The sequence below is a fragment of the Ostrinia furnacalis genome, unplaced genomic scaffold (genome assembly GCF_004193835.3).
Source record: "Ostrinia furnacalis isolate ACB-3 unplaced genomic scaffold, ASM419383v2 OfSCF3050, whole genome shotgun sequence".
In the NCBI taxonomy this organism is placed as follows: Eukaryota; Metazoa; Arthropoda; class Insecta; order Lepidoptera; family Crambidae; genus Ostrinia; species Ostrinia furnacalis.
Genome location: NW_021133289.1, coordinates 152,045 through 224,133, shown reverse-complemented (window position 1 = coordinate 224,133; position 72,089 = coordinate 152,045). Strand labels below are relative to the sequence as shown.

Below are 72,089 nucleotides of genomic sequence, written 5' to 3'. Positions count from 1 at the left end.
CGGCGGGCGGCGCGTGCGAGGGCGGCTGCTTAGACATTAATGGCCGCCGCCGCGACTCTTTCAGGACTGCGGAAATAGCTCGGCCTGCTCTAGGCACCGTTTGCATGGCCGTGTTGACGTCAGCACATCAAGATAAACACTAGCATCATAATAATATAAAAAAAAAAGTGAAAAGTCAAAGCTATTATTCAGTACTTGGGCCCTTTCTAAGGCGCTTATACACGTCCCAAATATAGCTTGCCCTACCACCACTTCGGGACCGGGCTGGTGCTGAAAAGAAGTGGTGGAAGAAACTCGGTAGCCTTTGTCAGCCTCTTTTGTAGGTACAACACAACCAATCAAAAATACATAATCCCAACAGAGACTTTTCTGTATATAATGCATCTAATACAATTTAGGTACTTAAGGAAACGCACAGAAATCTAAAGTTTGATAAACAAAAGATCACAGTAGGCTAGTTTCCTAAAAAAATTTTTTTAGTCCGTTAGTTTTAATATCGAGCAATATTGGACACGTATATTTTTAATTGTCAACCAAACAAATAATTACAAAGTTATGGTGCGATGAAGTTCCGCGCGACGTCACAAAGTGCTGCATTTTTAAGCACTCATTGACGTCACGGCCCTTTTCTTTAGAACTTTGGCACGCTTTACCTCTTTACATTTTCATTATTTTCAAAAATTGAAAAATAAGTGTCGAGTATTTTTTGATAAGCTAAACTGACGGACTAATTAAACTCTTGCTTTTTTACCCAGGAAACATCCCTGTTCTCACAGTGTCTCACAAACTCAAGATTTCCCGTGTATCCACGAGAAAGTTAAAAGTTCTTGGCACATAATCGTAAACATCTCAGTCCCGCGGCGCCGGCGCACGCTCCGTGATTACCATTCATCGCCACGACCGCCGAGGGATAAGATAAAACTCAATTTGGACGCACACTTTATACTTTTACTGTCGCGCTCAATTTCATAGGATCATACTTATTTGTCCCGCTTCAGTTTGTAAGGATGAATGGATGGATATCTGTTACTCTTTCACGCTACCAATAAAATGGACGAGCTTTAAAAATAGTATTTGACTCACGGAAAAACATACTTTAACATAGTTTTTATCCTGGTTTTTGGTTTGCCCTCGATAAAGATTTTTCGTGAATGACCTAAATTCACGCAAGCGAAGCCGCGGGCAATTGCTAGTCTCTTATTAATTGATTGCAACGTATAAATCCGAATAGTATACCTACAGGGTGGAATTTTGTAATGCCACCTGGAGGGAAAGTACTGTTAATATTGTAGATAGACATTTTTTCTCAAAGAAAACATTCCTTTATTTTTGAAAAGAAACAGAACTGCATTCAAAGATTTCCAAAAATTTGCATGCCACACCCGGAATTCGAACCAACTAAAATCTGGTAAAAGATACATCCTGTATTTTTATTGCATCGATCGTTAGGGTTAAGTATAAGGATGAAATCTCTCTAACAAACTTGATAAATTAAATGAAAGGAAAACCATGAAATCTTAAATTATTTTAATTATGTACAGGAAATTGTATGGTAGGGACAGATAATTTTCGAAAAATTTTCGAAAATCTTTGAATGCAGTTCTCTTTCTTTTCAAAAATAAAGGAATGTTTTCTTTCAGTAAAATTTTCTATTTCCCTCCAGGTGGCATTACAAAATTCCACCCTGTATAGCGGACCTTGAACTCAGCCGATTTAGTGGATAAAGGATAAATCATCAATTTCTGATTAGGGTTCCGACTTAAACTAGGGGTTTGATTGTAATAGGAAGATATTTATTGGACCGATCTTCCAACTAATATTCTGCTTGTGACTTAAACCAATTCTAGTGTCTAAGGCTGGGTTGCACCATTTTTCTTACTTTATCTTTAAAAAACGTCAAAAATCCGTCTAACTCCATACAAAAGGCAGCGGTTATCGTTACAGCTACGGTTAAAGTTAGGTGGTACAACTCAGACTAACAGTCTGAAGTGTGCGAAGTAATTTTAAAATCTACACCTCACGCGGGGCTGGGACGGGGCAGAAAATTTGCATGAAGTTAGCGCGCCGATGTTTTAACCAAACATTTTTCCAGGCACTTTTCAGCACACCTATCACAGTCCAAATTGAACCTTAAGATGTTCAACCACAGTTGGAAATACAGATCCTGAACAATTTGTCTAAAACGCTTGACAGATTTTTCGGCTTCCAATTGGTCGGTATTGTACTCGAAGGAAATTTGCCTAATGTCGCTTCTCTTTACATTTCCGTGTCGGATGATCGATGCAAATTACACGTTTTATGTTTTGTATCGGGAAATTGGATTTGTCAGAACCATTGTGAGTATGATTGACGTTAAGGGGTAAAAGAAGTCTTCAACTGTACATCCTTCCTACCTTTTAGGCATTTATTGTGAAAGTGACGTGAAAATAAACTTACCTACTATTAATTTCAAAGTTGCAAGGCTTCACTATGCTATGTTAATTCAAGTTGGGAATTGCGTTTTTTTAAACGTGTGTACCAAAAACCCTTGTAGAACAAGGACGCGTTGGTTCATATGGGTCATTTTGAATTTGAATTTGATGTACCGCGCTGCGAATATCTTACCAATACCCATTGAAGTAATATTACTACACAATAACTCAATGCCAATACCCATTATAAGGAGAAGGTAGCTTGGAGGCGCTTCACTGCATCGCCAGTTTCCACAGTGTAGGTATGGTCAGTCACAAGTATTTACTCCAATATTCCCTTTTCCCTATTATGGAGGCAGGCAAGTGCGTAGGCTGGGTACGCCTGTTTTACGGCCGGTACACTCTGCCTGTGAAGCACTCACTAGGAAATGAAAAAACTGGATGCCTTTCAGCGAAAGTGATTGGCCTGAATTATTCGGCTACCTACTTCAGTTTTCTTGTGTCGGACGTGGAAAGTGGAGACTGAAAGAAAATTAGGTGTGTGTGCATAAAAATATCTGGTATTTAGCTAAACATCAAGGGCTTTCAAACAGCTCTGTTAGTGATAAAACACCTAACCAGCACGGAATATTAACTCGTAATAATTATGATAAACAGAATAATAAATTATGGCTCCTGCAATCAGAGCACGTATTTGTTAAAGTAATTAACAAATTGTATTTTATTGTACCTATTATTTACATTTTTGGCAACTTCAGTCAGGCTGCGTTTAGATTTTTTTGTATTACTTTTTATTATCATTCAAAAAACCTTAAGTTCAGTATTTGTAGACATGACACTCATGCCCGATTTCACCCTCAATCCCCTATTTTAAGACTCCTATGAAACAAAATTCCTGATAATATGAGTCACCATAGGGGTTATGTGTACCTACCACTTAAAAAATTAGGGATTGATGGTGTATTAAACCCCTTTGCAACAGAAAATCGTGATTCTAATCGAGCCTTTCGCGGCTTCCCTACACTAGTTCCCTGTTTGTTCGCGGCGTGAATTATGCATTCCAGTCACCGCGTCGGGTTCCAGGATCGCGGCCTTTGAACAACTAATTCGGGGTCACACGGCGACCGCACAACCGCTCGCCGCCACACGACACAAGTCGGGTATTATCGTCAGCCACAATTTGGCGTGTGATCTTGAGATGGCATTTATAGTGGCATGTTTGAGGGTCCTTTGCAGACCTGTTTCGAGGACTCTATTCATGTTCAATCTGAGTCTCTGTTATATCAAATAACTGTGCAGAAAAATCGCTGTCTGAATGAGTACGTAGTTTCACGTGTCTTTAAAATTGCAATGTGTATTTTGTGTAGGTACAGCGCCTGAGATTAAAAACCATTTCGAAAGGTCGTATAGCCTGCCTTTAAACCTGTAAATCCACGGCGTTACTTTGACGGATTCGTTATTTCGATTTTAGTCCGTATCACCCGGTTTATACTTCCGTGGTGAACAGTCAATATAAAACAAAGCTTGTTTTTTTTGGAACGGTACACCTCTCTTGAAATTCCACAATAACAGACAATCCAGCTTTGTTTATCCGGCAGATAGTACCCCGGATAATTGAGCGGCGCCTGTTGTGATAACTCCTTTGTTTAGCATGGCTCTGACATAGCAAACGAGAACAGCAAGTAATATTTTCATATTATCCCAGTTTGGATATTAGACTGCATCAATTCGTCGGTTCGATTGCGCCAAATTTTTTACAGCAACACAAAAAAGGGTACAATTTTACGTGACTAAACAATTTTCTATTAGGGTAAACCGGTCTGGCAGAAAGAAAAATTGCTAAAGCAATTCGCTAGAAGTTGCTTTTAATGTACAAAGTTTTACTATTCTGGTTGTACTGCGAATCTATCCCTAGTGAAAAATATACAAAGTGCGTGCGCTCGCATAATGGCCGATCGGTTTTCATGACCTGGGTGGCAATTGTACTGTTACTGAGGGCGTTGATTCGTTCCAAACTAAAATGAAGCTGGTTTCAAGTAAGTCGGGATTGATTTATGAAAATTGCGTGAGCAAATTCTATCAAGGATGACTGTTAGTTAGATGAGAATACATATATTCAATGATTATAAATCATAGCATAAAAATGAAAATGTATGTAACTATGTACTGTCGTGACGTATGCCACTGTCTTCAATGAATAATGAATACGTTCATATGTTCCTTGTATGTGACAGCTAATCAACAGGAGATTAACGTACATACATTAGCAAAGCAATAACGTTATGTAGCTTGGGAGCAACATCAATGTTTGATAAAGTAGTAGTTTTACAAGGAATTCTCAAATTCTCACAATTCAGCAATTTAATCAAAAATGTCCACAGTACTGCGAGAAGCTGGCTGCTCAATATAAAATATTCAGAACTCTCTTCTGTAAAACTTAGCATGTTAATTTATAGTTCTGAATTTACTTTGGAATTCACAGTTACAGTGAATTGCAAACTTAGCCAATTCGGAGCTCGCAAGACTCCATTGTGGATGTAGAGCACAGTTAATTGGAAACGTGTGTAGATTCTACGCGAGATTCGGGTAGAGGGACTCGTAGAAGTTCAGATAATGAATTGTACATTCTAGAATGCAAATTAACGCAGACGAATCACTTCAAATGTCTAGATGTACAAAGACAGAAATAATGAAAACGTCTATTCGACAACTCGGTCTTATTTCACACTCTAATGAGACAAAAAGATTAGTAAGTAAATAAGTAAAAAAAAAACCAGTTGCATCTAAACTTTATAAAATTAAGCTTTACCTTCGTAAACCTATAATTAAGGCAGCACTTAGATTAAGTTAAATACGTTGTAAATATTGATTGTCTTCCAGTGTATGTCTTGTTGGTTGTCCTATTAAATAAATAAAATAAAATATTGCCGATTAATTTCTTCTATGTATTGTTATAATTGGGAAAATAATGATAATGGGAATAAGTAGTAGGTACCCACCTAGTTATTTTTGTGCTCTGTATTGTTTCTGAATATGAAGGAAGGTAATAATTATTTTAGCTTCTCAATATTTACAGCTCCGTCACGGGCCTGTTCATTTGTCAGTAAAATTTTAGGGACATCAGCTTGTAATTAGCAAAGTAATTATTAAATTAATTGGCCTGTGGCCCGTAATAAGCGTAATTCGACACGCGAGTATAACGCCATAGCCGCCGGCTTCTTCGTTCAGGTAGGTTAGTAACAGAATACCTCAAATTATTGTTATTGTTTTGTACGTTATTTTATGAGGAAATGAGGAGATCCGTAAACGAACCAAAGTCGCTGACATAGCCCGACGGATTAGCAAGCTGAGCTGACGGCCGATGGGGCAGAAAGGTTCTGGAATGGAGACCGCGTACCGGAAAACGCAGCGTGGGACGTCCACCTGCGTGGACGTGGCCAGACAACATCGTAAAAGTAGCAGGGAAGCGCTGGACGCAGGCCGCTACCAATCGATAGGCATGGAAAGCATTGGGGGAGGCCTATGTTCAGCAGTGGACGTCCTATGGTATGGCTGAAATGATGATGATGACGTTATTTTATACTAAATCTTAATACCTACTTTCTTGTTGCCATGTCCTTGCTGGATGTCACATTTTCACCTTATATCAATGTAGTAAAATTAATGTTTGAATTTTGAATTTAATTTATACGAGTAAACTCTCGTTTCGAATCGTATAACAAAACTCGTGATCTCATTTCCATTTTCAATAATAATTACAAAACATTAATAAATTGAGAATTTGGGTTTAATAACGGAACGAGTATTGCATTACGAAATTAAATGGACATGCATTACGAGTAATTGCATACATATACACATTTATGAAGCTTTGTATTGTGTAAATTGTATTTCACATTGATAAATTAATGCGTATTGATAGTGGAATCCCAAATAATGTACAACGTATGTGTAACAATTCAAAAATCTGACATAAAAAGCTCAGTTATTATTTTAATTTTGAGCTTGTTAGTTTATAATTTGTACTATTTAACGTTTTACCTCCCTAACCTAGATATAAATACAGTTGGTACATAATACTTCTTTTGTTTCGTATATTTTCGATTTTTATTTTTATTTATTTATGGGTTGTTAGTTGAGATTGAATTCAAGTTGAGATTAATGCCCTGAATGTGCATATACATACAACATGATCAAGCTTGGCCATCAATTTGAGCTGTCTTTTGTATTATTGTGTACAAGTCTCATTGAGCCCGAAGCGGCTGCAGCGCTTTGAAGCGCAGCGGACCAGCGTCAATCAGTCCGTCCATTCAACCCGGTGGATTTAGTCGCCGCTGCAAAGGGATGCAGTACAGTGTACAGACACGCATAGCGCAAATTGATGAATTCGTTTGTGTTGTTACAAAAGAATAATGCAAACAGTGTTAGCAAACCTATTTTAAAGGTTCTCAAGTAACATTTTAATTTACTCGGCTAATTTATTTCTAATTGAATTTAGCAGTGTTTTATATGAATGACCCAAATCTAATCAATTTTCCAATTGAACGCTCTTGACAAAGACCAATTTCTGTAAGATAGAGCGCGAAATCATAAATATTATAAGGCTGGGTTGCAGCATCTTACTTTTACTTTGACAAACGTCAAAAATCTGTCAAACTCCATACAAAAACACCGGTTACCGTCATAGGTACGGTCAAACGTGCAACTCAGCCTAAGACTACTTTTTACTGCCCTGACGGACAAGGATTAAACGTGATAGAGTGCCGACTGATCTGTAGGCCTAAGATGCGCGCCGTGATAACTTTTATCGACGTCAAAATGTATGCGCAAAATCGATAAAAAGGCGTGATAACTGCTTATCGCGGCGCGCATCTTAGACCTACTGGAATCGTAAAAGTCGTACATCATGTGGTTTGTCTCCAAGATTATACAGTAAATCTGTGGCAAATTGAAATACGTCACTATTACTGTATACAAACTCTAGTGTAGTACCAACCAATTATTTTAATTTGGCAAACTGTCGCCCGCCTGTAATCCTCTGCAGACGGCTTTTTACAGAGCGTGCCAATCGGCTCACATCGGCCCTGCCATTTTCGTTTTCCCAATTAGTTTCACAGCTTTGTAAATGGAATTATAGAAAAAATTACACGGTTATCAAAATGTAAGGTTATTTCAAAGAGACATTCACTGTATTATGTTACCACCATCGTAATGATAGTGCTCAATTGGATGTAAGGGTACGAATGTCCAACCTAGGTACTTTCTTGTTTCTCTGTATTAAAGCGTACTACACAATCTAAAAGTACCAAAAATCATAGAATAGGTCATTTATAAATGCTTTGTGACTCGTGGATTATGTGATAAAATCTATCAATACTATAAAGCCATTAAGTACAAATAAAATACAATCCTGATGCACCTATGGGCTAGCCGTAAAACTTCAGGGGATTTTCATAGCGCCCAATAGCGGCTTCGACGGCCATTAAAAACGGCATTAAAAACATTAAAAGCTGTTAATGCGGAATTCATTGACTCACATTTGCATTTAATTTTATACATTGGAGATAACGAACCGTTTTGGAAAAAAAAACCGTCCAATAAGATTAGGTACCTATTCCAAATCATTTATTATTCATACTACCTGTTCGAAGTGGGAAAACCTACCGCGATACCATTCTCGTGGCATTAAAATTTTCCATATTAATAAGTACCTATTAACATTTTACATTTTGAAAAAGTTCTAATCATTCTTCCTCACCAAACTTGCGACGTACGAACTTGCGACTCACGATAATAACGTAGATAGTATGATTTTATATTTCATTTGTAACAAACAGAGTTATCAACTAGATTTCCAAACCACTGAAAACATCTAAGTTCAAGCAAACAAATTGAATTAATCAGCCATCACCTCCCGCGTCCCAGTTTAAACTCCGCTTACAAAGGAGTGCTCCTCATTATTTGGAATCGTGACTCCCTGCGTTCCTCCTGTCACTCCAAAATGGTTCTCATCTCCAGCGAGTAAGGCTCAAGGGCTCGATGCGTTTATTTGTGGTCCCTCGACGCAATCCGCTAAGAGGGTTTGCCGCTAGTTCCATTTTTCCTCTGATTAAGTTCGGCTCCCCGAGGTCTGGCCGCGGAGGCGGGTCGTATTTGCATCTATAGCGCTTTTGTTTTAATAAATGGCCAGTCTGAGTTGCTGTACGAAATCCTAAAAGCATTGGCTTTACCTCACTGCCATGAGATGCGTTACATAACAGTGCATAGAAGGTCACAAAAAAAGTGTAGGTACCTACTGCGCTTCGCAAATAAAGAAACAATAGTCAGTATTTAACTGTCACCACATCTGATTCCTTATAGAAGCAGGTTGGCAAGTGACTAAATAGTACTCAAGTGCCTGCTGACCGAGTTCAAGTTACAGTACAAATATAATAATATCCACGTGAGTTACGGGAGTACGGGACTATTCCCACCTCTCGTTTCCACCATTGCAACCAGGATCTACAGCTTGACCGCCATTAAAAACCCAAACAAAGAAGGCCATGGAAGGCCATGGAAGTTTAATATTTGAACCTTCTAGTACCAGCTCGTGTCCGTTGTTTTATCACTTTCACATACACTTATCTCAGCAGCTACTCAAGCAACCATCCCTGTAGTAAGTAACTACTGCCTCCGAGCATTGTGAGGCGTGCTGCTCTCAAGTGGCCCGCATTCACCGCGCGCACACGTCCGTATCTTTTTGCATCTCCATGCAATTTAGCGTGCTAATACGGGCCGCGGCCTCTATCCGCTGCGGCAATAGTGGAAATGCGTTCAGTAAATCTATTTAAACTTTATTATAAGTAATATTATCATTCTAGTGCCGTATGTGAGTAACCTTCAGGTTTCAGGTCTGTGGGGTCTCTGGGCCTTATTATTTAAATGCCTACAATAATCTCATGAGTGATAACCACAAAATTATCAACTTTTACTTGCAATCTAAGTTGTAGAGCATGGCAAGAATTTTTGTATTATTATCTATGTTTCAGGTAAGTGATTTTTTCTGGATCATCATCATCAACAGCCCTTTACAGTCCACTTCTGGACTATGAGCCTCCTCTACTTCACTGAAATTTGTATGCTAGAAATGTACGAGTATTTATCTCGTAAATGACCCAGCCTACGTTACATAATTCTTCACCTAATTTTGAGGTCTGTCCTTATTCTGTGGCGCTGCTGCACCTTTTACTTTGCACTATGGCTGAAATGTGCGCTGCATTGAAATCGGGATGTGTACACAGACCGCTTACATTCGCTTCTTTCGGCCATCCAACTACATCTTCTATCCCAAGGCCATAAGACACATTATTCAAAAAGTCACGAGGCTCTACACAGACATTCCTTTTCAGCATTGGCCATGCTAAAATAACCACTAGTGCCGGGGAATAAGATAGGGGTGAAATGAGAAGGAAGGATGAATGGGGTTCAACAGGTTGTCGCCGGTTTATTCCGCTCGAGTGTCTCAGGGCTGCCGACCAGTCATTTGACATTTCCTGAAATGCCACTAGGACAGGCGGCAGTCAAATAACGTACTTCGGATATAAAAATCTCTCTATTATGTAGACTTTATACAATAGGTCAATTAGGAGTTCGTTCGTTCGTTTCAGCCGAAAGACGTCCACTGCTGGACAATTAAGAGTAAAAGGCTTAATTATTTTCAGTTATTACTTTGAATAATTGAAAAGAAAAGAGTTGTAGCAATGTAGGCGAAAAGGATTTTCTCGTCTTGTAAAGCCTGGTCCGTGAGTTCGTAGAATCCCGTCCAATGACCCCAAGCTACCCATCCTTATCGCTCGCGCGTAATGGACAACACGCATAAGTTGTAATATTAAGTTAAATTATGACTTAATTTAAAGTTTAGATCACACACATTACACTAGTTTTTGTTTCACCTCAATCCATCCAGTATTACCGAAGATAGAGCCTCGAGAAGTTTACGGACTTTTTAAAATTTTCAAAAATTTCCAATATTCGCGCGTGACGTCACAACATGATTTTGCAGCCCCCGCACGTTAACCCATTTACCACTTCTTGTCTTTTTCCAACTAAAATAAAATTTTACCTAACTGACAACTGTTGTTAGTTGTCATCGTTCAATCACATTTCAAACTAGGCGCTAAAAAAGTAACCATTATTATGCCACCTATTGCCAAATTTTGTGCACTATGAAGCCATTTTTGCATTTATGCACTTAAATATAAATTTTCTGGAAAAATACCAAGTTTGTGTCTCTGTGCTCAATAACGAGTAAATAGTCCAGTTATTTGTTAATTTTACTTGGAAAGTTTTCCGGATTTTTTTAAAATTGGTGAATAAATAGATTTAGCTATGTTCTTTCCGAATTTTGTGACCTCGTTTATAGCCGCGCGCGCGCCCGCCTTATTGAAAAAAATCCGCCTTAAAAAGGTTTTTGACAACTACTTTTTTCATTTTATAATTTTTGGGACATAGACAAGCTAAGAAGCTTTGATTAATGTGATAAATTTCATGTAATGTAAGTTAAATAGGTTTAGAGTTGTGAAACAGTCAAATTAATGTACCTGCTAAATTGCGAGTTCTTTTTTCTTTGATCATGGCAGGACACGCTGCCGGGTGTCCTAAATATGCTGAAGTATAAAAAAATTCGCGTTGATGAAGTATACATTTTTTTTGTCTTGTTTGTTTTTACATTACATAATTGTATCCTACTAATATTATAAATGCGAAAGTTTGGATGTCTGGAAGTTTTAAATAAAGTAAAGTAATGTTTATTTCTCACCAACCTAACAGATAATATTATGATAACAAACAATCAGGAAAAACAAAAAGTAAGAATGTTGGTGGGTTGATACCTGAACTAGGAAGAGTCCTGTGTCTCAGGTTTGTTACTCTTTCACGCAAAAAGTACTCAACGGATTTTGTTGAAACTGTACAATATTATTGTTTTGTTTGTAACCCAGATTAACATTAATATAGGCTATAATTTATGCCGATCTGTGACACTAAATTTCACGCGGGTGAAGCCGCAGGCAAAAGCTAGTCGTGAAATAAATAGGAAAGTTTAAGGTTCTGAAACGTGATCGCTTACTATGGGCCTCATAAGAAGGCTCAAGGTCACCCAAAGGGTGATGGAGCGGGCTATGCTCGGGGTTTCCCTGCGCGATCGAATCAGAAATAAGGAGATCCGCAGGAGAACCAAAGTGACCGACATAGCACGCAGAATTGCTAAAATCAAGTGGCAGTGGGCGGGACACATAGCTCGTAGAGACGATGGCCATTGGGGCAGAAAATTTCTTGAGTGGCGACCACGGACTGGAAGACGTAGCGTGGGCAGGCCTCCTACTAGGTGGACCGACGATCTGGTAAAGGTCGCGGGAAGAACCTGAATGCGGGAAGCGCAGGACTGTTCATTATGAAAAACCTATGGAAAACCCAAAGGCCTCTCGCCTTTGTCCAGCAGTGAACGTCATTTGGCTGTAACGACAAAATAGGAAAGAATGTAACTATCAAAAATCTTCTCTAAGGCAGCATTTTTCCAATTTCGCAACGACCGCGGCAATCACACTTAACTAACAGACTAACAGAGAGCATAGCGAAATCTATTTTAATCACCAATTTTCAAAACTCCCGGAACACTTTCCAGGTAACCACGTTACTTTGTACCAAACGACTGGTCTATAATTAAATTGATATAAAAATTTGGGTACATCTTCTCAAAAACAAAAGAACTGGTGCTAAAAGGGTTAAGTGACGTTTTGACATTTGTAGAGGGCCTTGTAGAAGGGGAGGCTATGGTGCTGAATGTAGATTAACTCAAGTGTCATAGTAACTTATTAGACTGCTAAGCTTGATGATAAAAAGAAAAATATTGTATTCAACGTACATAGTCTGGTCATAAGTTCTGTCATATGATAATAACTTTTGGATTTTGAATGAAGGTTTCAAAAACATTTCGAATTTTATTGTATGTGTAGTGGACGCATAAAGAAGTCCGAACTGCAGTTGTCACGTTGCATTGCTACGCGCCAAAGCAGATTTTCGTTGTGCTAAAAAAGTTTAGTTTATCTTTTCATTAAATGATAGGTATAGGTGTACCAGAATCTCATGGCAAACAAAAATATTGGAAAAGTATGTCTTTCATATGGTAAATGTCTATGGCNACCTCGCTACTAGAGTACCCGGTACTTAAATTACTATACGAGGACAGTGAAATGCAGTTCAGTGTGTGATGTGGCGGCGTTAACGCCGGGTAGTTTATGAGGCCGCTGTCAGGCGCTTGTGAGTTATGGGGACTCATTGCTGGCATTCATTGTTTCAGTTAGTCTCTCGTAGCTATGGTGACGGCATCTGGGCATGCTGTCCGCTTAAATTACTTGTGTAATGTTTTTACCAAAGATTCTTTGCGAGATTGAATCGGAATTGAAATGAGGAGACCCATGAACTAACTACACGGGCTCCCAAAGAAGCTCTAAGTCGCACAGAGTGCTATAGCAATGGTTAGGCCTCAGCCTCGAACTTAGCGGGCAGCGGGGCAGGAGCGGCGGCGGCGCTGGAGCGGGGCGGGNAATATTTTAATTGATTTACCTACTTAATAAAAGGGGTAAAACCAGCATTTTTCAAAATCTTCAGAGCTCGGTCGGCACGGGTTAATGTTGACGTAGGAAGATGAAATTTTGTATTTAAGTATGTCTGAGTAGTACGAAAAGAAATAGGGGGTATGCATTTCAATATCTAAAAAAAAATTTTTTGCGGCCATATAAGGGACACCCTAATGAGCCTCCTCTACTTCACTGAAATTTGTATGCTAGAAATGTACGAGTATTTATCTCGTAAATGACCCAACCTACGTTACATAATTCTTCACCTAATTTTGAGGTCTGTCTTTATTCTGTGGCGCTGCTGCACCTTTTACTTTGCACTATGGCTGAAATGCGCGCTGCATTGAAATCGGGATGTGTACACAAACAGCTTATATTCGCTTCTTTCGGCCATCCAACTACATCTTCTATCCCAAGGCCATAAGACACATTATTCAAATGTTAGGAGGCTCTACACAGACATTCCTTTTCAGCATTGGCCATGCTAAAATAACCACTAGGGCCAGGGAATAAGATAGGAGTGAAATGAGAAGGAAGGATGAATGGGGTTCAACAGGTTGTCGCCGGTTTATTCCGCTCGAGTGCCTCAGGGCTGCCAGTCATTTGACATTACCTGAAATGCCACTAGAACAGTCGGCAGTCAAATAACGTACTTTTTATTTCGGATATAAAAGTCTCTCTATTATGTAGACTTTATTACAATAGGTCAATTAGGAGTTCGTTCGTTCGTTTCAGCCGAAAGACGTCCACTGCTGGACAATTAAGAGTAAAAGGCTTAATTATTTTCAGTTATTACTTTGAATAATTGAAAAGAAAAGAGTTGTAGTAATGTTGGCATTGTATTAATATATTTTTAGTTTCCCCGATTATTCCATCCATGCTACATAAGTGATTTAGCGTTATCTAGCAGCAAATAACAAAGCTTTGCTTTGTTTAGCACTGAATTTTTGCGTGATATGAGGAAAAATGACTCTATTTTCCTCTCTTTCTCTTGGTTAATTCAAACTAAAGCAGATCTGTAGCGTCGTTTTAACTAAAATATTTTTGTAGCTTTTCTAGACAATAGGCCTCCCCTATTAACGATATTAAACCCAGACTTGTTCCNTTGTAGTTTTTTTTGGCATCTTCAACAAAAATTGTGCGCCATGTCCATTATGTTGCTGTCGCGCCCGCAGTGAGTGTGCGAGCGCGACAGCAACATAATTACGCGCGAGCGAGCGAGCGAGCTTGGGGTCATTGGACGGGATTCTACGTGCTCACGGACCAGGCTTTAGTACATATTACTTTTCTCATTAATAGATTTTTAGTTTCACCGCTTATTCTATCCATGCTAAATTAGTGATTTAGCGTTATCTAGCAGCATGGAACAAGCTTTGCTTTGTTTGTCACTAACCCCCTTACTAATAAAAAGTTACACAGTTGTTGATCACTGTTTTAAAATGACATTTCCATACTAAACGTCACTTTAAAACACTGATCACCGAGCGTTTAAGTTTTATTAGTAAGGGGGTTATTGTTTTGCGTAATATTAGAAAAAATGTCTCTATTTTCCTTTTTTTCTCTTGGTTAATTAAAACTTTAAGCAGATCTGTAGCGTCGTTTTAACTAAAATATTTCCTTATAGCTTTTCCAGATATAGGCCTCCCTTAACAACATTAAACCCAGACTTGTTCCAATATTGACTGACAAGTCTGATACGAAGCTGAAAGACGACAATGCAAACGGTGGAACTCGTAAAAGTTTGTTAATATCATGTTATTAGTATTTGCCGAGCCCTACTGACGCTGAGCACACAGCCAGGTCATATCCCGACCTTCGTTGTTCGTGTGTGAGTGCACAGTGAGTGTGTGTGTAATGGTACTTTAGTGCTTCAGGTGCAGGTTGCATGATGTGGCGTGAGAGATCACAGCTCATCTCTGTAATGAAAACTTGAAAGCAAGCACGAGTGAACTTTGGTCTTGAATTCTTGATTCTTATCATTTAAGCATAGGGATAACCTCAGAAAGTAAAACGTTATATGAATTTTAATAGTCTATGTTTGTTTTTAGTACGACCATGCAATGACTGACTGCGATAAACAAATATGAAAAATGAAAAAATGTTTATTCAGTGGGCATCTTTAAAGATTACGTGTTGTTTCAAGTGGCTGGGGTCTCCTTTTAAGTATGATAGCTGAGTTAGGAGGCCTCTCTCTTTCTTAGTTACAAAGATGTACAATAATGTGTTAAACAAACCACTAAAACTCACAAGTACGTATTACTAGTGCGAGAACAATAGTAATTAAACCGTTAAATACGCCATTCACTTGTTGACTAAATATACTAATTTTAACTCTCTACAAGCCTACAAAAAATTCAAGCTTCAAGTCGAATCTTATGTACAAACCGAAAAAAAAGGCTGTTAATTTTTCTTTTGTCTGTTCCTTCCTTTTCAGACAAGCAGTAACGTAATGAGAATAGTAACTTTCGGCCGTTGATTAGTGTTCGGCGAGCGCCGGACAATAGCGCGATTGCTGATCTAATCAGAAGTTGCGCAGCCGCCCGTGACGCGTGATCAGCCGGCGAAAATATTCCCGTCTTTAGTACAGACTAAGGGCCCTTTCCCACGGCAATCCAGTTTTTCAGAATCCTGCATTAAGTAATTGAATCCCGGAAAACTGGACTTGTGTTCGTTCACACGGCAGGATCCCGTTTTTTGCTGGTACGGTTTTTGTGGTGCGAGTATTTGCAAAAGAGATCAGGGAGCACGTAGTGATCAGGATTTCGCGGGACACTGCAAATGGGATGTTCGTGTAAATGGATCCTGCAAAATACAGTAACCTGCAAAATATAGTAAAGTGCAAAAAATGATTTCGCCCGTGGAAAGAGCCTTTAGACCCGCCTCTCCCGCTCACTGTGATAATAAGTACTGTCATACAGTGAGGTAGTGCTGAAAGTACGGATATCATAGTTCGGGGTGGAGAAGATTTCAATCTTGTAATATTCATAGTACCCTCTAACCATCTCAGCTGACACGAATCAGGATAAAAGTTTCAAAATCAGATATTTGTATTCCAGATTATTTTAATTTATTCAACTAGAAATTATATGTGTTTTCCGTAATAGAGGATTCTCTGTTTATTTAAAAAAAATCATTTGTCAACTGTCATCTGTTGTTGGTGTCATTAAAAAGTCAAGGCACTAGGCAGGCGTCATTTATCAAAAGCTTTGTTTGCTTTATTTATTACATGTTTCTAAAATAAAACGAAACAAGTTGTACTGCTTTCAACACCCCATTCATCTCGTTTGGGAAACAACTTGTAATTTGGTTGTTTGTTTCGTCGCCCAGTCGAGACTTCGCCAACAACTGTTGCCGACCTCGAGGTGAGTATACACTAGAGCATTTCTATGTAACGTTCTTAGGAATGGTACAATACAAGTTAAAATTCAGTTTCTATTATCATTTTCGGTTTATCATTAGGAGTCAGGAGGATTTGATGAGTGCTACTGACAACGCCACCCTTGTGGCGGAGTTTTGGGCTGACACTGTGTAGGTTTGTTGTCGACATGAAAAAAAGAAGATTAACATTTTCATGTAAGGTAACATTCTGGCGAATGCTCGTCGCTCTGATCGCCATAATACTCACAGCGAGTGTAAATTTATCCGTAACACTTCGTTGTACTTTTCTTTCACTCTTTACAGAAATGTGCATCGCCCGTGCTCGTCCAAAGACTCGACGAAATGTTACACCAATACTCTCGTTGGTTTGTACAATTAGGTTGTTACAAAACATTGTACGTTTGGTTCGTGAAATGGTGAGGGATGATGACTGGGTAATGAAATCGAAATTATATTTAGTCCGTCAGACAGATAATTACAAAATATTGGACTCATATTTTTTTCATAATCGAATAATTACAGTGTTATATTGAGTTGATATGTCGCGTGACGTCACTTTTGAGTAAAAATTCTACTCAAGCGTGACATATCGCACCATTTCAACTCGATGTAGCACTGTTATTATTTAATTATGAAAGAAAATAAAAAATATGAGTCTAATATTTTCTAATTATCTGTCTGACGGACAAATAATTGAAATTTTGTCATCTAGCCTATTGCTCTAGTCTATACTCACCGTCGGAATTAACTCCTTGAAAAATGTGCATATTTACTTATTCTACTTGTTTATTTAATCTACTTTTATTTTACGCTGCGAATTTGTTTCAGATTCTCTCAGATCCTGAAGTAAAATGAAGAAGAATAAAGGGTAAGTGTACTTGCTATATTACTTTGAGGAAATGTGCCTGCTCGTCTAAGGGTGGATTCGACCAAATAAGAGTAAATATTAATCTCAGAATAATTACTGTATTAATGTGTTTTTAGCAAATAAACGTTTTGAATTTGAAAACTTGTCAATTTGACATATTTCCCATACTGAAACTGTCAATGTGCTAGTTATACCAGGAGTTATTCTCGCATAAAAGTTTGGTCAAATCGGGCCTAAAGGGAGGGAGCTAGAGCATTTACTTGTACCAGAACATCTATGAAAGGTTCTAGTGGTTACCCTTTCAAGAAACAGACGTCGTACCTACATTTTACCTGTATTTTACCATTCATAAAATCGTTACATTACATAGAAATGGTCTAGTCTATACTCATCTTAGTCATTGAATGTTACCAGGCATTGGATTTAATTTAAGGTGTGTATTCCTGTAAAAATGAGACCGTGAACTAAATTAAACATCTATCAAAATCAAATCAAAAATATTTATTCAGTATAGACCACAAGTGGCACTTATGAACGTCAAAATGTAAATAATAAATAAAGAAAAGGTAGCCCTTATGGGGCACTTTACATGTCTCCTTATCTTTCTTCTCTTGAAATCAACAACAAATAGTGTAGTTATTTCTACGCAAATGGAATTTACTTATTTAAACTTTAATGCCAAATCAATTTGAACATAAGGCGAACTTAATGGACTAAAGCATTCTCGAATAAGAAGCTTCAGCAATTTCGTAGCAAGCTCGTAGTCGTACCGTAGCAATCGTAGCGGTACTGTAGCAAGTGTAGTATTGTAGCAAATGGTAGCGCGCCTCTTGGCGGAGCTAATAAATTAATGTTAACCGCATGCAGCACGGCTTGTATTTACAAGTCTATGCGACTCGCTTGCATATCCTTTTATAGAAATAAATTAAAAACTTTCTATAGCAAAACATGTAGAGTGCCTTTTGTAAATGTAGATTTTTAAGTAATTTGAAAGTAATGTTCACGCTGATGAATGCAATGCATGTTCATGCAAGTTCATAAGAATTCTAGTAAAATTATAAACATTAAATCACTTAGTAAAATGCAAGCCCCAAATTAAACACAGCTTCTTCTATTACATAACAAATAAACACAGCAAATATAGTATTGTAAAGGCACTCTCTCTCTACATTATAGTGTTCAACTCATTGCACAAACTTTTTCACCACTCGTGAGATAGGAACGGCTAATAGCATTCTATTTAAAAAAAATGCACTACATTTTCTTCTTCTTTTTCTTGTCGTGTCGACAACAAACCTACACAGCGTCAGCCCAAAACTCCGCCACAAGAGTGGCGTTGTCAGTTAAGCCTTCATTAAATCTTCCTGCGTGCAGTTACTACATCTTTTTATCAATACTGATACTCAAATAGTTTGGCGTAGAGAGTATTTTAGGCTTTTGTTACACATTTATAGCCACGATAGCCGAACGGTGAAGGGGTCGGAGTGGCCGACTCGAGATACGAGGAACGCGGGTTCGAATCCCACCGCCGCTCGACTATTGTGGTGAGCCCACTCGTAACACAAGCTCATTTAGCTTAACACGAGGGGCTAATGGGACTGTTAGTAATTTGGGCAATAGAAATTGGTAATAATCTTTAAAAAAAAAATTCCAAACGCGCCACGTTGGAGGTGAACTGGCGCCGCTCGTACATACTTCGTCGTAATTCGCTCTCTGGCGAGTTACGACACTGGACGCCGCTCTTGAATCTCAAGTAGCCCGATAGTGACACTCTGGAACAAACAGATTACATTATTTACGCACAGGGTACAAAGAAAGATAAGATATCAGGATCTATTTTCCTTGTACGCCACGTAATATTGTCATGTATCTACTTTCTTAAAAATTGGCCAAGTGCGTGTCGTGTCACGCGCAGTGTAGGGTTCTAGCTACACTAAAAAGAATTTTTTTTTCAAAATTTATTTTACCGTTTTGTCGGCGTAATTAATATACATACCTCTACAAAATTACAGCTTCCTAGTGCCAATAGCTTCCAAGTAAAACCTCGGACAGACAGACAGACACATAGTTTTTTGTCAGGACTACGGAACCCTAAAAATGAATGAATAAAATAAGAACAAGTTAAAAACATCTAGGGTCCAATTACAAAAAAATTAAACTTGGGATGAACACTGGTTTAAAATCACATTTCCAACTAAAACCTCCTTACTAATAAAAAAACTCTATTCAATTGATTTTTGTTTTTACTAGTGTATAATTACCCTAACATTGTAAAAAGAAATGCTGTGTATACCTGTAATTGAGGTCATATACGTATCATGTGTTAAACCATGTTAAAATGTATGAACTGTATTATGTATGTGACTTTGTTGGTGTACCTAATAAATAAATAAATAAAAAGTTACACAGTTGTTGAACACTGTTTTAAAATGACATTTCCATACTAAACGTCACTTTAAAACACTGTTCAACGAGAGTGTAAGTTTTATTAGTAAGGGATTTAAAGTAGAGTTCAACTAGAGTTTAACTTTTTGTAACAGTGGGCTAGTGTATAAATAGTGTATACATTGTGTGAATTCTTAGGCTGCTCGCACGTTATACACGATTAACCTAGATTTGTGTTCTCAAAATAAACTAAATAATTATTTTACCTAAGCTAAGCGTCTGTTAGTCTTGGTTTGTATGTAACCTGATTACATATAATCTTATTGTGTAATTAAATTCCTACGCAAAGTAATTATTCTAGGGACATTAAAATGTTAAAATCAAGATCATGCGTCACTCGTGCGTGTTGGATGTCTAATTGGTCCTTTAAAGGTTAAGGTCCTATTAACTCAAGCTAGCTGCTCATTTCACACGCCACGTTCCCGTGTCAATGAATAAAGTTGAGATCACGGATACTATTCTAAACTTTCATTTTTTATGCATAATAAGGCAGGTGTTTGACCGCAATCGCACCTGGTGTTAAGTGAAATGCAGGCTAGGATGGTACATACCTGCCCTGTAAGTGCCTATTCACTCTCGCCTTGAAAAGTCACGGATTATAGTGTTCGGGAAAGAGAGCAGTAGGCAGCGAATTCCAGTCCCTATCTCTGTGTCATTAAATTCTTATCAATGCCAGTATACGAGATCAGCAAATTTATTTGCGCAATGTATTCGCTAAATCCTGGAAATAAGATTTCACAACCTGTGCCTCTGCCGCTTCCATACATAATTCCTCGTAAAGGAGGGCCCACGAATTGATGGTTTCAATTAAGAAGGCCGTGTCCCACACAATCGTCGCACTGTTTGCTTCGCTTTTCATTGGGGTACGTTTGTTTATTCATCGGGGCGTGGAGTAGTTCTGTAGTGCTAGCAGACCGCACTTTGAGGATCCTTGTAAACAAACGCAGAATTCGGAATAGATTTTGGGATTTCGTGTTGGATATAAAAATGCACAACTTAACATGTTGAACTAGGAATTAGGAAGGTAGGTGGATAGGAAAGCTCGCTTTATGTACGTACGGATGGCGGATTTTCGTTTTGTTTCAGCGAAATGACGTCCATTTGCGGGACAAAGGCCTCCCTCATAGATTTCCATGACGACTGATGCTGCGCTGACCGTATCCATGGCGGTGTTTCCGGACGGATACGACCTGCAAGCTTTCAAGAAGAGAGCGTATCTTCACCTTAAAGGCCGGCAACGCACCTGTAATGCCCCTGGGTCTGTGGGTGTCTATGGTCGACGGTAATCACTTACCATCAGGTGATCCGTCTGCTCGTTTGCCTCATGCCACATAAAAAAAAATCCAAGACTTCCTGCAACCTTCAGCGATCGTCGGTCAACCTAAAAACTGACAGTTTCTAATAGCGGTATTGCAATAAAATATCATAGTCTGATGTGCTGAAGACTATAAAGAAGTTTTCCTTATTTTCTAAATATGTCACGTCTAGATAGTTTCCTAGAAACATCTTTATGTTATGTTCTCTATCTATTTTTGTCTCCCAGGAGGCTTCTTTGTTCGTGTGAACTTATTTTGTTCATCCTTTTCATGGAAAGGGCTAGTGCTATGCGATTTCCGAATCTATTGCCACCTACACAAGGAATACACATTACTTTTAGTGCAAAACAAAACAGTCGGGTAATTTATGGAAACGGACAAGTTATTAAGAGTTTAAACTTTAAAAAAATTGGAATGTATCTATGGAAAATGCATGAAGATATTATAAACGTAACTTTTTGAAGAAATAAAATAAACACTGTAACATTTAGGAATTTCATTTACGTTTTAAAGTTAGTTGCGTTTTTTTTTTTATTTCTAAAAAGTGATCAACATTTCTGAACCTGGAAAATTCTTTTTAATTTTGTTTTTCGTATGACGTCACGTCTGTCGTTAGTTGTTGATGTGTACATTTTTAAACATTGACTTTCGGCTACGTCATTATTCAAAGCTGGCTGTCCATCGCGGGCTGCGGTGTTGTATATTTGCGTCACGTGCGGCGAATATCGTCCGTTCGCCGAGTCCGCCGGCGCGACGTGCTTGTCGAGCGAAGCGACTGAGTCGGCGGAGTGATAACCCTCTTAGATTCGCGTGGGATCGATCAACGCTCTTTATAACGATAGTTGATAAGGGCTCTTTTAGACAGCTTGAACAGGTCAATCGTGTGCTTGTAAGACCGCAAACTTACCGTGAGCGGTCTTGCAAACAGACGACTAATGTGCAGTAATTAGTACTGCACATTAGACGTCGTTATTGTGAAAGAGCCCTTATAATTAAAAAAAAAACTTACTTAAGAGCCAAAACACACCTAAAGTACCATTTTTCTCCGGATTTTTTAAAATAGATTACGCTCAATAAAAAACAAACTTAGATGATTATACTCGTACATGCATGCAATATTCACCACCGTACGTGGATATAAAGTTATGTGTAGGCAAAACCTAATTTTGTGGACCGGAATACCCTGTCAGTTGCACCCCAAGGATACCGGCTCTCGGCAGAGCGGGCAGTGGTTCAGCTGCAGTATGTAACTGAAATATTTCACTGGATTTTGACTGCAAGTGTATGCACATAAAGTTGGCTGATTTCTTCTACCATGTAATTTTGGTCAGAAGCTGTCTGTGACAAGTTAGTGACAGTCATGACTGTCTGCAGTAGACTAGTGGACTATTAAGTTACAATCTTTTGCTATTCAAAATATCTTTGAAGTAAATTCATTAGAAGAATACCTACTCGGTTACAACGTCAGCCGTTTCCTAGGTAAACTATTAAAATGCCTAGGATTATTTTGACCTTACACTATTAAAATTTTGGGGCATACTTTACAAACCTTGGCTCTATTTACGCAATACCCCTAATTGCCCATAAAGCTAGCTGTGGGCAGGTCCTAAGTAAAGCATATAAATAAAACATAATGTATTTTAATTAATCAGCGAGCCCAATAACTCTGCGTTTATGGCGAAAGAAATGAAGGCCAGGCACGAACGGCCCGAGCAAGACCTGCGTAGTGCTAGTTGCTGACCTGGATCAGAGGTTCTCAAGCCGTCATCATCATAGCAATATTACTATCCATAGTTCTAGACCTATATGAAAAAGGAAATCTGTCTCTTACCTTTTTCGCCTTAAAGGACGCCGCACATTTATCAACCCGCAAAGGGATCGTAACCGTATCAACTCGAGGCTATCAATATTCTTTGTATGAAACTCCACACTGCAACGCACCGTAATGTAAAAGCCTCGCCTCGCAATTGACAGCGCGTGGAATCCGATGACAGCTCGCGAAAGGCGATACGATGTTGATCCCTTTCCGAGTTGATAAGTCTGCTATGAGCTTAACTCTGGACGCGAGTGTTCGTACAAGAAATAGATTGGACCTTGGCAAAAGCTTGTTTTTATTAATATTGCCAATACTTAAGTATAGGTCACACATAAAAGTAAGGCTCGGTTGTCACCAAGGCGGAGCGGCGCGCGCGAAGCGGAGAAATAATGAAATCGGAGGTGAAAAAAAATGATTACGATTGCTTTACACAATTCCGCCTCAGAGGTGGAATTGTGTAAAGCAATCGTAATCATTTGACAGTTCATAACGTACGATTATTCTGTCAAACGCTTTGTTTAACTGACTTTATCGTACGTTATGAACTGTCAAACGATTACGATTGCTTTACACAATTCCGCCTCTGATTGGTTATTCAAAACTCTTCTCCGCTCCTCTCCGCTCTGCTCCGCCTTGATAGAAACCGGGCCTAAACGAGGAAGCATAAGATGTTAGGAATCGACGGAAAACTACCAGCAAGTACCTCGGGAACATCTTATCAAGATAATGACTTTGTTTGTTAGCCCCTATACAAGTTGGGCTTTGAGTTAATTACAAACTAGAGGATCTCGCGAATTGCCGCGATAAGGACACTGGTGCTTCATAGTTGGATAAGCGCTTTTGTGCCCGAGAGGTAAACATTATCGCCTGTGTCAAGTTTCCTACCAATAGAAAGTAAGAAGGGAAATTATCTGCGCGCATACTTGCCTGATAAGGAAGACAATTCGATTGTGATTTTCTGATTCTTTGAGTTTCTCCTTCTGCTTCATCGCTTTATTTCTTTTGACGATTATTTCGCGTTTGAGTTCGTTAAAATGTTACAGTTTACATTATGTACTTATCACCACTATACATATTACATTAATATTTTGATTAATATTGTGAACCTATTGCATAAAAGATTATTAAACTTTTGCGTTCCATTTCAACTAAAATAGAGAAACACGGGTCTCTACGCGACACGAGTTACTCGTACATAGCTGCCGAAATGTCAAGCCGTGAGTACATATGTAACTCATATAAAAATGTGGCGTTGAGACCCATATTTCTCTATTTTAATCTATTGCATATTTTAGGACGTATCTACAAAGAGTAGCGGCGTGTAGAGTGCGTCACACGTAAATATCATAAACGGTTAACAGGCTTCGGGATTTACCGGATTTTGGAAAGGCTGTAACTTCCAGCAACTCGATACTTACGCGGGATTAGCTGAGCAGCGTAATAGAATACTGTCCCTAAGCCATACTCACATTAGGTGTTATAATCGCGAAAGTAACCTTGAAGAAGGAAATACCTTGAATGTATGTTAAGTACTCATAACAATTTGAGAAAATACTGGAAAACATGCGCAATAATGTGTGCCATATCGTTAAAATAAGTAGAGCCTTATTAAATAAATTTTGATAGTGTTCGTAGGTATAAGTGGAAATGTAACAGTCAGTTACACATTCAAATAAAAAATAAATTGGGTAAGTACTTAACAAACTTTTAGAAAAAAAAAGGGTTCATTAGTTCACTCCAATCGAATTACTTTTTCGAAAGCTTTCTTTAAGCACTTGAAGTATGATAATAAAATAAAGTGAATCCAGGGCCGCGGCCGTTAGCGAACGCGTATCAAATAGTTTACGGGCCCAATAAAAACTCGGACTTCGGAAGTAAGGTATGGCGCGAGTTGCGAAGTCTTTCAGTTAACTAGTTTGTTCGAGGACGCTACATTATTGCCCGCGCGCTTCCGAGGAGCACGAGAATGGGGACGCAACTAGTTCTTCGAAATTGAAGGTGGATAAATGGCTCACTTGGGCGTTTGGGTTTCATAATAAAAGTTGTTTGTCGGATGTGTGTCATGATAAATATAGAGGTGAATAAGGTGTCTATTTTTAAAAATGTTTTATTAATGGATAATACTTCGAGGAATAAGCGAAGGCATTACGAACATGGCCCTATTTCTTCAGCCCCTTTCCACCTACGTGAAACCAGACGTAGGTTAACGTGCCTCCCCTACGTTGTCGACATTCCACGTGCGCATTGCTAACTCTTTTTAACCGACTTAAACAAAAGGAGGAGGTTCTCAATTCAGTTGGTAATTTTTAATAATAATAATATAATAAATGATTCTTTATTCAAAAAACCAGGACTCAGTTTGTTAGTAACAAACAGAGCAGTTTAAGCAGAGCCTTTGGTGATTTCTTTTCCGAACAATACGGGCTAAGCTTTATCGAGGCATTTATTCATCTATTGTTGAGTAGCGCCAGATCACCCGCGGGTCCGCGTGACCTCTTCAATATTAATCCTTTATTTGCCTACTTTTTTTTAAAGGCACGTGGAGAGTCTGTAGAGCGTGACATTACCAAATTATTCTTCTCCTATAAAAAAAAGAAAAGAATTGATTTGAGCCTTCATTGTTATTTTCGATTTCGAGAATTCTGAGAGTTATTTTTCTCTTGTACATGTAAAATCACCCCCATTGTTTCCAATATACACACAATAACCGGATTTACAGTATGGAAAACACCTGCATATTAAAATAAGCAAGAACAAAAATATCTAGCGACTCTATCTACTTTCACAGTAAACTAAATGTGTGGATTTGTAGATAAGCAACATTAACTATTATTTTCTCAAACATCTCGTCTATCTCCAGGACTACGCGGCAATGCGCCGCGAGTTATTGGAGCGCGATATTGCTCGCCGCGGCCGCCCAATAACATCCAGATAACGTCGCATAAAGCACCGGGAATACCGAGTATACCCAGTTAGACGAAAGGCAGATAAGGGAAGAACCCTTTTTAGTGCCGACAAAGTCCTGCTTAAGTAAGACTATTCCTGGAAGTCTTATTAACTTAGACTGGAATAACTTACTTCACAAAAAATAATGCGAAACACTCAAATCAGAATAAAAAAAAACCTATTTAGTACCTGGATCCTATGTATCTAGTTTCATATTATACTCACACTATCATTATAATGATATTATTAGGATCATAGGTAGGTACTTACCTACTTTACAATACTCACACGGTCAGAATAGAATAATTCAATGGGACGAATATCACTGATATTCCTAAGATCTGGGTAGTATTTCCATAACCATAGTATTGTAGCACGTACTTAATTTATAATCCCATGCGAATTTTGATCCACATTTTGATTTATTTTAAATGATCACGAGAAAATGGCTTTGACATCATTCATACTTCATTCATCTCTAACTTCATTCCAAAGCGAGTCTCTAAAATAATCTCCGTGAATTTACAACATTCCGGGCCATGAAAGGGCCTATTTTTCTGTACATTCAGATACATTTAAAGGGGCGCTGGCGGATGATTTAGTGGTACATATATCACTCCTGAAAGCCAAACGGATAAATCCGGGCTCGTTAAGAAGCCTTCTAAAAGTAGAGCTTTTTCTCAAAGCCACGGTCATGACGTGAACTTTTGTGATGTCATTCGGTAGTGTATCCCATCTGTCTTCCTGCCATTAATTTATCGACGGGGAAGCACTAATTTGTCCTATCCTATATTTCATGGGTCTTAGTGTAACAGACGATCTTGTATGTATTTATACATTTTGTCTATCAACTATTTTGTACTAACAAAAATTAGTCAAAGTCAAAGTCAAAATTTCTTTATTTGTTTAGACTAATAAATAGTTCTTACAAATAGTCATATGCTTTTAAGATTCAAACTCTCCCATGATCGGTTGGATACTATAATTTCGTTACTAGTTACAAAAGAGTTACTTCATATTTCCCTGTTACCAATTCGAACTTTACCCAGCCATTTTTATTGGTAAGCTCTTAAAAATCCTGCCAATTACAGTGGTGGGAATAGCCCCGTTAAAACAAAACGCTCTCGCTCCCAATCAGCTCCGCTCCACGTTTCGCCTGTGCCTGCAACCTTAGCGTTAACTTTCCGAACCATTGGCAGCACGGAACAAGAGCCCTAACCTGATCATGGGGGGTGGGGGCTACAAGTTCCGCACAATTAATTGGACGTTTCACTGGCTAACGGAATAACAGCTCGATGGGAGTTTACTACATTCAGGTATCTTGAAAGTTGGAAGACTAATGAACACTCCAGTGTTCAGAAATAATCCAGTTAAATAATCAGCATCAGTTAAGATCTCAGACAGCAGCATACGCCTATAACTCATCATCATCATCATTTCAGCCATAGGACGTCTGTTACTTCGATAGTGAGTGTAGTGGAAGTTTATAAATGAAAAGAGTGGACTGTATGAAATTAATTATCTATTCGGTATAAATTTACAATATTATCGAGACCGTTTTGTGCAAAGTCGTTGAAGAGAGTGCGTCAGGATCGTCTTCTTCGATGTTCGCTCGCGAACCGAACATTGCTCGTTCGTTCGCCGAACGCTCGCCGCTCCCTCCGGTCACGCCGCCCGCGGGCAATGTCCGTGAGTAGACAACGTCCACTGCTGAACATAGGCCTCCCCNGCCTACCCTAATGCTTTCCACGTTGATCGATAGGTAGCGGCCTGCGTCCAACGCTTCTCTGCTACCTTTACGATGTCGTCGGTCCACCTTGTAGGTGGACGTCCCACGCTGCGTTTTCCGGTACGCGGCCCCCATTCCAGAACCTTTACGCCTATAACTATACAACTACAATCTACCTTTTATACTATACCCATTCTTCTTTGCCCTAGCTCTTTCCCATTATTTGGGGTCGGCTCTCCTCGTTCTGAGGCTCCAAGACAGTCTGTTCTGGGTTGTCGAAATATTCGTTTGGGCACGTTTTAAGAGCACTTTCACATTAGGGCGTTAGAAGCGCCGCAGCAGCGCGGCAGCGGCGTTTTTATAATGTGAAGGCATGCGTCCGCTGTCACATAGTATGAAATTATCGGCAGCGCGTTGGTCACGCGTTTGTCGCGCTGCTAAAGTCACCTAAATGTGAAAGCGCTCTAAGTCCTTGGCCACTACAATAGCCATTGTGTGAAGGAAACAAACAAAAGACAAAATCCTCTATATCACTTACCCTTAGCATCAGTTCATTTGAGTAAGCCAACACCGCCCAGGCTCGGAAAGTTTCCCGCCGAGTTGCTCCCAGCTTGATAAACCTTTGTCAGACATCGTCACCACCAGTTGCCACTCAATGGCGGGCAGCAGGGTGTGTCCTGAGATATAGCGGGAAAATGCGTTTTCTTAATTTATTGACTAATTATTTTAGACGATTTATTCTTTGAACATTTTCTGTCTACATGATTTTAGTAATCGAGTAACTTAGTAAGTCTTTATTAATTACCTCTATTCCCAGTAATTTCATGTAGCTAGTTCCACATGGTACTACTTCTCACTCACTAGTTCCGTGTATGGAATACTTTTAATGTTCTATTATTTACAATGCTAAATAACTTGTACATTGAAAATAACTCTATCACAATTTTGAACATCAAAAGCTTGTGAGTCTGTCGTCTTCTTAGCTGTATTAAATTCACCCGATCTTCACGATTGTTTTACATTAGTTTGTTTATGATCTACTTTAATCCTTCCCCAAGTAATCCGCTACCACTGGCGATGCACATTAAAACTCCTCGGTGAAGCAAATTTTAAACATGACAAACCGCCGCCGCTCTCGGCGCGCTTAATTAAGTTTGTCGGCGGGACACGGGTAGACAATGCGTCGGGGCGGTGCAAGGCTGCAACGGACAGGACAAACTTATTTCACGCCCATTTGTTTTATCTCTATCTAGGGTACCTGTTAATGCTATCGTTAATATTGGAGCTTATATGGTGACTTTTAATGTTATTTGTAGTTGATAAGGATATAACGGTTATTTTGATTTTGACTGAGACTTCCTAAAAGTAATTTGTGCAGCCAATGGCTTGTAAACTTAAGTCCATGTCCATCTTAGTGCTTCTTTAGTTTGGTGTTTCTCATCGTTAGCTTTTATAACCGTCAGTTAATTCGTTCTACAATCTCCAAATTGAACAACAGTGCTTCTTAGCTCTTCTTTTTTCTATATTCTTTATTCATTCATCGTAGGTCAAACTAACTCGTAGGCTCGTAATTAGACCGCCTTCAATTCCGCGCGCGCCTCTTCCACCAAGTGGGTTGCGTGTAACTGAGTTAGAGGCGGCGAGACGGCTGCCCGCGAGATTGCTAATTCAATTTGGGTGTTTAGATCCTTAGGCTAGCTAGTGGCTAAGTATCTTGGTAGCTAAGCAACTGAAGTAATACTTGGCTTAAGTCTTCAATTTGTTTTCACCAAACATTAATTGATGACGCATGTATTTTAATGTTGTGTTCCTTTGTGACACTTTTTTTATTTATTTGTGTTGAGCGGCTATTCTAGTTCAATAAAGTCCTAGTATCACTGCGACCGTTATCGATCTATTGTGATCGCCGCTGTTTTCCTTACAGTTCGCCTCCGAGTCCTGCACCCATTAGGAAGTGCAGTATCTTTTAGGGGGCGATATGTTTTACATCTTTATTTATTTATTAGCTTTCCGCCCGCGGCTTCGCCCGCGTGGAATTTTGTCTGTCACAGAAAAACTTTATCGCGCGCGTCCCTGTTTCAAAAACCGGGATAAAAACTATCCTATGTTCTTTCCCGGGACTCAAACTATCTCTATGCCAAATTTCATCAAAATCGGTTGCGAGGTTTAAGCGGGAAAGCGTAACAGACAGACAGACAGACAGACAGACAGACAGACAGAGTTACTTTCGCATTTATAATATTAGTTGGGATTTTACTGTTACGGCTAGTTGTGACACTAACTGATTTTACATACGAGTAATGACGAAACTTATGTATATGCTGGGATAGCAAATAATAAAACATTTAACTCATACTCAATCAGAATAATCATTGATTAAGTATTGTATTTTATTGATAGCTGAGCCTAGCTGCGACAAAAAATAGTAGGTTTATCATTTTCATTGTCATTTGTGTTTAAATCGTGACAAAAGATATCTACCCTGAAACCTTATTGAACGTAATGAGAATCAGAACCCCGCGACTCAGATTTTCAGCAATAAAAAAGCTTTTCACCGAACAATAGGAAATACTTGTGCCAATTTTTGTCTTTAGTAATGTCTGTAATAGCTTCTGTATTTCAAAAAATAATGTAGCATTGTCGATATTATTTTCTCTAATAGTCTATTCGATACACTGTTTTACGAGACAGATTTATTTGTGTAATGTATTCCCATATGAAGCCAGTGCGAGTCACGGTGACGAGATGAGACTCGGCCGGCAATACACGGACCGCTTGAAGCAGTCAGGGTCGACAGCTTCAAGCTGCGACTGCACAGTGAACTGCAGAGTTCTATGGACGCACATACACGAACCGCTCGAGCAGTTGCAACTGATTCGGGCGGTCGACAGCACGGTGGATTTTCATCGTGCGGTCAAGCAGTCGCCAGCCATACACTGACTGCTCGAGCTGACGACAGCTCTTCTCGCGCAGTTACCTCCGCCCACTTTCTTCATTCCACGGCGCGCGCGCTTGTGATTTGTTGAGCAGTTAATACCAACTGCTTGAGCAGTTATCACTGGCAGCTTCAAGCTGTTGACTCTTGACTGCAAGAGCGGTCCGTGTATGTTGATCACTGACTAACTGCTCGAGCTGTCCGTGTATTGCCGGCCTAAAAGAATGCTGTCAATTCGCGACTGCCGTAACAATTCAACTTCGTAATGACTTTTTTCGTAATGGCTGAACTTTTCTGATTATATTTCTACATTTTGACTAATGTCAAAGAAAGTCACGCCTATCCACGTAATTTTAATTTCTTTCTAAATCTGAAATTTGTGAGATACGCCTGTATTCACAAACATTACTATGAGGTCTCACAGTGCGCGTGGACACACAGGGTGACACACGAACCGCTCACAGAGCTCTATTCAACACTGTGCGTTCGATTTGCTGCTTCACTTAAGCAAGCATCGTTTGTGAACACGGCCGAAATACTTGTACTGTCTTCTTTAGCAATGTTTTAAAAAGTTTTCTTAAAATACATTCAGCTTGAAAAGATAAACTTATCTCAACAAATAAGACGACCATAAGACGTGAGATCACTTAAACTAGACTGTTTTAGATCCCCCTGAAAGCTTCATACATCACCCAGGGTCACCTAAATTCGCAAACTTATTCCATAATCTGTGACCTAGATGTTACGCAGCGTCCGTGACAAATAGAAGATAGTCAAAGTATCAACCGTTGCCATTGGGCAACAAGATCAGCCGACTCATTTGCAAGTTAAACCAGTTCTGATAAAAAGTGGAATTCGAAATGTAACGGCTGACGGCCTTAATGTCTTCCGCTCTTGTATAATGAAAGCGAGAGGTAGCGGCAGCTGCCGTTTCCAATCTATTTTCTTATTTGCTGCTATTCTGTTCGGAGATGTCTGTTCCGTGTTTAATTTGTGTCCAGTCGATTTATTCAATGAAAATCTTTCTAAGGCATAGGCATCAGTTTGTGCAGTTCAGGAAAAAGACTGGTCAAATATGTTTACGGACCACTCAATGAATACTTACCAAACTTGCGTCTACTTAGTGTGGCTGGTACTGTTGACTATTACGATTATGATACCTATTTATTATTGCGGATGAGCTTATAACGACGATGCATCAATTTCGGATTAAAAAACTATTTACTTTCTAAGATATTTGAGTACAACTGACTTAAACTGAATTGCCATAGCTTACCAACAACAAAAATAAGTCACCAGATGTAAGATGGCTGTTTTCTCCGAGATGTGCAGTGGATACGCGGTGTGTAACTTCCACAATTTCCTCCAGTGAATTCAATTCATACAGTTTCCTTGAGGACAAACGGGTAATGTTTTTCTTGTTTTCTCGACTGTGATCTAAGTTATGAGTACGAGTATTAGTAAATTCTATTGATGATAAAAATTTTTGAGATTCTTGTTGATGAATCAAAATGATTGATCATTTTGCTTCTACAGTGACTAATCGTTAGGTAATTGATATTATGACGCGTAAGCCCTGAAAGTTCTTATGTAAGGATTCGTCTTCACGGCTAGCGTCTTTCAATCATGATCGCGGTCTTCTCGTTTATTGTATGAAAATACAAAATAATGTGCCATGAATTAATACCAACTTCTCAAATATAGTCTTGTGCGTAAAAATCCAATTGGATCCGAACAAACGGAATAGATATTAGCCACATTTTTCACGAGTGCCACCGCTGATGGCTCCTGCGGCGCGCGAGATTGAGTTTGCTCTACCGCGTGTTTGCGGCGGCGCTGAGCAAATAAACACTCTATTGCTAAGCAATTTACGACTCCAAATTACTATAGCATCGGGCAAAAGTTGATCTGAACTTTAATTTAAATTTCTCTAGTGCGAAATATCGTTTTGATTTATACACAAAATCTGTTTATTTTATATCTCAGCTCAGGAAAATCCGATCGCATGCGTTGTTTTGTCACGCTCTACTTAGATGTGCGTGCATGTGGATTGAGTAATCCTTGTTTTAATATTAACAAAAATCGAGAAAAGTTTTAGTTAAAATATGTTAAAACATTACGGTGAAGTGAAAAAAGTTTTAAATGTCATGTTTTAAAATATTTTAACTAAACCTTCCTCGATTTTTGTTAAGATTGAAGCAAGGATCACTAAATCCATATGCACATTCTACTTATGTGTAATTATTATTCAATCAGTATTTGTCACCCAGTACCTACTTCTTCTTGTCGTGTCGACAACAAACTACTATACAGTGTCAGCCCAAAACCTCGCTNACCTCGCTGCTAGAGTACCTAGTACTTAAATTACTATACGAGAACAGTGAAATGCAGTTCAGTGCGTGATGTGACGGCGCTAACGCCGGGTAGTTTATGGCCGCAGGCCGCTGTCAGGCGCTTGTGAGTTATGGGGACTCATTGCTGGCATTCATTGTTTCAGTTAGTCTCACGTAGCTGTGGTGACGACATCTGGGCATGCTGTCCGCTTAAGTTACTTGTGTAATGTTTCTTTACCAAGGTTTCTTCAAGATCGAATCGGAAATGAGGAGACCCGTGAACGAACTACACGGGCTCTCAAAGAAGCTCAAAGTCGCACAGAGTGCTATAGCAATGGTTATGTTCGGTGTTTCTTTACGAGATCGAATCAGAAATGAGGAAACCCGTAAACGAACTAAAGTCGCTGACATAGCCCGACGGATTAGCAAGCTGAAGTGGCAAAGGGCAGGGCACATTATGCAGAACTGACGGCCAATAGGGCAGTAAGGTTCTGGTGTGGAATTAGCAATAACTAGAATGCTACATTGTTGTACAGACTCATGCTGCTATCTAAACCCACAAGTTCACAACTATCTAAGTATACAATATTCCCCAAAATGCTCAACGTATAATAAACATAACATTTTACGTAAGTTTACGTCAGGTATCTACTCGTAAATTATTAGAAGCCAAAAGCAATCTTATTTTATTTACAAAACACGTGGTTGAAAATAATTGGTTTGGCACTTGCCGATAAATGTTGACGTCTAGGACGGCTTATGTTAATTGATTTAGTGAAGTCAAATTAAATTAATATTTTATTTCTGAGAATAAGATATTTTACATCGGTTCGTAATATTAAGGCGATAGGTGAGGCTAAACTGCAAAATAGACCTCTCTTTGAATCCCTACTCCTCCTAAATGGATGATCCAAACAAGAAAAAAAAATATGTGTGAGATGTATAATATCTTAAACTAAAAAATTGTTGTTCGTTTTTTTTGTTACAATTATTAGTTTTGACAGAAAAAATTCTTAACTTTCTTCTAATTTCACCAAAGAAATTTCCTACTCCTCCTAAACGGCTGAAGCGATTTTAATGATTCTTTCACCAAATGATAGAAAATTTAATTATCTAAAAAATTGTTGTTCAATTTTTTTCAAAAATAATGTATTACGTGTCATACATTCAAAATACCCTGTAATTTCCACACGCGGGCCGCGCGAATGCGGGAGCTCAGTCTTTCACTAGCGTTCGCACGGGGAGGCTGTGTCGCACATCGGCACGCTCCGCTTCTTTGTTTTTCTATAAAGAATTTATAGCGCAGATGGTACACTCGGGCCAAGTCTCGATGGAGCTGCTTGTTTATCTCTAAAAAGTAATGAAATCTAGACAAAGTCGTGCCAAGTCTATGGTTCCTTACTGCGATTTCTTTATTATTATAGTTAATGTTGTGTGACTTGGCCGTTGAAGGGTGACAAAACCAGGTGCTCCATGACACCATTGCACCAATCAGTCGCCTGAACCGCTACCCACTGACGATGGAAAATTGCCACTTGGAAAACGTTGATTCAACAATAACCAGTTGTAGGTTCAGTAAAGCTGCGTATTTATAATGTATGATTATCTTAATAAAGATTGTTCAACGGCCAAGTCACACAACATTAACTATAATAATAAAGAAATCGCAGTAAGGAACCATAGACTTGGCACGACTTTGGCTAGATTTCATTACTTTTTAGAGATAAACAAGCAGCTCCATCGAGACTTGGCTAGTTTTTTACAGAATGTTTTTGGTGGGATCTAAATATACAATATTCCCCAAAATGCTCAACGTATAATAAACATAACATTTTACGCTTTTACGTAACTTTACGTTACTCGTAAAAGGTTAGAAGCCAAAAGCAATCTTAATTTATTACAAAACACGTAGTTGATCATAATTGGTTTGGCACTTGCCGATAAATGATGACGTCTAGGACGGCTTGTGTTAATTGAGTTAGTGAAGTCAAATCAAATTAATTTATTTCTGAGAATAAGATATTTTACATCGGTTCGTAATATTAATTACAGCATAGACGGCGTAAGAATTCAAACTTATGTTAGTAAAATAAAATATGTAGTTAACAGTTACATTAGATTCTACAGATTATAATAATTCTTTGTGTAGCGTCCCTCGTGGTCAACATTTTTAAAACTCGTTTGAGCTAGATGCCATGTTATACAGGGTTAAATCGTTGGCATCCTTTTAAACTAAGACTCTACTCACGATACACGGTACATTCCCTGAATATTACATTATATTGTCACCCTGTATTACTGTGTTTTTGGCAAATAAACGTTTTGAATTTGAATTTGAATATTTTATGAGTCAAATATTTTTTGTAGAGAAGTCCGTTCGCTCTTTGCCCATTGACTGAAATGACTGAAATATTTTTTCTATCCAAACAATGCTGTCACGATTTCTCCTTTAAATAAGCTGCTACTGAAACAAAAGCGATACTTTACAGCGTCAACGTAATATTTTGGTAGCGAACCCGACTCTCCATAACTCTCCGCTCGCGTTACCGTTTAATGAATATTTGCTCGCTGCCGCGGCTTCAAAGCAATTTACAGCTGATTATAATCATGATTATCCAATCACGTGGCTTGATTCTAATTATCCTATCAGAGTGTGTGTATTATAAAGTATAATTAAATCAAAAAGGATTCTGAAAGAAGGATTACGGATATTAAATGAATTAATTCTCTAAACAATTTTAATTGCAAAACGTTTAGGCTGAGTTGCACCACCTAACTTTAACGGTAACTATGACGATAACCGGTGTTTTTTGTATGGAATTTGACAGATTTTTGACGCTTGTTAAAGTTAAAGTAAGATGGTGCAACCCAGCCTTAATGAAAGTTTTACTTGACCATAAGTAAGTGTTAATAACCTCAGCGAACTGGTTGATTCCTGCTTATTATAAAATTAAAATGATATCTGTTGATGATCTTGCAAGTAATCTTTCGCACTCTACAACCCCATGTAAAAATCTTCTACGGTTTTAGTCCATCTTCTAGCTTGGCCTTTTGTGCCATCCTAGGCACGTAATGTGACTCAGTATCTTAATCTCTTTAATCGAATAAGGGTCAACATTATACTCGTACACCTATTGAGTAGTAGCTGCCTGGTATTCCGATAATGAAGGCTTTAAACTGTGAAAAATCACGTTTATTATCACGGCACCATACAGGGTGTCCCAGAATGGGTGAATCAAACTGCTAGGGGAGGTAGTTCTACTAATATAGTACAATATAGTACATTACCCTAAAAATATGAAAAAAAAAAATAAAGCGCATAAGGAAACAATTTTTTTTTTAATAAGTAAAAAATAAATCAGATTTGCCTAAGTATCTGGCTATAATTGCTGCGTTTGGATTTTATTTGTACTTTTTTCTTACTAATATTAATTGTACATGTTCGCTTCGTTTATCTGTAAACATACTTTTGAAAATAATGACTAGATTTCGAGCTTAGAGCACTTTATTAAAAAAAAATCCGAACTCAAAAATTTTTTTCATATTTTTTTGGGATAGTACATTAGTAGAGCTACCTCCCCTAGCAGTTTGATTCACCCATTCTGGGACACCCTGTATAACCATAACGATAATCTTCCAGACATTGGCTGCGCGAAACAAAAGCACTTGGGTGTTACGTATTTTGATATCGAGCCATTGAGCCCAAACGATAGCAATTCGCAGTTTCCATACAAAGCGGCGTTGGACCCGCGACCGCGACGTAAGCGAATTGAGTCTTATAAACAGGCACAATATTATTTCGTTTCTTTCCATTCGATTTTTTATTCATCATTTTCTTCTTAGTCGGGCACTCTTGTCAAAGTGGTCGTGGTTGCGCTGACGAGGTACATGGTGGGGTGATGTCATCTCCAAGGGTAGCTTTCCTGATGTGCTTCCATTTCTGACGGTTAGAGGCGTCGCGAGTACACTGAACCATTGTGGACTCAGTGGGCTTTGTGATGGCGTCTATCCAGCGGGTTGGCGATCGACCGCGTGCTCTCTTGCCTTCAACCTGGCCCTGAACTCATCATCATCGTTAGATCCGATAAATGTATAAATAAATAAAGGTTACTACTCTGTAAATGAATATCTTTCTGACAATTTATAATGATTTGTGTGACAATTTGAGTACCTCTAAGTATTTATTAATGAAATTGTTTTTTTTTTCTCTCCGACTGACATAATATTGTATTCTGCTGACATTTTCTGTATGACTTAATTAACTTATAATTATTAATAATTGACTTGTATTTGAATTGTATCATTTATTGTGTCATAGATTTTTACTAGCTATCAATTGTATCGTACCATTATTGTATGCCCATGCGGCGGAACACAGCTGATCTATCATACAAATGACATTGGGAACTTTTTGCCCCACTTTTCGAAAAGTAGCGGACACAAACGAAACCTATCACAGATGATACATACTAATATCCAATGAATTTCCGTGCATTTTTTTTCTCTCTCTTATATGGGAATATTGAGAAAATGAAGTTTTAATATTTTATTTTATTTTACATTTAGGTAACATTTTTGACGACCTCCGTGGCGGAGAGGTGCACACACCGGTTTTCAAGGTGTGCCGGGCCAATCCTGAGGTCCCGGGTTCGATTCCCGGTCGGGACAATATAGAAAACGATCTTTTCACATTGTCTCTGGTTTGGGTGTGTTGTGGTTCGTCGTTCCCGATTTCCATAACACAAATGCCTTAGCTACTTATTTTGGGTTGGAGTAATATATGAGATGTTGTCTAGTATTAATTTAAGTATTTATAATATTTTATTTATTTATATTATTTTATTTATATTTTTTGTTTATTTATATTATTTTATTTACTTTTATTGGTTACTCTGCAATGCCAAACAACATAATGTAAAAAAGTAAAAATATCAAATCATTTTAGACAAATATATTTTCAACTTAGACTCGTCATATCTCAGAATTCCCATATCTCACAACATAGCGCTTTAAGTGAATATACCTACAAGTATAAAGCTTTGAAATAAAATACGTTTCATTTTTGTCCGCCGTGGGGAATTTTCTCATATTAAAGTTCCCAATGTCCTTTAATGACCTGACTTATGTACCTGTGATTTCACAATAAACACAATTTGAATTTGTATATTGAACGTGACAAGCAATTAATTAATATTGTGTAACTTTAGGCCTCTTATTTATTAAGTACTAAGTGGTTTATGTACCTTCCAACCTTCTAACAAACTAACTAGACCCTTTGAACATAAAATAGGTATGGAACAAAAGAAAGAAACTTACAAAAATCATGTCTTTTCTCCACGTTCATAATTCAAAGCAGTTAAAATAAACCCTGCATAAATCGCCGACTTAAAAATTTTGGAACTAACCACTCGACTGGCGGTAGATTTGTCTGGACAACTTTGTTCATAAATAATGTACTCTGGTATATTTGTTTTCGTCATAAGCGGTATGTTTCACGCTTCCAGGGAAGTCACTTTCGTGGTTAAGTCTAAAATTATCCTGGAACACCGTATCAATGTTTTGACATTACTATTACTGTATTACGCATGATAATTAATGATTTGCATAATTATAATATTGACAATGCAGAAAATGCTATAGGTAGCTGTATCGACAAGCCTCAGTTGTACCACCTTCATGTTACTATGACAGAGGACTGAGTGTGAGTTTTCATCAAACCGCGCTCACATTTAATGACTATGACGGATTGCACAGCGCCCCTAGCGGGAAACGTTCAAAAACTAGCATTTTCATACATTTTTTAACTCGCACTCAGCCCTCACAGGTGTTTTTGTATGGAGCTTGACAGAATTTTGACGAAAAGTCGGATAGTGCAACCCAGAGTTAGTCCAGTAAGATTACTAAATTGTTCTCTTAACCCTTCATTTGGCAAGACACAAATTGTTTGATTTTTTCAATAAAATCTATTTAGACCTAATTGTTACTATCAAATAAAGTGNATTTAAAAAAAAAAAAAAAAAAATCACACAATAGACAAACGCCAAAATTTTGCGTCACAGTTAGCGCGAGTTCCGTCCGCCTTTTTTTATAGGTCCATGATTTTGAGTCCTATTTATTTTGTGTTTTGGGCACAGATATGGATTAGCCCTTCATTTGGCAAGACACAAATTGTTTGATTTTTTCAATACAATCTATTTAGACCTAATTGTTACTATCAAATAAAGTTAAGAAAAATAATAAAAAAAATATTTGGTTGGTATTTTCGCGAAAAACGATTGTTGCTTATTTACCACATTGCCAAATAGGGGTACTTAAATATAACATTGAGATATATTATAGATTTTTTTTTTTATATGAAAATCATTAAAAAATCAATCGTATTTCACATTTTATGCATTAAACTATTTTTTGACCATTTTCGCAAAGTCGACAACGACCTTTTTCTCCAACATTTGATAGATGACGCATGTCATCATACTTCACGATAAATATGCCGAGCCAAGGTTGGCTTTTTATTTTCTCTTTAGCTTCTGAAACTGGTATATCATTTAAATCAGTTCAGCGGTGTAAGCTTGAAGACAGACAACACAGAGACAGACAGCAAATTCTTCCTCTCTCCTAAAATGCTGTGCCCGACAGGGTCCATAATTGCATCAAAAGTAATTGTATACCATCTCTATATAACATTATTCATGTAATACATGATTGATTTATTGGGTATTGACACTCTTTTGTATTAACAAAAAGATAAACCTATTTTGTTAGATGTTTGGCACTGATGCTTCTAGGCAACATCGAGGTTCGGAAGCATGTCATTTAATAGAAAACACAGTTTCTACGCCAAATATTGCTTTATATGATTAGTTTGATTTATTATGAATAAAATTTAGACAAAACAAAAACAATTAGAGATGATAAAATAGTATAAAATCATAAAACTTCCGTCTTTGTTATTCTCATTGCGCGTCATCTTGGCGTCTGACAGAAATATGAATTTGAAATCACTCAAAACTCAGTCGACAACCGATTTACTAGTGTTTTGCTGAACTAAGCTTCGTAACAAAATCGAATGATTTGCACAAAACTTATTATTTGGTGCTGTAGAAATATTCAAAGTGGTTGTTGCTTAAAAGCATCACTGCCAAATGAAGGGTTATCTCCTAAAATGCTGTGCCCGACAGGGTCCATAATTGCATCAAAAGTAATTGTATACCATCTCTATAACATTATTCATGTAATACATGATTGATTTATTGGGTATTGGCACTCTTTTGTATTAACAAAAAGATTAACCTATTTTGTTAGATGTTTGGCACTGATGCTTCTAGGCAACATCGAGGTTCGGAAGCATGTCACATATTGGAAAACACAGTTTCTACGCCAAATATTGCTTTATATGATTAGTTTGATTTATTATGAATAAAATTTAGACAATACAAAAACAATTACAGATGATAATATAGTATAAAATCATAAAACTTCCGTCTTTGTTATTCTCATTGCGCGTCATCTTGGCGTCTGACAGAAATATGAATATGAAATCACTCAAAACTCAGTCGACGACCGATTTACTAGTGTTTTGCTGAACTAAGCTTCGTAACAAAATCGAATGATTTGCACAAAACTTATTATTTGGTGCTGTAGAAATATTCAAAGTGGTTGTTGCTTATAAGCATCACTGCCAAATGAAGGGTTAACATAATAACTATAAGATATCCCTTGGGATAAAACGACTTTGACTATCTTGCATGTGCCTATACAAATTGATAAAGTAATTAATGCTTGCTAAAGCCTACCTTATCTCCTGAGCTACTAAGTAAGTACTTCAGCCGCATAACTGATTTATACGCAATGGGATTTAATTGGCATTAGTGGAGTCCGGAAGCTTAGTGTTATGTAGGCCTTAGCTAAATGTAGAGCTTAGGCCCCATGCATACGAACTTTCGTACTATCCGTTCGCTTTAAGTTTGCCGCTGGCGATATGACGTCACTCGAAGGGAAGCGTCTATAACTCTAACAAACTACATTTAAAATATTTTTCATTTATTATTATCGATAAAATTTGTGTATTTGCGTAAAATAAGACACATTAATTGCGTTTAATCACTAACGAATGCGTTTAATCGTGGTTGGAGGAGGGGACGCGCATTCCACGGACCGGCAAACTTGCGCGAACGAATAGTATAGAACTAGCGCGAAAATCAAAACTTTTGCTACTTCCTTTTCCTTTAAGAAGAATTATCACCGAGATGCAAACTCAGTGTCAAAAAGTCGACATTTATTTACTGAAAACTGGAGCGGACTGGAAAACGCACGTCCACCCATAAGGTGGACCGACAACCTGATAGAGGTAGCAGGAAGGCGCTGGATGCAAGCCGCTACCAACCGTGCGATGTGGAAGTCATTGGGGGAGGCCTATGTTCAGCAGTGGTGAGTGGACGTCCTGTGGCTGAAATGATGATGATGATCAAATGATTAGTATGCAATTGCAGAAGTCGTGGGCGTTTGCTTTAGAAGTAGATTTGTAGATTCTAATTGGACTTCAAATGCGTTAAGGATACTTAAATATTCTGCTTCACGCGCAAAGCTCCAAGTTTATACAGCTTTAAGTTATGGACAAACTTTATGTAATTGTTATCTAGTTAGTTCCTAGATAGTAATTTGCAAACAATGTTCTGAAGCCATCCTATTGTAACAACGGCAGCAAATTGATGGCCTGCAAATACAGTTTGCGGTTTGAATCCTGAAAGATACTAATGTTAGTATGATGAGCACGCATAATTTGTACCTGTGTTATAATGTATTATTTCAGTTTGCTTCCTTTATTAACTTGTTTCTAGTCTACTTTCAGGTTTTGCCTAGTTTGGGAAAATCTCGATTTTGACCTTAGCCGGTGACCGTCACCGAGTTCTCACAAAAGCTTTATTTAAAGAAAAATTAAATGTGCTTTAGGCAAGGCTTTAGGTGAATGTTATAAATATGAACTAATCTGTGACATAATCTATACCCGTACAATAAACACGCTGAAAGGTACAATTAAGCGCTTGAATATTTAATTGTGTAGAGCTGTGATAAATACTAGTTTTCATATCGAAACTGTAACAAATATTTAGGGTAAATTACCGGTAGTTAATAAATAGGACTACTGTTATAGTTATCTACTTAAAGTATCAATATCTAAATATATAGGTACAACTCAAAGGTGACTGACTGACATAGTGATCTATCAACGTACAGCCCAAACCCCTGGACGGATTGGGCTGAAATTTGGCATGCAGGTAGATGTTATGACGTAGGCATCCGCTAAGAAAGGATTTTACGAAACTCCACCCCTAAGGGGTTAAAACGGCATCCACTCATACGAAGTCGCGGGCGGCCGCTAGTTTTTTTTATAATGTTTGATAAAATATTATTTTTCTCTATTTTCAGATGATCGTGTCAACCTCCGATCGGACTGGAACTTTAATGTAAGTAATTCGGTTTTCCTAAAGGTAGATATATTTATATCTTATTTTTCAACGACCGGTTATACCTACCTAGGCAAGCTTTCTTCAGCAGAGGTGGCCTTTTGCGGCTTTAATTTCTGTGTTAACCTTTGTGTTTGCGACATTTTAAGGCTTCTATGAAACGGAAGGAGAATGCTTGCGTTTCGTTTCGTTACAAGAAATTAGCTACGAAGGGTGTAAAATGTTTTGTTTATGTTCATATAATTTTTTGTCGCAGTCTCTCTCGTAAAAACTTTACACTTCACGTTATAAATGTCGGTTATGGCAATAATTAACCTTTATGTGGGTTACCATTTATGACGTTTCAAAACGTTATCTGAAGTTAAATTTTATTATTTACGTAGGCAAATTAAATATGGCGCTGTAACTAGGTATCTCCAGGTTGAAATAGAAAAGTGTTGCTTGTAGTGAAAGTAGTAATTTTAAACAGATTTATTTAAACGACACTTTTTTATCTACAACGCGGAATCTCTTGGCCTGTATCTCACCTGATGACCTGATGGTAAGTGACGATCAAGCCGAAGGTGGAAGCAAGCTTCACCCGGAATCCTCAACCACGGAGGAACTGGCTATCTTACCTCCAATTGCCGGAACACAACAATGCTGTTAACATTGTTGTTCCATAACAGCGACAGACTTAGGTAAGATGGTGTTATATTCGTAGGTAAAGCCTGGTCCGTGAGCACGTAGAATCCCGTCCAATGACCCCAAGCTGTTCATCCTTGTCGCTCGCACGTAATTATGTTGCTATCGCGCTCGCACACTCACTGCGGGCGCGCGTCGCACAGTCGCGACAGCAATATAATTACGCGCGAGCGATTAGGATGGGTGGGTAGCTTGGGGACATTGGACGGGATTCTACGTGCTCACGGACCAGGCTTTAGGTTAAATTAACCATGTCCTACCGATGAAATAATTGGTAAAATAATTTTCGCTCGAGCACGAAGCCAAGTAATCCGCCCGCCCAAGCCCAGGGCGTCGCAGTGACAACATCCTGATTGTGGCGGATAAGGCCTCGCGCGCGCACAGGCGGAGCGGGGCGCGGAGCTTTTTTAGCGCGATTTGTTGTCAATGAAATATCAACATGTGCAAAGTATTTTTGTATTTCTTTCATAAAGATTTATTAGTGATTTGTTATTACACAAATTACTAATAGTCCCGTTAGCCCCTCGTACTAAGCTAAATAGGTATGTTTGTATCACGAGTGAGCTCACCACAATAGTCGAGCGGCGGCGGGGATCGAACCCGCGTTCCCCGGATCATGAGTCGGCCAGTCCGATCCCTTCACCGTTCGGCTATCGTGGCTTCTGAAAAATATAGTGACACCACGTGACACTGTCATGTACCAGCACATAAGGGAGAGTCCGCTAATTTGGACCAGTTTTTTTCAATCCCATTTTACACACAGTTTTCTTTTGTTTTTGCTAATGTCCATGGTATATAATAAAAGGTACATTATTCAACTTACTATTTCATAAGTATTAATTAACATGATTGTTGTATATTTAGCACAAATCAACAAAGTACGAGTTCAGAGCTTCGNTACCTACCGATTCGAAGATTGAAAGACAACCGCACCCGCCACCCCCCCGTATCAGATTTGCCATGCAGATGTGCCAGTGAGTACTAATCTGCGCGACTTGTGTCACCCCCTGATGCTTGGCACCCGGGGCGGACCGCCCCCACCGCCCCCCCCCTTACGCCGCTACTGAATGTATATTGAACGTGACAAGCAATTAATTCATATAGTGTAACTTTAGGCCTCTTATTTATTAAGTAGTAAGTGGTTTATGTACCTTCCAACCTCCTAACAAAATAACTAGACCCTTTGAACATAAAATAGGTATGCAACAAAAGAACAAAACTTACAAAAAGCATGTCTTTTCTCCACATTAATAATTCAAAGCAGTTAAAATAAACCCTGCATAAATCGCCGACTTACAAGTTTTGGAACCAACCACTTGACTGGCGGTAGTTTTGTCTAGACAACTTAGTTAATAAATAATGTACTCTGGTATAATTGTTTTCGGTATGTTTAACGCTGCTAACTGGGAAGTAATTTTCGCGGTTAAGTCTAAATTACCCTGAAACCCCGTGTCAATATTTTGATATTACTATTACTGGCAATATTACGCATGATAATTTGCATAATTATAACAGTGACAATGCAGAAAATACTAAATTTGTATCGACAAGCCTCAGTTGCACCACCTTCATTTTAATCGTATTTGTAACTATAACAGGTGTTTTTGTATGGAGTACGACAGATTTTTGACGTTTGTCAAAGTTAAAATAAGATGGTACAACCCAGCCTTAGTCTAGTAATGCCCGTTTTCACCATTAATCCCTAATTTTTAAGTGACCCTTATAGTAACAAATAACAGGAATTTTGTTGTTATAGGGGTCACTTAAAAATTAGGGATTGATGGTGAAAACGGGCATAAGATTACTAAATTGTGCCCTTATAATATAACTATACTCAACATCAAATAAACCGCACCTTCCGCGACGCGAACTTTAACGATTTTCTTCTGACACAATCATGGTACCCCAACAATATTGGTGTTATTTGAAAGCCCAATAAATATCCTCAAAGAAAAACACATTTAATTTCTTAATAAATGATTAACATATACCATAAATGTGACTTGAAAAAATACCTCACTTTATGGGATCAATTAGACCATTTTTTATGGTTATAAAACCAAATAATGATTTCACGTGTCCTCTTTAGCAGATGGATAGCAATTAAACCCAACTTAACAGTTTTATAGCCATAACAGTTGGCTCTAGCGTAACTACCTATTTTTTTAAGAAGTGACTCTGGATCCTACTAAAGACACATTTTTGGGGTAAAAACCTTTCCTTTAATGAAATGAAGGTTAGAACTAGGCTTTTAAATGGTACCAATATTGGTGGGAAGTGGGTATGCATACGTTTGAAAATGCTTGTCGCGGAAGGTGCGATTTATTTGACGTCGAGTGTATAAGATATCCCTTGGGATAAAACGATTTTGACTATCTTGCATGTGCCTTTACAAATTGATAAAGTAATTAATGCAAGCTAAAGCCTACCTTATCTCCTGAGCTACTAAGTAAGTACTTCAGCCGCATAACTGATTTATACGCAATGGGATTTAATTGGCATTAGTGGAGTACGGAAGCTTAGTATTATGTAGGCCTTAGTTAAATGTAGAGCTTAAGCCCTATGCTTACGAACTTTGGTATAGAACTACTTAGCGAGAAAACCAAAACTTTTGCTACTTCCTTTAAGAAGAATTATCACCGAGATGCAAACTCAGTCAAAAAGTTGATATTTATGTATTAACTGAAAACTTTAACCTGTACATAAACAGCAAGTAAAAGATGATATTTATTTCCAATCACAAATGCATCTATCTATGCACAAATGCACATAAATATCAGTATCTACAAAAATATGAGCTAAATGCTACAAGTTTTTATACTGAGCGAACTAGACCAATGTACACACACGTAGGTATATGTATTTTTGGATTCTTATGCAATGCTGAATTCATAGACGTTCTCTTTAGATTAGGAATAGATTTGTAGATTCAAATTGGACTTTAAATGCGTTAGGGATACATAAATATTCTGCTTCACGCGCAAAGCTCAAAGTTTATACTTTATCTTTATATTTTTCTATAGCTTTAAGTTACGGACAAACTTTAGTGTAATTGTTATCTAGTTAGTTCCTAGACAGTAATTAGTAAACAATGTTCTGAAGCCGACATCTTATTGTAACAACGGCAGCAAATTGATAGCCTGCAAATACAGTTTGCGGTTTGAAACCTGAAAGATACTAATGTTAGTATGATGAGCACGCATAATTTGTACCTGTGTTATAATGTATTATTTCAGTTTGCTTCATTTATTAACATGTTTCTAGTCTACTTTCAGGTTTTGCCTAGTTTGGGAAAATCTCGATTTTGACCTTAGCCGGTGACCGTCACCGAGTTCTCACAAAAGCTTTATTTAAAGAAAAATTAAATGTGCTTTAGGCAAGGCTTTAGGTGAATGTTATAAATATGAACTAATCTGTGACATAATCTCTGCCAGTACAATAAACACGCTGAAAGGTACAATTAAGCGCTTGAATATTTAATGGTAGAGTTTTGTTAAATAATAGTCTTAAGTATCTATACTGTTACAACTGTTCGAGGTAAATTACATATAATTAATAATAGGACTACTGTTATAGTTACCTACTTAAAGTATCAATATTTTTTTATAATGTTGTTATCCTTATGTCCACAAGGTTCCAGACTATATTGATGACAAGGATTCGTGGTCAGTTCAGTCTGCACATATTTGATGTACTTGAATTTGGTTATTCTTACCGTTAGATATTTCTGGCAAATAGTGGTGACTGGAGTTTGTTCCGGCGTTTCTTCTCAGCACTTGCCATATGTTTGTCTCGAAGCGCTGGTAGGGCCCAAAAGATAAGGAGACATGTAAAGTGCCCCATAAGGGCTACCTTTTCTTTTTTATTATTTACTATATTTTGACGTTCATAAGTGCCACTTGTGGTCTAAACTGAATAAATATTTTTGATTTTGATTTAATGTTTCATAAAAGATTATTTTTCTCTATTTTCAGATAATCGTGTCAACCTTAGATCGGACTGGAACTTTAATGTAAGTAATTCGGTTTTCCTAAAGGTAGATATATTTATATCTTATTTTTCATCGACCGGTTATACCTACCTAGGCAAGCTTTCTTCAGCAGAGGTGGCCTTTTGCGGCTTTAATTTGTGTGTTAACCTTTGTGTTTGCGACATTTTAAGGCTTCTATGAAAAGAAAGTAGAATGCTTGCGTTTCGTTTCGTTATAAGAAATTAGCTACGAAGGGTGTAAAATGTTTTGTTTATGTTCATATAATTTTTTGTCGCAGTCTTCAGTCTCGTAAAAACTTTACACTTCACGTTATAAATGTCGGTTATGGCAATAATTAATATTTGTGTGGGTTACCATTTATGATGTGTCAAAACGTTATCTGGAGTTAAATTTTATTATTTACGTAGGCAAATTAAATATGGCGCTGTAACTAGGTATCTTCAGGTTGAAATAGAAAAGTGTTGCTTGTAGTGAAGGTAGTAATTTTAAACAGATTTATTTAAACGACACTTTTTTTTTAAAGACTTTATGTCAATAAAGAATTTATTATTATTTCTTTATTCATATTAAATTTCTTTTTTACTTTTAAATATTTTTCTTACAATGTAAATTAAAAAAATAAAATAGAAATACATTATAAAAAAAACCTTAAAACTAGTTTATCCGCCGGCAGCGGAGCAGGGCCCAAGCTACCGGTGGTCAGGGTCACAGGCTGAGGAACCTCCGGACAATTCTTATTATCATTATTTTATCTACAACGCAGAAGCTCTTGGCCTGTATCTCACCTGATGACCTGATAGTAAGTGACGATCAGGCCGAAGGTGGAAGCGAGCTTCACCCGGAATCCTCAACCACGGAGGAACTGGCTATCTTACCTCTAACTGCCCGGAACACAACAATGTTGTTCACATTGTTGTTATGGCGACAGACTTAGATAAGATGGTGTTATATTCGTAGGTAGGTTAAATTAACCATGTCCTACCGATGAAATAATTGGTAAAATAATTTTCGCTCGAGCACGAAGCCAAGTAATCCGCCCGCCCGAGCCCAGGGCGTCGCAGTGATAACATCCTGATTGCGGCGGATAAGGCCGGCCTCGCACGCGCACAGGCGGAGCGGGGCGCGGAGCGTTTTTAGCGCGATTTGTGGTCAATGAAATATCAACATGTGCAAACTATTTTCAACCGACTTCAAAAAAGGAGGAGGTTCTCAATTCGACCCGTATGTTTTTTTTTCTATGTTTGTTACGCGATAACTCCGCCAATTATGAACCGATTTGAACAAATATTTTTTCGGCGTATAGGTAATACCTCAAGGGTGGTCCCATTTAAATTTAATAATAGAAAAAACAACCCCCAAGGGTGGAAAATTGGGGATGAACTTTTTTATACGCAATATTTTTAATTTTTAGTTTTTTTGTGTTCACGCATTTGAAGTCGGTTTTATTTTTTTTTAAAGTTAATTATTGTATTTCTTTTGTAAAGATTTATTAGTGATTTGTTATTACACAAATTACTAATAGTCCCGTTAGCCCCTCGTACTAAGCTAAATAGGTATGTTTGTATCACGAGTGAGCTCACCACAATAGTCGAGCGGCGGCGGGGATCGAACCCGCGTTCCCCGGATCATGAGTCGGCCAGTCCGATCCCTTCACCGTTCGGCTATCGTGGCTTCTGAAAAATATAGTGACACCACGTGACACTGTTATGTACCAGCACATACTACTTACGTTTCTTTAAATCCTAAAAACGTTATGTAAATAATGCGATTTTTGGTGGCACAAGCTTGACCAGAAGATGCCCCTTCACTCGTGGTTTGATAGTCATAGAGTTGTACGTAACGATAGGAAATGTGCGATGCGGTGACGCATCATGCATGTGACTGAAAACGTAATATCCTATGAATACTTCATGACATTTGGTCTAGTTTTTAGTTGTGTGAGCTCTGTAGCCTTATTCACGTAACAAAACTTCAACGACAACAAATAGCTGAGTTGCGATCCTATCGAGTAATCGTTCTATCGAAATGACCCTTGTGAATACGGATTTAGAACTGTTTTTCAATAGGACGACTTCTAAACGTCAACGAGATTTTGACTGTGTCAAAATACGTGAATTGGCCACTGGGCTCGCGCTAAAGTTAACGCATCACGCACGTAACTAATGTATCCTATGTGCGCTTCAAACATTCGTCCGCTGTCGCTTCTCTTCTCGCCCCGCCCTGAGTCCCGTATGTGACCCGCCCTAGCCCGCCAAAGCCGCCCAAATTGAGCTGCGTGACCTCAGCGCTCGTTAAGCGCGAGTGTTTGTGCTACGTGCTCTGTTTTTCGCCTCGAAGAATAAATAACTAATTATTTTACCTCGATTGTGTGCGGTTTAGTTACTCGGATGACTATGGGCTCTTTCAAATTAAACGTTTTGATTTGGACATTAGTGGTTCGTTTGTAGGACTGCATACGGAAACAGTATGACACTGCGTTGGAATAAAAATCAGGGATGCTATGAATATAAAGTTTCGGTTATGGATACGGTTACGGATAGTAAATCATTTTGGATTATCTGAAAGTTTCGGATAATTTCGGTTACGGATATTAGAATTTTAAAAAGTTTTACCTTTCAAGATGCTGCGCGACCCACATAGCCACTTTACTTACTATGGCGGTACCTATGATAAAGGTAAAACAGGCGTTTTGTAAAGTTGACGTCCTGCTCCAAAGGTCTAATTTGAAAAACCTTTAAGGCGATTACATGGCCGGACGACCTTGAGCATTAGAGCGAGACAACGCGCCTCCCGCCGCGCGCCCGCGCTTCTGCCCGATATCAAAGAGCGCTCAGAATACAGATGCGAAGCGCTGCCAATTCTAACATAACTGCCTACGGGAATGTTGACTCGATTTTAATTTACGCAGATCGAAAAACATTGCGGTGCTTATTTTGTTTCAAAACAGAATTAAAAAAAATAATAATAATTCTCGTCAGCATAATCTTGAAACTAAAACAAAATTAAATTATTGAAATATAATGATTATATTTCAATTAGTACATCATTATACTTCAATTGGTACCATAACAATGAAAAATAAACAATTATTTCCTCTTGTAAAGTTTGCTCAAAGGGACAGGTCAGTTTGAAAGTTAGGCTGACGATATTCGTGCGTCTAAGTGAGCTTCTAAACGTTTTTAAGTGTGTGTACGAATACCTACCTGAATGTAAATGTCTGTCTGTGCAGGTATTCAAAATATTGGTCAACATTGAATAAAATATTTTTGATCATTGAATACAATTTTTGACTTTACTTTCTCTGTTATTATTTTTTGGTAAAATCGAGGAATTTTTTGATTTACACATTTGGCTATTATAATCCTGATAGTTATGGTGAAATATAAGATTTTCGTTTAGCGTTCTATTTCAACTAAAATAGATAAACACGGATTGAGCGACATTTTTATATGAGTTACATGTCAAGTACGAATACGAATACCGTGTGTGGGTAGTTTAAAATATTAAAGCCCACCCGAACGGAGGATTCCGCCAACTGCCAGTCTGCTTGTGATCACGGCAGCCGAAAAATCAAGCCGTATACAAAAATCCTTTTTTTTCTATGCGGTTATTATTTTTGATTTGATTTTGAAATAAATCACATAAAAAAGCAATGAAAAGATCAGAAAAGATTGCCGACTTTGGCGGCTCGTAATTAGCTACCCGACCAAGACATATTGGATGTTCATACCGAATAAAAAAATCGGTTGAAAACACGCGAGAAAAAAATCGAAAAATAATAAATAAATCATAAATATCAATAAAAAAGTAGCTCATTTAGGGTCAAATGGGCGAACTTGTATTCAAAATGACCTTACTTACGAAGTTTGTCTAACGTTCTACTAAACTCCTGTATATTTTATATTATTATCAGGGATCGAAATAGGTGGTATCAATTTAATTTACCTAACCTTATTCGCGACGAGACGATTGAGCTAGATGAATCGAAAATTCCCTAGGAATAATTCCAATTTTTTGTGGGGCCAATGAGATAAAAAAACTCATACCTATAACACCAATTGACCAACGGGGTACCTTATAAATAAAATTACCAATCGAAACGCAAAATGTACAAAAGTGATGTCAATCACATCACCCAATCACATTTCCAAGAAATTGATAAAATACGTTTTTGCTAATTACAGAATTTAAATAATTGTTTCTATGTATTTTTTGTTGTCTTTCCTTTTTCTAAGTGCGTTGTTTTATTATTATTAGGTACCTACTAATACCTACATAAGAAAAAAAATTATCTCGTCCCGAAGTTTATATAAATCTAGAAATAAATAGATAAATAATCAGACAAATAAACGTAGAAAAATAGATTATTAGCATCTTGTGTATCTATGTATTTAAATTATGTTAAAAATTTTATAATGCCTATACTTATTTAAAATGACGTACTCAGATCACTAATTCAGCCGCCGAACTACTTTGAGTACCGAGTGTACCATCTGCGCTATAAATTCTTTATAGAAAAACAAAGGAGCGGAGCGGGCCGAAATGCGACACAGCCTCCCCGTGCGAACGCTAGTGAAAGACTGAGCTCCCGCAATCGCGCGGCCCGCGTGTGGAAATTACAGGGTATTTTGAATGTGTGACACGTAATACATGATTTTTGAAAAAAAATGAACAACAATTTTTTAGATCATAAAATTTTCTATCATTTGGTGAAAGAATCATTAAAATCGCTTTAGCCGTTTAGGAGCAGTAGGAAATTTCTTTGGTGAAATTAGAAGAAAGTTAAGATTTTTTTCTGTCAAAACTAATAGTTGTAACAAAAAAAACGAACAACAATTTTTTAGTTTAAAGTATTATACATCTCACACATATTTTTTTTCTTGTTTGGATCACCCATTTCGGAGGAGTAGGGATTCAAAGAGAGGTCTATTTTGCAGTTTTGCCTCACCTATCGCCTTAAGTGCCTCAGTGCCTCGATAGGACCGACAAACGGTCATAACTGTTGATTTTCTTATTTGTATCAATCGTATTTCTTTTCTATTTAGATTCGATTTAGGTATTTGCAATAGGTATTCTATTGATAGTGTTCCATTTTGAAAATGAAATTTTTTTATTGCTACACTAAAAAATAAATTACTTACACAGAAATAAAGAAAAAGAAAAAGTTATAAACAAAAAAATGAACCTTATGATGTTACAAGTTTATAGGTAAGCAAAAGGTACCAGTCTCAGCATAATGCTGAGCTACAAGCTCAGCGCTGATTTTCAGACTGGCTCTGAAACTGGTCGGTTGGGTTGGGAGGATAGTGTGTTTTTGAGGCACAAGTTAATTTCTGTTCCTGTAGATATCAAAGTAGCATATTTTTTTGAATATTATGTCTTCAAAAATACACGACGTAAGTCCTTGTTGCTTTTTGTGCATTTTAATATTGTAGAATCTTATTAGCGTGCAGTCCTTTGAGCATATTACGAATGAATACCTCTATTGATACTCGTTAGTGCATGTTTTTCTTTTTATAAGGCTTATGATACACGGAAGCGGACCGCAAAAAGCGGGAAAAGAAGCGAACAAAGGGTCGCCGGAGACAAACACGCGCTCGCTATATGATTAGCTGCAAGGTACAGTCGCACGAGCAATAGTGTGCTATTATGAAAACAATTTAAGTAGAACTTATGAGACTATCTTAAAGTACCTAAGATGAATCTTCGTTAAAAGCCGATGAAGACCGTGCTTCTTAGATACACATTGAGTTTTGGTTTCGAATGCTTGTAAAATGACAAAAGCTACGTTGTTTGAAATTAAAAGCTCAAAGGTTTACAACTGAATGAAAAATTAAGTAAACTTTATTTACTTTCAAAAGTGACTTCGGACTGCGAAACCTGTAATATGAATAATATTGGTTATTTATTTATTTATTCTAAAAATCCTTATAGCTAACAGAATACAACTTCCAAAGTGCTTATTTATAGTTAGTTCGAGAGATTATNGAGATTAATAAAACAAGTTATGTGGTCACTATATCTTACATGCATTTTGAAGTATTTAGCAAGCACGTTGCATTATTATTAAACACATCCGGTTTTTTATAGTCGAGTGTACTTCATTCTATTTATTGTGGCTCACCACACATGGCATTGTCTTCGTTTTCCCGTCCATTCCCCGTTCGGCCGTCACCGCCAAATCACCGGAAACTTTCAGTGATAGATACATGTTTTTGCACTCGACTGTACCACGCCAACTGTTACGTAGTTTTTGCTGATAAATATGACATGTGGCTCTGTGGTACTGTCTCGTTTTACGACCAAACAATAAGAACGGCATTCAAGTAATAACTGTCATTTTTTCACAAAGAGTAAAAATGTTAACTGTAACATTTTAATAACGACTACAAATTAGAGATGTGCCTAACTTTATTACATAGCCTTTGTAACATTTTAAAAACCACTACAAGTTAGAGGTGTGTCTTAACTCTAGTACAGATTATTCACTATTTATTAATATTAACGTAAGACGTCCACCCACAAGGTGGACCGACGACCTCGTAAAGGTAGTAGGAAGCCGCTTCCAATCGGCCACTATGGAAATCATTGGGGGAGGGGAGGGAGGGAGTTCAGCAGTGGACGTCCTGTGGCTGAAATGATGAACACAAAATCTATAAATTGTATCGATATAGGTATGTAGTTTACCGACAGTTGCGCAACATGACCTACTTCAAATAATTTCTTCAGTTACTTTCCTGTAAATAATGATGAAATATTTAATTTTCGCAAGCAATATTGCTTGGAATCAATCAAATAAACCAATTTGTGTGCTCGTGTGTACTCCCACTCTGCGTGTGCTTAATACAATTGGTTCCCTTCGCTCCCGCCTCTAATAACGTTCAATTTGGCGGAAAAGTCATTTGGCATTTGTTAAAAAAGGCATGTAATAATTCACCCGCGTTCAAAATTGATATTGTTTTTTGTTTGAAGCTGGGTTTGACCAGCTTACTTACTTTAATTTTGACATACGTAAAAAATCTGTCAAACTATATGTATACAAAAAGCACCGGTTATCGTAACAGTTACCGTTAAAGTTAGGTGGTGTAACTCAGCTTTAAACAATTCAGAGATAAAAATGCATTTGGAAAAAAATTTCCATTTTATCATTATTAATGAAAGAAAATGCAGACTGGTAGATTATAATATTTATTAGATATTGTATTAGAAATGATCTCATGTTAAAATACCCTAGGGTTCATGTTACGGGTCTAACGTACGTATTCACAAACATTACTATGAGGTCTCACAATGCGCGTGGGCGCACAGGCAGGCCCCACACACGAACCAATCACAGACTCTATTCAATGCTGTGCATTCGATTGGCTGCTTCACATAAGCAAGCATCGTTTGTGAACACAGGTGTACGTCGATCATGTAAAAAACCTTTGTATGGAGGAGCTATAAAGAATTTGAATTAGATGAAGAAAGACCAGATGACCTACTCATTTGTATTTACTCTGGTTCTACCGCTTATAAAACTTGTGATAAGATATCGTCTTTCAATTTCACTAACTTTCAAAACATATAAACAGTGTTATGACGTGTTTAAACCGCCAATAAAAGCTGACACAGTTCGCGTTACATAGCGCTGTCTGTTTTAGTTCTTATTCTTATGTGAATACGGCCCTGAGTCGCGTGGTGATTATGCAAAGCATATGCATTAGGAGTTATGGTGTCGGAGACGCGTAAATCCTGCATGAGACGGGTCGGGAATAGGGAGCCGTTTCACTAAGTTGAATTTAATAAAAAAATATTATGTATTACTACGACCGATCGTTATGGAAAATCTTGGGAAGCCTTTGTCCAGCAGTGGACGTCATTTGGCTGAAACGAACGATGTGTTACTAGCTGTGACCCACGGTGTTACCCGCGGCAAAACGTATCCTATGTGTTAATCCAGGATGTCAGGTAACTCAATACCAATTTTTATTAAAAATATTAGACGTGAAGAAGTAAAAAACATACACACTCGCACACTCAAAAATCGCATTTATAATATTAGTGTGAAGTGTGATGTGATGTAATTAGTGTGATAAGTTTTCGCGTTTAATTTAGTGGAATAGAATTCAGCCTTACTTTGTTATTAACTGGAGGTTGTCGGTTGGGATAACCTGTGTTCATTCTATGTTTCTCTGAACTTTTAATTGGTTTTAAAACAACTATCATGCAGCCTAGTAGGTACCACGTAGTTTCAGGCTTCGAGAATTACGCGTAATTACCAGTAAGGGAACGTGGAATTCGTAATATGGAATTCGTCATAAGTGCCACTTGTAGTCTAAACTGAATAAATATTTTTGATTTTGATTTTTTTGATTTTGATTTTAATTTAATTAAATCGTGGTGGATGTACCTACGTGCTTTTCCTACGTCTTGTTGGTGGAACTGCCCCTTGTATCGGAGCCGGTCGTATCCGGGATAAGCCGCGCCGGCTGATGTCCTGCGACTAACGCATTACGATCGTCCGGTGTCGGGTCATGGGAACCCATAACTATGTCTCACCCAAGATAACACCAAATTGCTTGTTGACAACTTGACACCGTCTATACAAATATTGTAATGCTAAAGTGTGTGAGAATTAATGGATGTTATTGCTTCATATAATGCTAGATATTCGTGTGTAACAGGAGCTGCATAGTATCAATTTAATTAATTCAAAAGCAGTAGCTATCAGTTACAAATCATCATTAGCGGTGTTGGAGCGTGCTTTGGCAGCGCACTGTGACGCAGTTGGTGCCAAGTCCACATGAATCCAAATTACCTACATGCAAAACACATACAACTATTCATAATTTAGATAAGTACTACAAGCTTTTGCCCGTGGCTTCGACCGCGTAAATTTCCTGCCACAGGAAGATTTTTTCCTGGGTCTTAAACCAAGTATCTCTAATAATATTTAATAAAAATTTCTGCCTCTAAAATTTTCCATAACCCTTTCAGAGATCTCAAATTGTGTCCTAGACCCTAGAATGTACTTTCTTCTCAACACATCACTAATCAGCACCGGACAAATCCTCGTGGATGAGTGATAAATAGTTCGGATGTAAATCCCTCCGGCGATCAATCATGCGCAGACGGCCGCGACAGCCAGTGAGCCACTTACGTTAGAATGCTGCTGGAAAATTCAACGTGAAATGGAAGTGCTGGAAGGTTTTTTGTCAGTAATTTTCAATTGAAAACTTACCCAATGACTATAAAATTACTATAACTTTTGTCTAATTCCAGTTATAAATTCAGATTTTTATCGCGTCGGCAATTGAAATTGCAAACAACAAAATGCAACATCATTTTTATGATGTTCTTGTAAGTACTCGCGTATTAGCAAATCTAGATTCTGTCCAATCTATTAATTGGTGAAGACATTGTTTTCTGTAAGTACCTTTATTGCAAATTGGTTGTGGCATTCCAACATTTTATTAGTATATTATTGCTTAATTTCAATATTTTGGTGGTGAAACGACAAGAACAACAAAGACCAGATGCTTTCTTGTTAGATAAATATCTATAAGAGGTTATTTCAGCATTTAGATGTTTCTTCGAGTATAATTTAATCAAAGTTCAACCGTTTATGAAACTTTGACGACGTTTGGAAGCCGAAATGTTTAAATTGGCCGTCCCGCCGATCCTTGTCAGTGTTGTCAGCCGCCGGCCTGATCCCGCCGGTATTGTAATGGCGATCGGAGCCCACGCCGGGCACAACAGCCGGGTCACACACTAAGGCTGGTTTTAGTGTCACGAGGACTGTCAGTGCGGATCGCTCCGCACAGCCGATTTGTATGAACTGCTACGGAGCGGAGCGGTTCCTCCGGACCGCATTACTCTAAAACGCTCCCTAGAAGTTCATACAGATTGGCCGTGCGGAGCGGGTCCGCACCGGACGGTCCGCTTGACACTAAAACCAGCCTAAACATCGGGTGCAGATCAGTTACCGCCATATACATTTATAACTTTTACTTCGTTGTTATTACAGAGCGTTGGTCGACCCTCTGATGTGGTGGCAAACTTCAATCCACCCTTCTGTATCGCTCGCCATTCCTTCTGTACCTCAGCCCTTCTGTACCAAAAGCGTGGAGTGGATTATTGAGTGCAGTTTCGATTTGGTCGACCCAACGCATGGGCGACCCGCGAAATATGGAATATTTATTTAGACATAGGTAAAAGAATAAAAAAAAATGAAACATGTAAGTAAAGGGCAACGTATAAACGTTAAAGTGATTTAGGAGTTTACATCAAGGCAAACTTAGTTATATTCCCCAGCTCGCTATACCGAGGACCTCAAAAAGGCCAAATTGGCAGATGAAGTAAAAAAAAATTAAGCGTGTTAGGTAGTTGTTTTTTATTTTTAGGCTACGTCCGGGTTAAAGTAGGCCAACTCTAAATATTCAACTTTCAGGATAGATTATTTGTTTACCATTATTGTATCTTATTACATGGATTTATTCCAAAAATTTAAATAACATAATTTCTTACTTTATTTATTCAGATTTAGTTAGAATGGTACATAGTATTAAGTGAGCTGTCGTAGGTATAAATATTTATTTTCAATTCAACACCGAGTGGCTGGATGACGTAGTGTGGACAGGCCTCCTTATAGGTGGACCGACGATCTGGTAAAGTTCGCGGGAAAAGCCTGGATGCAGGCAGCGCAGGACCGTTCATTGTGGATAACCTTGGGGTAGGCCTTTGTCCAGCAGTGGACGTCGTTTGGCAGAAATGAAAGAACGAACGAACAACACCGTCTGTCAAGTAAGAGGAATTGATGTGAAACTACTGGGCAGATTATGATCTCTATAAACCCTTCAAACCATACCTTAATTTCGCTTAACCCAAAAGTAAACTGCATGAGTAATGAACCACCATCACTATAAAAGGTAAACCAACCACACCAAGATCTAACTAAGCTCTCCAGTCATCGCCTCAAATGAAGTGGCGCGGTTCGGAGGTAATGACTAAACTTCCGCGCAATAAGCGCTGTCGGAGTGCCGGAGGTCGTTTAGGCTCAGGTTCAGAGGTTTCATTTGGGGAGTAGCGTTAGCCTTAAGTTGATTAAAGGAATTCCCGAATTGCTGAGCTGAGTGTACATAATTTTAGTACAAAAAATTAAGGTTTGTACAGCCCACAACACATCAGAATATTTTCGAGAAACCGTGTGATACGTTGCATCACTGATTTCCCATGTGTATGAATATTTTAACTTTCATGTGCCGTGGCGCCTTGCGTAATTAAGCATTGAAATTATGATTTATTTATATTTTCTCTGTTAAAAAATATGGTAGTAATCGTTCGTTCGTTTCAGCCAAATGACGTCCACTTCTGGACAAAGGCCTCTCCCAAGAATTTCCATAAATACCGGTCCTGCGCTGCCCGCATCCAGGTTCTTCCATTCTAATTATCATTTCACTACTGGCCAACAATTTTCACAAATGGTTTTCACATTTTTTCCCCCCAAAGGAGATCTCATTTTACTGTTTGCTCCGCGCGGAGGAAATTTACAAGCTCTCAATATCACGCGTCGTACCTGCGGGTAAAAGGCGGCGGAATTTATAGATCCCTATAAATTCCTTCTTATTTCGGTGCCACTCCAGATCGAGGGACGCTGATCTTAGAATCTAAGCTGGGGTGAACAGCCAGTTAAATAATTTTTATTGCAATCAAAAAACTTTGTGGTCTGTTAACAGTCATAAAGTGTTCTTCTTTGGAATTCGGATGACTCTCCATTCCGGGTGGTGTGAAAGAATTTGTTTCTTCACTGTAGCACCGCCTAAATTGTGTCATTTCAACATTTTACTTTAATTTTATTGTCAGCTATTTCGTGGTTTGAACAGAGCGGTTCCTGCAGACGAATAGGATCATTGTAGCTCTTGCCATGGATAGAGTAATTGATCACTACAAGGCATATTTTTTCACATTGTGGAAGTGTGCTCAGCGTGGGATATCCAGATCAAGTCCTGCAATTGGTGGTGATGATGTTGTGAATTTGTCACTATAATAGTTTCTATCTTTTGTGGTGTTGGCTGTTGTTTCTGTGCTACACTACAAAGGTCGTGATGCGGCATATCTCGGCCATCGCGCGCTCTGACCTTTCATCGGCGCTGAGTGGCGACATCTGTGCGGCTCTCGTTGACAACTTACTTTGACGCGAGTGGAGTGTTTTGGCTCTTCACTTTTACCTATGAGGTTCTCATCTTATGATAACAAACAAACCCTAAGAAAAGTTCAGTTTTTCTGTAGAGGTCTTCTTCGTCTGCTGTGATTATATTGATTCGAATCCCTTTGGTATTCCTATGACTAGCATTTTTAATGGTTTTCCTATCTGAAAAATTGAAGAGCGCTCGGATCTTGATACCTACTTACATAAACGGAAGGATTGTTAGTTGTTACCTATAGGTAAATTAATTGTTTTTTGGTTTCGTTATTTCATACGTTTCTATTGGTTTCTATGAATCCAAATATTGCATGCGAATTCTAAGAATTAATAGATTTTTAATAACTTGTAATTGGCATATACTTTTATGAACTCGACGCGACTCAGAAAGTTTCAGAAAGTGTCAGGGGCACCTGGAGGAAAGCGATTAGGGGAGCCGGTCCCAATTAAGAGAAAAATCAGCAATAAAGAAGGTGAAGGCAAATATGCCTCTATACATAAATGTATCATACAATATTTTTTGCTTGGGTTGGTTTGGCTTACGTGAGCCAGTGCAAAGACCAAGGAGCGCTCGAGCGCCAAAAACTGTTGCCGTTATCAGCCTCTTATTTCAAAAGTTTAAAATGTACGTACCAAATTGAAAATCTTACTAAATTTCTTAAAATGTGGAGAAGAATATGATGATATGTTTCCATTTGTTTTTACAGTGAATAACTTAGGTAAGATGCCAATTACGTATGTTGTTGCACCTGTTTTAAACAACAACCCCTGAGCTGAAAACCAAATGGGAAATGAGACCAGGAACTCCGTGAACAACCAAAACATTTGAATATTGATGCATCACCGTATCACACGCTTCACGGGCTTGTCAGGACTTACCCTTGTGAATAACTTACACGAACATCGCTCTGCAAGGGCGTTTCCACTTTACAGTCACGAGCCGGATATTAATCGGATGTACAGAATCCATAAATAAAGCAAGATGATTATTTTCGGGATTGTGACTGATATGGAAGTAAGATTATATGCTTCCCAGAGTGATCCCATAAGCACCCTGGAAAAAAGGCAGTTTCTCTCTTATTATTTCATTTTGTTAATTAGCTCATGAAAATACTCGCACTTTCAAATCACCTCATTTATTCAGTACCTATGCCCTTTCTTGTGGCAGGCCCCCCACTAGGTGGACCGACGATCTGGTGAAGGTCGCGCCTAGATGCTGGCGGCGCAGGACCGGTCGTTGTGGAAATCCATGTGGGAAGCTTTTGTCCAGCAGTGGACGTCATTCGGCTGAAACGAACGAGGCCGTTTCTAGGCCACTTGTGCACGTCCCAAATATAGCTAGCCCTACCACCACTCTGGGACAACATATGGGTTGGTTACAAAATAATGCTTTCAGTTTATAGACCTACATGAAAAGTACAAAATAACGCTCCTATTTTTCAAAAAGGATAACAATTCCGAATTAAAAACGTATGATTCAATTAAAATATGCATGTGTGGGATATGATGCTCAACCACAATAAGGAAGCTAGATGTTAGTGCTTCCTTCCGAGCGGGTGTTATGTTCGGGGACCAAGGTCCAATTTACACCATCTTGGTTTGTCTATATGTACTTGGCAGAGTAGAAAACTCCGTCACCGCGATGCAGGTTTGTATGAGCGGCGGAGTGTGCCATAGTGCAGTCGTAACAGCGCCATCTGTTGGTACACGTTTGTAGTGGCGTATCGTAGATGTCGCCAGTTCGCCACACATGCATAGTTTTAAGTCCTTTTGTTCTGCTTTTTATTTTCTTTTTGTGTCAAATAAAGTTATTCCTATTCTTATTCTTAATTACCTACACCTCAATTAACCGGTCCCATATTCGTTGAATGGAAACGGTTCCTGCTCTCATGAATTGGCAACGACACTTAAGCAATCTGCGCTCGTAAATTATTCCGGGTATTTTTGTTCGGTGAATGTTCTGATTTGACTAAAAGGGATTCATTGTTTGAGCAACGAAAAGGACCAATAATGGTACGTGACGTGACTGACAGAAGTAGACTCGGACTATGGTGGCATGTAAATGTTACTCATAATGCTGATGTTGCGTCTTGTAATCAAATTTCATAATGCCAAATATGAACATACTAGCTTTTGCCCGCGGCTTCACCCGCGTGAAATTTAGTTTGTCACAGATCCGTTCTGTAGTTTTTGCCTGAAAGAGCAACAAACATCCATCCAGACATCCAAACATCCACACATCCAGACATCCAGACATCCCGACATCCAGACGTCTAGACATCCAGACATCCAAATCCTTTCGCATTTATAATATTAGTAGGAAGATCAACATTGGTCTAAAGAATGAGTTGGCCAGTTGGTTCGAAGGGGAAAATATGTAGGTAGTTTCCCAATGGTTGCCGTTGCAACGTTAGGGCTTCAAATTAAAGCTACTTAGTTCTAGTAGTGGTTACAAAATTTTATTATTTTATTATTTTCATAAATAATTTATTTGCCTCCACTATCGTGCTTAGATTTCCTTGTAAGTTTACGTTAACACTAAAATTAGTTTTCAACGATTCCAGAATATCAAACCGACTTTGACACTTCTATTTCCAATTTTAGGTGGAGCTTGCTTACCAACTCGTAGAATATCTATCTATCCAGCTATCTAAACGCATTTTAGTCTGGGAAACAAGGTAGGCCTGAATATTATCGTTAAAATATTAATGATGTTAGTACATTTTGGATGTAAGATATTCATGAATTCCTGTTATCATTGATTTTGTTTATTGAGAGATTATTTTTCTTAGAATTGAGTGAAGACAAGAACATCACAAGCTTCTTCTCAAGAAATATGATTTATCCTCAGCAACCAATACCAGTGACAAATACGCCTCAGCAATGCTTAAATTAAGGCTGAGTTGCACCATCTTATTTTAACCGTGACTATAACCATAACCGGTGTTTTTTGTATAGAGTTTGACAGACTTTTGACCTTTGTTAAAGTAAGATGGTACAACCAGCCTAAGGCTGAGTTGCACCACCTGACTTTGACCGTAACTATAACGATAACCGGTGTTTTTGTATGAAGTTTGACAGTCATTTGACGTTTGTTAAAGTTAAAGATAGATATACAACCAGCCTAAGTGAAGTAATTAATTACCCTCTCCAAGTTATGATAATTGCGCCATCAATCGGCAATCCTCGCGACGTTGCGAGCAACAAGTTGCCGCAAAACACCTGTTCGTCGCGGGGCCGGCTGATACACGGCGGAGGGTTGCAAACTTTTTCAACTTTGCGAACACAGGGAATATTAGCTTATCAATTCTATGTAAATATTATTACTAAAAGGCGATAATAGCCCAACGTCAGTGTCGGACGACGATGGCCGACTCGAGATCCGAGGAACGCTGTAGCCTACCAGCGCGCTGGTTCGAACCCCACCGCTAGATTTTCGTGGTGAACCCTCTAGTAATACAAGCATCACGAAAGGTTAACTGACATTAGTAATTTTTTAAAGTTTGTGATTTTTCAAAGTCAAATTTTGCAGGCTATGTCGGTTACTTCGGTTTTCCTACGAATCTCCTTAGGTTATTCTCATTCAATCACGTAGGGAAACTCTGATATCCAATATCCGGATGCGGGCAGCTCAGGACCGATCGTAGTGGAAATCCAACGGTGGACGTCCTTTGCCTGAAACGAGAGGATATTAATAAACTAAGGGAATGAGTTCATTTTTTTATGGGACAGGAGGCTAACGATTTCGTTTTTAATTCTTACGTGATGTTATCCTAAACTAATGATACAGTTTTCGTATTGACGAATTTTACGATGTTTCATTTACCTTAATAAATTAACAATAGTTAAATTAAACACCGTCTTGTAAGCACATAATGTTTGAAACTTTAATGAACTTGTGTAAATGGAGTTTGTGTGTTCCCGCGGTGTTCCTTGTTACACATCATTAAAGTTTGTTAGTGTGGCGAGTGTTGCCAGTGTAATTATGATGTGGCTGACCGACAGGTGACAGGTGTTATGAAGCAAACATTTTAATACATAAAATAATAGGCGTAGTGGTTTAAACTTCCCGAAAACTATAATCCTGTCTTTCCCGAAAGCTATAATCCGGGCCTCTTCAAGGTGAGAGTGAATAGGCACTTACAGGGCAGATATGTACCATCCTAGACCGCAACCCACCTAACATCAGGTGCGATTGTGGTCAAATACCTGCATTGTTATGCATAAAAAAAAAACTTAATAAACATAACAAACATTGATTTCATAGTTTCGCGTTCCATTTCAACTAAAATACAGAAACACGGGTCTCATCGCGACATTTTTATGTGAGTATTAATGTAACTCCTATATAAATGTCGCGTTGAGAACTTGAGACCCGTGTTTCTCTAGTTTAACAAAACATTTAAATGACATCTTTCCACAGTGAGTAATAAATATTACATCTACACCTGTGAGTTTACGTTAGGGGTGCTCGCTAGCGAGTACGTCAAAAAAATCTTTGAAGATTTTAGTTCTTGAAACTAGCCGCTAGGAGCGCTGTACAATCAGTGTGCTTACCATGAGTTTACGTTACGTATGCTCGCTAGCGACTGCGTAAAAAAATGACATTAATTGTATGACATATTGTGCAGCGCCCCTAGCGGCTACTTTCAAGAAACAAAATCTCCATAGAGATTTTTGACGTTTTCGCTAGCGAGCACACCTAACGTAAACTCATGGTAGGTACACTGTAATACATTTAATGTCGCTAGCGAGCACACCTAACGTAAACTCATAGTAAGCACACTGAAGGTTACATTCAAAATACTATTAATATTAGCACAATTTTACTCGTACTTAAATAGATTTACTCATACTGTTACGTAATACCTTGTAATTATAATGATGTATAAAGTATAGAAATAAATGAAAGATCATTAATAACTTGTCAGAGACACGACACTGTGTGTGAAGGACGCCAGGAAACTAATTATATTGCAAGTTGCGCGAAAATAACCGGAATCAAAAGAATTTCGTTCCGAGGACCAGTTAATTTTGGACACGAATTATTATGTATTACAAGTTGTGGAGTAGAGAACTAGAGAAATACTCGTATGTGTGAATGAATGAGAATTCAGGCCTCAACTAAAATGCAACCAGTTAGAGACTTAGGTACCTACTTACGTTAAGTTTGAAATATCTGACTCTAAAACAACGTAAGTTTACCAAAAAGAGCACACAAAGGAAGTTAAAGCCTTAGCTGAAAACTCCTAGAATGTTAAATAAAAAACGCAAATACTTTCCCGAAACGAAAAAATATGAATTTGGATGAACCGTACCTACCTAATTAAATATTTTACGTTCAGTTGGACTTAACGTCTTGTATTTTTCCATTGCAAAATGTAAGGCAGATGACTCCAAAGGTATACAAACGTTAGTGAAGAATGAAATTTCATCACCACCACTCCAAGAGGCTTTACTGTGAGACTTAGGCTTGGTTACACCATCTTACTTTAACTTTGACAAACGTCAAAAATTTGTCAAACTCCATACAAAAAGCACCAGTTATCGTCATAGTTACTGTCAAAGTAAGATGGTGCAACCCACCCTTAGTTATAGATAGTTGACGGAAGCGTGAGGTCTCTTCATTTACAGTGATCATTCTGGTAGTGCATCGAGTCTTGCTCTTTGGATGTCAATCGAGACACGGTCATCGATCCATCGGCAAATTGCTCTCAATCGATACGCAGCACAACTCTCACCGTATAGCGTGCGCGGGATCGCGTGACCGCCGTGGTTTGTTCTCTTTACTAAATCACAGTAACTGGCCTCAGAATAGCAGCTTGAAAACGGCCACTTAAACTGTAGCCTGAATTGTGAAATGGTGGTTTAGTTGCATAGGAAATATAAATATAGTCACGGAAATACACGTCAAAAGGTAACTATAATAGACTTAGGTTTCAGCCAAATGACATCCACAGCTGGACAAAGGCCTTTCCCCAGTGTAGCCTGAATTGTGAAATGGTGGTTTAGTTGCATAGGAAATACAAATAACCACGGAAATACACGTCAAAAGGTTACTAAAATAGAGTGAGGTTTCAGCCAAATGACATCCACAGCTGGACAAAGGCCTTTCCCCAGTGTAGCCTGAATTGTGAAATGGTGGTTTAGTTGCATAGGAAATACAAATAACCACGGAAATACACGTCAAAAGGTTACTAAAATAGAGTGAGGTTTCAGCCAAATGACATCTACAGCTGGACAAAGGCCTTCCCCCATGGATTTTCATAACGACCGATACTATGTTGCCTGCATTCTGGTACTTTCCGTGACTTTTACCATACCAGATCAGATTCAGATCAGAGTGACTTGCTTCCAGGATCACTATCTTAAAATATAGACTTTACACCGTTCTAAAATATCAAATCAATAGGTAACCTAGTTCTATTCTAAAATAGCCTAATAAATGTTCAATTTAGCTATATACCCAAAGCGTCGGTCGAAGGTGGGACTTTAATATATTTTCAGTGACAGCGCGATGAATTATTGAAACGGTAATGACTGCGTTTACGATTTAATTACAAGGTGACGACAATTATTTTGGTTTTATCGATTGGTGTTTTTTATGGCTGCACCTGCAGTTTCTTAAATAAAATATCTACAAACCAAAGCGGAGAGGAGAACTGATGTGAAAATAACGAAATCTTTATCTGAAAATGGAAAGTTAGGCCCAGTTTTTTGATCCGTAGTCAAAACTGACAATTGTTTGAATTACTGTGGATCAAAACTGGCTTTAAGTCTAAAAAATCCTTTCTACTGAAACTTTACACCCGTACTTTACTTGTACCTTCTGCTGAAACCTAAATAGCCCATTTAAAGTCAGTCGTATGTAGGATCTTGCGGCAGCACTGACCTCGCGTCGGAAGACGTTGCGCTGATTTGTGGCGGGAGCTACCAAGTTTGGTAGCGAAATGCACCATGTAAATAAATTACTAACTAACGTAATAAAACCGCAGCTTTGCATAAAATGTGCAGTTAATGTTTGGACTATGTATGGAAAATTGGCTCACTTTTGCGTCAGAGTTAAGTATGGAAAATAAATAGAACATTAAATAAATAGTGCATGTTTGATGTTAACGAATAAGAATCCCACCAAAAACGTTATCATGTAGTGTAGCCAGGACGAAACCGTGAAAAAATTATCAGAAAAGATATAAAGAAAAAAAAAGATAAAACATGTGACCAAGATGTAGTTTGTGAAGTTAGTGCGTGTAGAGTTGTAAGCTTGGCTCTACATGAGGTCTATTCAGTTTTAATTTAGTTCAGTACTGCTAAAGTGAGTCACTATTCATAACAAAGGTGACTGAGTTTCTTCCGCCACTTCTTCTCAGCACCAGCCCATTATGTTGTCCCGAAGTGGTGGTAGGGCAAGCTATTTGGGACGTGTAAAAGCGCCCTGGAAAAGGCCTACTTACTGAATAAAAAAAATGTGGAGCCTTCTTTCACTACTCGCCGCATATCTTCACAGTAACTAGCTAGGTATTTGTTTCCCAGATCCTTTTTCTCAGCAACGTAACACCAACGCGCATCGATGTTGAAATTAGCACTTTCTTTATTGCAGGGTGGGTCCGACTGCAGGAAAGGGAATGTAACTTAGTGGTCGTTTGTAACACCAAACCTTGGTATTTTGAGCCCAATGGGTGTAAAAGCTTTGGGCAATATCTTTGGGGAGATTTTTCGGGGAATATTGGTTGAGAAAATCTAACTAAATGATTCTAGTAAGTACAAATTGTTTAGCTCGCATCGTCTTGTATCTGCTGTATTCTTATTTATTATTGTTAGAAGAAGATTTATTTGGTCGAAAGAAATACTTATTTTCTAAGAGATTGAAATTTGCGTACCTTTCTACCACATACATGAAAGTTATGGTCTCTAAAAGTAAGCTAACTTATGAGTGGGGTCTTATAATTATCTGCTTTAATACAATTATTATAATTTCGCATTGAAATCGCAACCAACACTTTTCTAGTTCTATGCGATTGAGGAAGCTAAAAAGTTAAAATCCACCGGCATTAAGCCGTACTTACTCGTAGTTGTTCGGAGACGCACGCGAGATGGTATCGCCCTAACGGACCCATTACGGAGCTGGAAACCTGACCTGCCCCGTAGCTCGGGGAAGAACAGTTATCTCAGGAAAATTGCTTATTCTTATATCTTTGGAGTTTTTAAACCTTTGTGGCAGACTTCACTATCGTCCGACTAAAAGTCTAGTCTGCGGGGTGGCAAGATGTATTTAATTCAATAAGATACAAACGTCTTACCTACGCCTGGCGCACGCAACGAAGTAATTGTGAAATAACATACAATATATTTTAATAAGAATTATCAAGCTTCATTGTCCAATCAAACTACAATAAGTATGTACTTATGTCTAACAGAAGACTAAAATGGGTAGTCGTGATATGTGTTTAAACCAATATACATCCTACTGTTTTTTGTCTAGCGTCAATTGTATTATTGTTTGCAATTACCTTTTTTCTCTGAGCTATATCGAGTGCTAAATTACACAGCTACAATTAAGGTGCTTTTACGAACTAAAATTACTTCCATAGAATGCTGCGATTTCTATCGCATTTTGTACGTTGTCCGATTTGAAAAATATATCTATGACTTTAAATTTTATTTTAAAAGTAGTATAATAAACAAGTAACATTTCAAGAAGACGGCAGTGCAGTTTGTATAACTTTGAAATGAAACTTGTATGTTAGTTTAGTTTTTCACGTCAAAACCGTTGAACCAGTTTAGCATACATATCGATAGTGGAAAGTTTAATAAACTAAATACACAGGCTTATATCTGTAATGTGTTTGTTTTTAAATGAGAAGGACGTATTGCCGCATATAAGTGTAAACAAAATACAGGATTGAACGTTTGTATAGTGATCCAGTCACTTCCTCACTTCGCTGTAGATTTAGCTATTCCGTTGATCTACATTATAGGCCTGCGTCATCGAATCAGAAATGAGGAGATCCGTAGGAGAACCAAAGTGACTGACATAGCCCACAGAATCGCTAAAATCAAGTGGCAGTGGGCGGGGCACAGCTCGTAGAGCTGATGGCCGCTGGGGCAGGAAAGTTCTTGAGTGGCGGCCTCGAGCCGGAAGACCTAGCGTGGGCAGGCCTCCCACTAGGTGGACCGATGATCTGGTGAAGGTCGCGGGAGGTGCCTGGATGCGAGCGGCTCTGTATCGGTCTTTGTTGAAATTCTTAGGAGAGGCCTTTGTCCAACAGTGGAAGTCTTTCGGCTGAAACGAACGAACGAACGAACATGTAGATTGTAGATATTATAACGGCATAGCCACGGGCAGACTAGTATCCAATAAAACAGAAAACACTGCCTCCCCCGCCCCCAAAGCCGAGTAGTAAACAAGCCCGTAAAACGAGTTGTAGCCGCAACTTTATTGTAGGTAGCCCTTTTGTCATGCTAATGTTGTGATACACGCCGATACGTTTGGTTGGCGGACATTATCATAGCAATTGATCTATGGTCCCTTGGATGTATGGTCGCGTTATGGTTTGGGGGTTGCCTGTCACTTTTTCCCCTGAAACCTTTGTAACATTGTTTTGTTTGTAGTTTGACTTAGATGCTTTCAAAGAGATTAGATCGCTCTGAAATATAAAATCTAGTATTTTTTTCCTGTTTCCTCGAAAATTATTTTGACATTAGTTTTGCGTGTGATATTTTGTTTGAGATACATTTAAAGGGATTAAATAATTCTGAAATAAAAAAATGCTACCTAATTGCTTACTTGCTAATTGAAAGAACAAAGTTTTCCTATTGGTCGGCAAACAATCAGAAAAGACCATGAAATGGGTTTATTACTTTTATTCAAGTAAGTGTGCTTGCGGTGGTATGTTTAGGGTTTTAAGTGTCATTTAAGCAAAATAAATGGCGGCATGAGCGACTAAACTTAAATACTTCAGTAACGAAATGAGCACGCTCGAAAGCTTAAAACTCGACAACAATAACAAAGTCGTTACACACTCGATGAATGTACAGTCGGAGGCAAACACACATAAAACATATTAAATTTAATTTTGTAGATAGATCAAATTGGTGGTTCAGAAACTTAAACATACGAGTATATTGGACTTAATAAAATGAATATTGCTAAGCGCCAATATCGAGAATGGCTGGACCAATTTAGTGTTTTTTTCATGTAACTACACCAAAAGGCACATGGAATGTTTTTATGAAGAGAAAAAACAAAATATTCGTGGAAAATAGTAAAAATAACACTTTTTTCCCATTTTAAGATTTAATAACTTTTGAAATCCTTCCTATACAGCATCTTACTTAACATCAGATGCGACGTGGCCAAATACCAGCCTTATTTTTTTTCTTATTCGGCATAAAAAAAGTTTGGGCAACTACTACTTATAATTTCGTCCAATGTGGCACCGAAAATTGTCCATAAAGCTCAATAAAATTAACTAAAGCCGATTCCTATTTTCCTGTCATTTCGCTGTCGTATCTACAAGCTACCGACATCACATCGTCGGTCCGGCAAGTCTTTGTAATATGTAATTGAATTAAAGTGTGTTTTTTCCTCTTTCCTTTGGCCTTGCCCTAACTATTGTAATTTCCAAATAGTGAGTTTAACCTTCAATGAAATTGGGGCAGTCTCAAGGGAGGAGGTACCTTCGATTCAATCAAGTCAAAAAGAGTTTGACGTTGAGTGCCGACTTTCCTCAGTTCAAAGAGAAATTTAGTTTTTAAGTTAATTCGGATGAGTTGAAAGGTAAAACTTTCTACAAAGGAGATTTGTGGACTAATTGAACTAGTCGACCAACGTGTTTAATTACAAGCTTTATTTAGCTTCAGTCTTCCCTTAAGGTGTCTGTCTGTTAGTAACAAAATCTTACTTAATTTTGACCTACTTCCTAAAATTAGTAGGTAATCGTTATTAAAATCGAGAGGTCACAGAAGCGAAATCTCAGAAAAGAATTGTAGATAAAATTTAATTACTATTATACTTGTAGTATCAATCAATAAGAGTCAGTACTAAAGATATCAATTTATGAAATTGTAATGAAAAGGATATTATTTGCAGTTCTTTTCACAATATTATGTATTTTATTTTATTTGTTTAACGATGTTTATTGTTTAATGTTAATTATTTAATTAATCAAGAAGAGAGCGTATCTTTACTTTAAAGGCCGGCAACGCACCTGTAACGCCCCTGGGACTGCGGGTGTCTATGGGCGACGGTAATCACTTACCATCAGGTCCGACTGCTCATTTGCCTCCTGTTACATAAAAAAAAAACTCTGTCTCTGTCACTGTAGCACGTTTTAATCATAATGATTCTGATAAGGCAGATACTTCAGTATAATTTGATAGCTTAGTTTCAAAATCTTTTCAAGCGTACATTTCTGCCTCTGACTGTACCCATTTTGGTCGTACCCACATATCCTGCGTGCCATGCCACTGTGTGCACTTCCGCCACATAAACCCGTTGCGATGCGCCGCGGCGACGCGCCGTAACCGTTACGCTCCCAAGATGTCCCCGAATTGTCACATGTTTCGGAGGATTTGTGTCCCGCTGAAAATGTTTTCAGGAAAATACAACATATTTCCGCTAAGCATTATGGACTTAAAATATGAGAGTATAAGTTGATAAGTGTGCCGTGAAAAGTTTTGGTCTATTTTGTAACACAAGCATTGAAGGGAAAATATTTTTTTACTTTTCCTCGTACGAGAAAAGAAGGAAAAGGGAGGTACGGTGTGAAGTTTTTGTGATTATGTATTTGTAAGGCTGTCACTTTCAGAATTTGATTTTATAAATACGAATACATTGTAGATATTTTATGTTGTTAATAAGTGAGCTAGTTCAGCTCTCGGTGTAACTTGAGCTTTATAAAGTAGGAAGAATCAGAAGAGAATATAAATCTATCCAGATGGATAGCCCGTGATATATCTCAGGATTCACACAATGGATAGAGCTTCACTTATTTCTTCCCATTTCTTTTGGAAGTATTTATGTTTTATGCTCTATTAAAGATACATACAGAGAATTGAGCATAAATTATTTGTTTTCTATAAATACTTATAATAAGTGATCATAATAAAAACCGGCAAACAGTGGTGACCAGGTTTGTTGCGGCGCTTCTTCTCAGCATTTGCCAAATAAATAATTTCTGTTTTCTTTTGTGTCAAATAAAGTTTTTCTTATTCTTATTCTTATAAAACTCATAAAAAAAAAAAAATGTTTGCCTCGAAGCGCTGGTAGGGCAAAAAAAGAATGAGACATGTATAGGCTCCTTAAGAACATTTGACGATTTGTAAGTACTAATTTAATTAGTCTCCACAAATAAAGATAGTTTTGATTTTGATTTCATAACACTATACCGTCAAACACAAGTCCTCTGTTCCCCAGGACGAAATTTTACTTTTTTTCAACACAAATTCATGGTTCACTACAAAGATTTTTAAACGTGACCCTTTTAATTATATTTCCGGTCATATCGTCTCGTTCTATCGCAAAGAATCAACATTTGATGAGAGCGAAAGAAAACACGAAAATGGGTACCTGGAACTGTGACCTACCTCTCGTTTCCCTCCACATTCCCTCACGCTGTTTTCAGTTATCATCTCGGAATGCGAAGCGTCCGCAAAGAATGCGCCCTCGAGGTAGAAAGAGGATTTGGTGATGGGAGGAGCGGAGGTGGTTACGATTTGGATTTTTCTAAGGGAAACTAGATGACGTCCTCTAAATTAAAAGCTAACTGGCAATGTTTTGAGGACTGACAAGTTTTAATTTAATGTTCTATACTTAAATACGATAAAACATATTCAAATGAATTTTAAAGAAACTAGAATATTTGTTTTAAGTAAAATTGCAAAAAACATGTATTTAAAAAAAACTAAATAGATTCATACAAGAGTTGTCTAACATATTTAGTAAAATTTCCTCTATATTCTTGCATGT

The 72,089-nt window shown here is 38.1% G+C and overlaps 1 long non-coding RNA gene across 1 annotated transcript; it reads right to left on the bottom strand.

Moving 5' to 3' along the window:
* Positions 1-38,716: 38,716 nt before the first annotated feature.
* Positions 38,717-39,045, bottom strand: LOC114357137 (uncharacterized). The gene is made up of 2 exons (XR_003656278.1): positions 38,995-39,045; positions 38,717-38,766 (listed from the first exon to the last, which is right to left on the bottom strand). It is a non-coding gene; the product is annotated as an uncharacterized LOC114357137 (long non-coding RNA).
* Positions 39,046-72,089: the final 33,044 nt, after the last annotated feature.